At 42.8% G+C, this 72,089-nt stretch overlaps 1 protein-coding gene and 1 long non-coding RNA gene across 2 annotated transcripts; both read right to left on the reverse strand.

The window, feature by feature from the left end:
* Positions 1-13,798: 13,798 nt before the first annotated feature.
* Positions 13,799-24,878, reverse strand: LOC138671151 (uncharacterized). The gene is made up of 2 exons (XR_011319434.1): positions 24,681-24,878; positions 13,799-14,209 (listed from the first exon to the last, which is right to left on the reverse strand). It is a non-coding gene; the product is annotated as an uncharacterized lncRNA (long non-coding RNA).
* Positions 24,879-35,635: 10,757 nt separating this feature from the next.
* On the reverse strand, positions 35,636-46,140 carry GJB2 (gap junction protein beta 2). The gene is made up of 2 exons (XM_069759096.1): positions 46,000-46,140; positions 35,636-37,337 (listed from the first exon to the last, which is right to left on the reverse strand). Exon 2 carries the CDS (start codon positions 37,317-37,319, stop codon positions 36,573-36,575), a length of 747 nt encoding a protein of 248 aa, XP_069615197.1. The 5' UTR covers positions 37,320-37,337; positions 46,000-46,140; the 3' UTR covers positions 35,636-36,572.
* Between the last annotated feature and the right edge of the window lie 25,949 nt (positions 46,141-72,089).

The following is a 72,089-nucleotide window of genomic DNA, read 5'->3' on the forward strand; positions in this document are numbered from 1 at the left end:
GGTAATAAAGGGTGATATAATCACCTGACCTAAGACAACCCAGCACCAGGGGAAAAAGACCAGCAGCCAGAAAACCACAACAAGATGGCGGATGGTCAAAAACAAAACAGATTCGAACAATGGGTAGCAAAGAGGTCGTGCAGTGGCCTAATAAAGGCCATCTAAAGCTGTGCCTCAATGATGCCAGATGACCCCTATCCTATGTATGACCATGGAATGAAAACTAGAGGGATCTAGTTTCAGTACATTATGCCAGCCCCCACACCATAATTTCATTCCAGGTTCACTGACAGTTCAGCATTATATTGATCTAGTAGTTTAACTAGCGGTACGATCATTTCTCTAAAGAGTTCCAGGAGCCATTTTTGTACAGGACTGTGCCTGTTGCTGGTGCTACTGTATGCAGCTTGAGCGGCCTTAGGCTGGTTTCACATTTGCGTTTTTTGCCGCTGCGTTTTAGCGCAAAAAAATGCATGCGGTTTTTTTTCCTATACTTAACATTCAAAACGCATGCGTTTTTTTTGTATGCATTTTGCCGCGTTTGACGACGCATGTGTCGTTTCTATGCTTGCGTTTTGTTGCGGAAATACAACATGTAGTAATTTTTAGAGGCTTTTTTGCTGCAAAACAACGCATGCGTTTTTTTGCGGCAAAAAAACGTATTGCTGTCTATGTAAACGCATGCGTTTTTAAGCACATGCGTTTGTTTGCGTTTTTTTTACCACATGCAAAAACGTCTGCGTCTAAAAAACGCAGCGTTTACATGCATTTTTTTCACCACCTGCGTTTGCGTTTTTAAACGCAAATGTGAAACTAGCCTTAATGTCCTTTCATGGCATGCAGCGTCTCCAAAATGATCTCTCATCGAGCCCATCTGAGATGTCATTGGTATACAATAGCAAAGGGAGCTGCCAGCTGCGGATCTTGATGATTTGCACAAAGTCATTCAGGGAGGCAGAGCATTCCTCAGACAACCAATAATAACCTCACTTCTTGCAGCCAAGGTAAGTGAGTGTATATCTGCACATAGTGCTCATACTCAAGACTGAATAAATTGAGGTGCTTTGACATTTTTTCCATGTTTCATCATTTGCATATCATTAACATGCCTATTGTTTCTGTGATTTTCAGAATTAGATGGCTTTTGATTCTTCGTGTTGCAATTTCAATGTTGAGGTTTGTAGACAGAGAGGCGTGAACCAATCTGCCAATGTACATACAAAAATGAAGGCACCAATCCCAAAATAGAAAATGTGAAAAATTGAATAGCCCATAGTGGTGGTAATTAGTGTTGAGCGAATATACTCGTTACTCGAGATTTCCCGAGCACGCTCGGGTGACCTCCAAGTATTTTTTAGTGCTCGGAGTTTTAGTTTTCCTCACCACAGCTGAATGATTTACATCTCAAAGCCAGCATAAGTACATCCGGAGATTCCCTAGCAACCAGGCAAACCCCCACATGTACTTATGCTGGCTAACAGATGTAAATCATTCAGCTGCGGGATGAAAACTAAATCTCCGAGCACTAAAAAATACTCGGAGGACCCCCGAGCGTGCCCGGGAAATCTCGAGTAACGAGTATATTCGCTCATCACTAGCGGTAATGTTTCCGTCCTATGATAGATAGATAGATAGATAGATAGATAGATAGATAGATAGATAGATAATAGATGATAGATAGATATGAGATAGATAGATAGATAGATAGATAGATACTGTAGATACATTACAGATAGATAGATATATAGATAGATATGAGATAGATAGATAGATAGATAGATAGATAGATAGATAGATAGATAGATAGATAGACAGAGCAGGCCGGAGCGAGCCTTCCCCTCCCCCCAGACGGCGTACGTGCAGGCCGTCATGACAGGGGTTTGGAGAAGAAGGATAGAGGGGGTGGGGTCATGTTTTAGGGGAGGGGGTAGTATGCATTAGGGGGGGTTATAGGGCAATGAGGAGGTGGGGTTGGCCAGTTCCCGCTCTGGAGGCCAATCGTGAGATCCCGCCCGCTCGCCCTGTTTTTTCCGTTTTCTCGTTCGGAGGGTTTTTCTGGGCTAAACTGCTCTGAGTCATGGTGGCTGGTGGCGGTGGGAGGGGTCCTTGGAGTTGGTACTAAATTGGCCTGGGGGATCCGTCAGGATACGGATTCTTCAGTTGGTGTAAAGTTTGGTTTCGTGTCTGGTGGTTTGAGGGAATCTTGGCAATGGTGGGCCGGATTCCCAGGTGTTAAGTGGACAATGGTAACCCTTCGGGGTATTTTGGTGCTCCCGAGCCAGGTGGTAGCGGCTGGGAGTAAATTATGGTCTGGTTTCTATCCACTCTATATTATGGTTTACCACCAGTTTGGAGCTTCAAGGACCTCCCCACGTTACTTTACCGTTATGTTTTGTATGTTTATAATAAAGGCCACTGTGGCCAATTATTATCCAAGTTTTGAATCCTGTCTTTATTGGGGATGGGGTCTATTCAGAAATTTGGGGAGGGGGCCTAAAGATAGGAGAATCCTACTGAGCTATCGAACAATACCAATGTCAAGATAATAGATAGACAAATAGATAATAGACATGTGTCTTGTTGGCACCCCCATTACTCCCATGGGAATCGAGCACAGGGGACGCATGCCTCAGTTGCACCCACCCCTTCTTGTCCTCCAGCTATGCCTCCAATATGATAGATATATAGGCAAGGTAACAGATTTAGGTTTTGTCCACAAAAGAAGCTGGAACGTTAATATTGCACAAATAAAATATCATTTTTATCATTCGATTTTCCCTGTCATGCTCTGACATAGTTATAAAACCCCTCTAAGACAAATGACAATGACAAGATCAAATAAAGAGACACAATGAACTCAAGGACCCTCATACCGAAAAGGTGAGTGAAGCATACATAACATGGGTGGGCAGACGCCCCGTTCCCACCAGTCACCATAGCTGCACCATATAAACACCAGGAAGGCGAGAGACAGACCGTGCCATGTTTTTACAAGGATGTTATTACAAAACAATGGATGGCGGCTGAGCAGACAGGAATTTATTTCACCACTCAGTCACAAAGACGACACCATTTTTTTCTGACTTTTGATGATAAAATGGACCTTGATACACAATAAATCCAACCTCAATTCAGTAAATCTAATAGTAGGGTAACAGGACTAAAGGATATTACAGTGCATGTCAGTGGCGATTTACCATTGATGTCTGCAAATAATGTATCACCAATAATGCATTCACTTGTGTTAGAACCTGATTATTACACAGAGGTGAGTAGCGTTACATAGGCATTGCTTAACTTTTCCTGCTGGAGTCTGTCAAAGATTACTTTTGTACGAAATTGACATGTGTATAGTCACTGTTTATAAAGAGCTTCTTCAGCAGTTGCAGTATGAGTTAGGCTACGTTCACACTAGCGTTCTGCTAGTGTGCGTCGCCTTAGCGTCGGGCGACGCAGCGGCGACGCACGCGTCATGCGCCCCTATGTTTAACATGGGGGACGCATGCGTTTTTGTGTGTTGCGTTTTGCAACACTTGCGTCTTTTTTGCCGCTAGCGTCAGACCAAGAAAACGCAGCAAGTTGTATTTTTCTTGCGTCCGATTTTCGGCAAAAAACGACGCACGCGTCGCAAAACGCAGCGTTTTTGCGTGCGTTTTGCCGCATTTTTGTGTGCGTCGTGCGTTGCGTCGCCGACGCAGCAGCGCGCAACGCTAGTCTGAACGTAGCCTTATACAGTTCAAGGCAGCAAGATAATACATAGTTCAACTGCTGCAAGAGCCTATAATGCACACCTGAGCTGCTGTAGAACAATATAGTACACACCTAAAATGCTACAAAACAATGTAATATGCACCCGAGCTTCTGAAAAACATTATAATACACAACTAATATGCTGCAAAACAATATAATACACAGCTAATATGCTGGAAAACCATATAATACACACCTAATATGCCTCAAAACCATATAATACAAACCTAACGAGCTGCAAAAACATATAATACACACCTATATAATAATAATAATAATAATAATAATACAAACCTAACATGCTGCAAAACCATATAATACACACCTAAAATGCTGCAAATCAATGTAATATGCACCTGAGCAGCTGGAAAACATTATAATACACACATAATATGCTGCAAAACAATATAAAATACAACTAATATGCTGCAAAACCATATAATGCACACCTAATATGATGCAAAACAATATAATACACAGCTAATATGCTGCAAAACAATATAATACATATAATTTGCAACAAAACAATATACTACACATGCAATATGCTGCAAAACAATATACGGTAATACCCACATAATATGCTGCAAAACAATATAATAGACACCTAATATGCTGTAAAACAATGTAATACACACATAATATGCTGCAAAACAATATAATACACACATAATATGCTGCAAAACAATACAATACACACATAATATCCTGCAAAACAATATAATTGACACCTAATATTCTGTAAAACAATGTAATCCACAGCTAACATGCTGCAAAACAATATAATACACATAATTTGCTACAAAAAAAATATTACACATGCAATATGCTGCAAAATAATATAATACCCACATAATATGCTGCAAAACAATATAATAGACACCTAACATGCTGTAAAACAATGTAAGACACACATAATATGCTGCAAAACAATACAATACACACATAATGTGCTGCAAAACAATATAATACACAGCTAAGATGCTGAAAAACAATATAATACACAGCTAATATGCTGCCAAACAATATAATACACAGCTAATATGCTGCAAAACAATATAATACACAGCTAATATGTTGCAAAACAATATAATAGACACCTAATATGCTGTAAAACAATGTAATCCACAGCTAATATGCTGCAAAACAATATAATACACATCATTTGCTACAAAAAAATACTACCCATGCAATATGCTGCAAAACAATATAATACGCAACTAATATGCTGCAAAACCATATAATACACAGCTAATATGCTGCAAAACAATATAATACACAGCTAATATGCTGCAAAACAAAATAATACACAGCTAATATGCTGCAAAACAAAATAATACACATCTAATATGCTGCAAAACCATATAATACACATCTAATATGCTGCAAAACAAAATAATACACACCTAATATGCTGCAAAACAAAATAATACACACCTAATATGCAGCAACACCATATAATACACATCTAATATGCTGCAAAACAAAATAATACACACCTAATATGCTGCAAAACCATATAATACACACATAATATGCTGCAAAACAAAATAATACACAGCTAATATGCTGCAAAACAATATAATACACACCTGAGCAGTTTTAAAACATATTAAACAAATAGACTGCTGCAAACAATATAATGCACATCTAAAATGCTGCAAAAGACTAGAATACACACTTGAGCTTCTGCAAAGCATAACACACACCTGTGCTGCTGCAAAACAATATAATATACACCTAAAATGCTGCAAAACATATAACACACAGCTGTGCTTCTGCAAAACAACATACCGTAATATACACCTAAAATGCTGAAAAGCATATAATACACACATAATATTCTGCAAAACAATATAATACTCATCTAATATGCTGCCAAACAATGTAATACACACCTGTGCTGTTGAAAAACAATATAACATACACATGAAATACTGCAAAGCGTAAAATACACAGCTGTGCTGCTGCAAAACAGTATAACACAAATCAAAAATGCTGCAAAACAATAGAAACTAAACCAGAGCTGTTGCACAGCAATATAACACACCTGAGCTGCGGCAAAATAATATAATATGCACCGAAGCTGACGCAAAACCAATCTGTTACAGCTGAGCTGCAGTAATACATTAGAATACATACCTAACATGCTGCGAAACAATCTAATACACGCCTAAATAATAAAAAGGTTTATCATATCTATCACAGGTGGACAGGAATATCCCAGCTCCTGTGTATACTGTAAGTAATAATTTACCCCATTATGAATGATGACAATATGATGTCTCCTTTACGCTTTGTGACCTGTATTACTGTAATCTTTCTGCAGACTTTTACTTTTATGTGGTCACATCGGGAATTCCTTCCATACTTGTAATTTACAGTAGAAAACATACAATCCCATCTTCTGCCAGCACTGAAGCACAGGGGCGCAGTTCTGTTTTCTGGCTCATGGCTCTGATGATGTATAATATACAGTATAACCTCTATATTGCATTCCTATATATTATTATATGCTTATTATAATCATATAGTAATAGTATGATTACTCCATATTCCACTGATGAGATGAATTGTAGCAGTGTAAATCCCAGTACTACAACACTGGAAATATTAAATTCTCAATTCTCTTCTGTCATCCGATTAATTACAAATTTTTATTAGATACTCAGACTTTGATACACTTTATACAAGCCGCGTAACTATATTATAGAAAAATAATTGCAAAATATAATTTATTGTACAAACTCTTTGGCTTATGATAAAGTTAATTCACTTGATGAACATTTAGCACAAATCTAACAACCTCTCTGGATTGGTTTATTAAAAATAATAATAATAATAATAATAATAATAATATTTAGATCCCGGTATCTCCCTATAAATATTGCACCCTTCGCCCAGTGTTTACAGCATGCAATGTAGTAAGGTTTGTATCTTATTGTATCCAGCAATGCAGAAATAATCAGGCGTGATAAGTCTCCTATTCAACAGGAGTCCATGAAATATATGAATGCAGTTGCATCAACAACAAATGTATGGAGCAAATCCCCCCTGCTTTACATGTCTGTGTGCGCCCTGGGACATGCTTATCTCAGCAAGTCTAGATGTGCTGAACCAGGGGAAATAGTGCCAGGTCAACGGATGCTTACAGTGAGCTGGGGGCGAAAGCAGACATACCAGCACAATTACTCATTTGTACTGTTAATTCTTGCAGCTTTTTAATCATCCCTCCTATATGAAGTGATATATTTCTACTGGATCTATAGGTAACGCGGTGTCCCCAGGGACAGAGGTTGTCAAAGTATCACACTGGTGACCTGACAGTTATACTACAAGAATCAAAATCTACACATAGATAGATAGATAGATAGATAGATAGATAGATAGATAGATAGATAGATATGGGATAGATAGATAGATAGATAGATAATAGATAGATAATAGAAAGATAGATAATAGATAGATAATAGATAGATATGATATAGATAGATAGATAGATAGATAGATAGATAGATAGATAGATATTAGATAGTTAGATAGATGGATAGATAGAGGACAGATAAATAGATAGATAGATAGATAGATAGATAATTGATAGATAATAGATAGATATTAGACAGAGATCTACATATTAAACAGATACATAGATAGATATTAGATAGATAGATAGATTAATAGATAGATAATAGATAGATATTAGACAGAGATCTACATATTAAACAGATAGATAGATAGATATTAGATAGATAGATAGATAGATTAATAGATAGATAATAGATAGATATTAGACAGAGATCTACATATTAAACAGATAGATAGATAGATATTAGATAGATAGATAGATAGATAGATAGATAGATAGATAGATAGATAGATAGATAATTGATAGATAATAGATAGATAGATAGATAGATAGATAGATAGATAGATAGATAGATAAACTGCATACCAAATAACTAAATATTGGTCATGAGATTGATAACTAGACAGAGATAAATAGATGGATAATAGATATTAAATATATACATATATGATAAATATATAAATATGAGAGATAAATTCATATGAAATAAAGAATAGATTTTAAATAAATATTAGATATGAGATACAAAGAAGCTATATTGCATAGATATTGATACTGATTATATATAGATTAAAATGAATCAGTGAAATAAATAGTTGTATCTAACACCCGAGATGAGTGGTAGGCTTATATTTCTTCCATTAAATATGCATGCATGCAAAAAATAAAAACAACAATAACAAAAATTATTCATTTGACAAACATAACCATACAGACACACACATTATCTGTGCACATCCACAGTATCATTTAGGCTATCTTCTGACTTGCAATAAAACTAAAGCTTAAAACTCTCTCCAGCTGCCCCTTATGTAGTCAGTAGTGGTTTTACATAATGGTATCTGAGCCTGGAACTGGCTGGAAATGTAGACTGTGTGATAACCGCTGTACAGTCACATCACATGCCTGCAGACCCCACTGTGCAGTTATACAACCATTATAGGTACAGAGATGGATCGTCCTCACCAGCAGACAGGTCATTGCTAAAGTCAGGACTATAGGATAAAGTTGGGTATTAAGAACATATTCTATAGCCAGGTAAAGCTGATCTCTAGTGTATAGGATGGTCAATGATCTGGTGTGGATGGCACATTGGTGCAAGTTTCAGGACATCTTAAGAACCCAACCCACCCACTTGTCCACCACCCAGCACACCATATCTGCAGCTTACCAAACAGTCCTGACTGCAGCCAGCCAACTCTACTCATAGATCTCTTCTTCTGGGCATTTGGTAGCAACCAAGGTGGAAAAAACAAATTCTAGAAAAGTGTTTGCAGGTAACAGGGGTGTCTTAATGTTCCAAAGAGTCCAGGGTCTCCTCTTCATCCATCTCTGCTGTCACATTCTGTGAACATGCATGGCTGAACCCAACAAGTTAGCAGCAGGCTGGGCTAGACCACGCCCTTCATGCCACTTCTACACCCTGGTCCTTGTCCCCGGTGGGTGAAGCCGCCCTAATAGCCCACATCCCTGCTGTACATTCTGCATGCTGGATATTGTGGAAGGGAGGAGACCCAGATAATACTGAAATGGTCAGGATGTGCCTTGATCACTGACCCTGAGTACACGAATGTAGAAGAAACCTCCATCACTCAATAAGTATTATATTCAGTATGTGCTCCATAGTCTCATACAATGGATGTCAACACATTTTTTCCTCTTTTAAAGTAATTAAACAGATTTTTTGGGGTATTCTAATATACTATATGGTGCTCCAGACACTGATACCATTATACACCGTATTTTAGGCCTCATTCAGACGTCCATAAGCCAAAAAGAGATTTTCAAGGCTAGAACCCCCTAAAGTTTATGGTGCTTTGCACATGTCCGTGTTTTTCTGCAGAACCAGTATCTGTTTTTGATTAAAACTACCCATAGACCTATGGATTTGTGAAAAGCAATTTGCATACTTCCTGTCACACTCCAACTAGACGTGCTCGGCCTCACTCAATAGAAGTGAATTGAGCGAGGCTGAGCACGTCTAGTCAACATGTGGCCATAGTATGGAATTCACATCCTTGAGGTCACATAACTGACCACTCTTGCTTGCAGTAACGGAGAATCCTGACCGTGTACAGTGCACGCTGTAAGGATTCAGAAGTGTCAGTCACATATATTTTTGCAGAAGACCGTACAAACCCTTCACTTTAATTGAAGGCTCCATACATAACCATACATAACCTTCTGATAGAGTTAGAGACAGGTTACTGATATGTTGGTGTTCTGTAGTATACAGTGGATGGCAAAGGTATTCACTCCCACCTCTTGGCATTTTTGTGTTCTGCTACCTCACAACCTGGAATTACATTGTTTTTTTTTTAGAGGGTTTGCATCAGTTCATGTAAAGAACATGCCTACAACTGTGAACATTTGATTTTATTTTTGTTCTGAAGCAAATAACAAATAGGACAAAATAACTGAAAACTTCAGTGTGTGTAACTATTCACACCCCTAAAGTCAGTACTTTGTAGAGCCTCCTTTTGCGGCACATATAGCTGCAAGTCACTTTTGATAAGTCTCCATGAGCTCTTTGCTGCCTCACCGATTAATGCCCTCCTTGCCCGTGCTGAGAGTTTTGGTAGGTGGCCCTCTCTTGGCATTCGATAGCTGCTGCTGCGCAGGCGCTAGCGGCGACATCTTGCTAGAGAAAAAACATGTCCTCCTCCAAGATGGCACCGCCGACGCCTGCCTGCAGAAGCTGATTTTTTTTCCAAGATATATATTTAATATTCATTATGTAAAATAGTGGGCAGGTCAGTGAGGAATCAATGACCTGTCAGAAGTCATACACATGAATACCTTCAGAGAACCACATGAAGCACGAGCATATCATTAACTCAAAACTGAAAATAAAGATTAAACAACATCCACAAGACGGATTTCATCACCAGGTATCATTGTAATCAGTATAATGGCGCCAACCTGACACTGTCTGTAGGTTATTGTGCACAATCCTGCTGGTAGGTTCCCTTTAAATCTTGCCACATTGCTTTTTTTCAGACAAATCAGTCTTTTTCAAATAGAAAAGACTACCAAGTGCAGACAGTTATTTAACCTCTTAAAGGGGTGTTGTCACTACTCAATTGTCGGGTGACCCAGAACCAGGGGCTCCTTCCCTGTCCCTAACGCTAGGGTGTGCCCTAGCTCGCCCTATGTGCCGGGTTGCTTCTGAAAGTGAAGATGACAGGGTAACGTACCTTGCCTTATATCCACCGTTCCTCTGTACCCTTCCCCCACCCAGGGAAGAGGGGAGCAGACGTGCACCACAGTACACCAAGGAGACGAACAAGGCAACATGAACAGAGGCAACTGAAAATACCAGGCATGCAAATATTCACTCACATATAATAGAGGAGTAGGAATGAATCGGGAAATGGAGGATGGGGAAAAACCTAAGTAGGAGAAGGAAAGGGAATTATTACACTTATTAACCCAAGCAACAGTTACTGATAAACCCACCAAATGCCTTCACATATAACCACTAACTCCTATTCTACCAGCCATGCAGCATAAGCTAGCTCTGACGATGTGTGTCAGTCAGGACCCAGAATGTATAGGAGATAGGAGTGGCTAACCATGCTCAGCTGAGAGCCCAGACTCCCAAAGCTCCAAACATGGACGACTAACCCCTGTACTACCAAAAGAAATTTACATAATTTAAAAAGAAGAAAAAGGTGAAGTACTTATTTTCAGCGCAGAAGTTGGAACCATCAGACACTGCGGTCTTCTGGCTCCTCTCTGTTGCGGTAACGTCGTGACAGGTGTTCTCTAGTTCTTAAATAGCTTTAGTTAAACAGCATGAAAAGAAACAAGTTTGCAATTGGCTTGCTTTTTTGTCTGATGTCATTCTCCTGCAATTAAAACTCTTGTCTTTTATAGTGTACAGCTCATTTTCATGGAGCCCGGCCTCTAGTACTTGACCAAGTGTGTTCAGTAGCTGCATTCCAGGAGAGAGATTAATGATAATGTCCCAGCCATCTCTCTCTATACAGCAGTTCATCTATTCACCTCACTCCCAATCCCTCCCCTTATCTTGCAACATCACCAGACAGCAGCTTTCAGAGCAGGTCTAATCAAGACTCACTATGGTCTGCTCTCCATGTCCAGAGCTGTGTGCTTGTTTAAATGCCTTGTTATCTTTATGTGTATATATAATGATAGCAGTGTAGACTAAAGGTACCGTCACACTAAGCGACGCTGCAGCGATACCGACAACGATGTCGATCGCTGCAGCATCGCTGTTTGGTCGCTGGAGAGCTGTCACACAGACAGCTCTCCAGCGACCAACGATCCTGAAGTCCCCGGGTAACCAGGGTAAACATCGGGTTACTAAGCGCAGGGCTGCCCTTAGTAACCCGATGTTTACCCTGGTTACCGTTGTAAATGTAAAAAAACAAACACTACATACTTACATTCCCGGTGTCTGGTCATGTCCCTCGCCTTCAGCTTCCAGCACTGACTGAGCGCCGGCCGTAAAGTACAGCGGTGACGTCACCGTTGTGCTTTGCTTTACGGCTGGCCGGCACTCACCAGTCAGTGCGGGAAGCTGTTTTTTTACATTTACAACGGTAACCATGGTAAACATTGGGTTACTAAGCGCGGCCCTGCGCTTAGTAACCCGATGTTTACCCTGGTTACCAGTGACGACATCGCTGAATCGCGTCACACACGCCGATTCAGCGATGTCAGCGGGAGATCCAGCGACAAAATAAAGTGCTGGACTTTCCCCAGCGACCAACGATCTCCCAGCAGGGGCCTGATCGTTGGTCGCTGTCACACAGAACGATTTAGTTAACGATATCGTTGCTACGTCACAAAAAGCAACGATATCATTAACGATATCGTTCAGTGTGACGGTACCTTTAGAACAAACCAGTGGGTAGCTGAATGTGTAAAGCTGGCTATACACATTAGACTTATAGGAAAGGATAAAGTTGCACCCTGATTTGCTAAGAATGGTAACTTTAGAAAATTGGAACTGCATTAATGCCATAGAAAATAGGAAAATGCTGCATTATGTACATATGAAATATTGGTTTTAAGTTGGGTCTGCTATTTCTCTGTGCTGCATCCTGCAGGCAGTGCCAGTTATATTTCCTGCCTACGGCGTGTGTAACTGGCTCTGGTGAGACCCTAATTTGTCCTGCTGCATTTAGCTGTCTTTGCCTGTGTCTGTTCATTCCTCTCTTTCCGACCCAACTCTGTGTGTCCCTGTGTGTTTGGATTCCCCAGTATTCGACTCAGCTTTGGCTCTAACCTGATTCTGTCTCTTCCTTCTGGTACTTCTGCTATGAACCGGTACTGACTTTTTGGCGCCCCTCTGACTCTGTGTTTGGGATTCCCCTTGGTACTACGCTACTCTCTGGTATTGACTTGGCTTGTTTGACTATTCTGCTGCCACCTAGTGGTAGCCTCGCTGCAGTTCTGCTGGTCTGCTCTGAGCAGGATTTCAGCCCTCTCTCCACTCTGCTGTTATCTATTGGAGTTTGCATTTACCTGCAGTGCTGCAGCGTGACAGCTGTTAGTTTTTCGTTAAGAAACCCTCCTATTCTGCACTCATTACCTGTAGTAATTGCACCTGTATGAACTCGTTCCCTGTATAAAATTATCATACAGGTAATAGAATTGTTACACTAGTCCTACCTGTATGCCTCATATTAATGGTCTTGTTGCTGAGATGTTATATTCTGTCTTTATGCTAATGATTTCTTCCAGGCCTTGGGGTGTGCAGTGCCTGGAAGAAATCCCTGCCTCCTGTCTCCGTTACAATACTACCCCCCTCCCATGCACGTCAGTTATGGCCCCGGAATCCTTCGCCTGCGCCCTGCACTCCCTCAGGTGACACGTTCCCGTTAAATTTGGTAATACACTTTCAGGATGCATCTGCCAAAGTGTAAGGAGATGGACCAGCTGCCATGTTCCCCCTGAACACTGAGGCTCTGGTGTAGAATGGGAAGATATGTTTTGTTCCTGATACTGTATGTTTCCTTGTTATAACAATTGTAATTCCCCTGTGGGTTGCTGTAATAACTAATGGCCACAAGATGTCAATGTGTAGAATGTAGGTGAAGTTTGCCCAGTAACACAACCTTCTGTGTTATGGCCTAGAGCAGTGTTCCCCAACTCCGGTCCTCAAGAGCCACCAACAGGTCATGTATTCAGGATTTCCTTAGTATTGCACAGGTGATGGAATTCTTGCCTTTCCATGCAATGCAATTATCTCCTGGGCAATACTAAGGAAATCCTGAAAACATGACCTGTTGGTGGCTCTTGAGGACCGGAGTTGGGGAACACTGGCCTAGAGCAACCTCGAGATGGACATTTGGGGGGCATGGGGCACACTCAGCCTGTGAAGCTAGAGGGAAAGATGGACTCAAAATACTTGGGGTGGAAGGTACTGCAATCCGAATATACTGCTAGTGATGGAGAAGATTACCTAGAACTAGAGAAGCCAGTGAGAGGGACATTATTATTATTTATTATTATAGCACCATATATTCCATGGCGCTTTCCATGTGAAACGGCATACATAATTTAAAAAAAATACAATAATCTTAAACAATACAAGCTATGACCGGTACAGTAGGAGAGAGGAGCCTGCCCGCGAGGGCTCACAATCTACAAGGGATGGGTGAGGACACAGTAGGTGAGGGTAGAGCTGGTCATGCAGCGGTTTGGTGGATCGGTGGTTACTGTAGGTTGTAGGCTTGTCGGATGAGGAAGCTCTTCAGGTTCCTTTTCAAGGTTTCCATGGTAGGTGAGAGTCTGATATGTTGGGGTAGAGTTCTAGAGTAGGGGAGATGCATGGGAGAAATCAAATGGTTGCAAGTAGCAGAGGTAGGCAAAGTCAGTGTGGAAAGCTGCATCACGCACCTGTAGGAAGAATAGATAAATGGACATGCTGATTAGAGTGCGACGGTGGCAGATGGCAGGGTACAGTCTGTATACATCATAATAAAATTATGGATTAATTCATAGCTGCACACTTCTATGATGTACTTGTATGGTGCACGCTGCAGACTGACATTCTAACTATACCGAGAATCAGGGCTGAAGTTGTATCCTGTACCTATGAGAAAGATGACAACCCGTTGGGCCTTATCCTGTACATCTGCCTGTAAATACTGTAAATACTGCCATTCATGAAGTAAAAGTTTGGTTGTTTTTATGAACCACGTGTCTCCTGGATTGATTGCTGCCCTGGTGCCAGATGAGAGATTCCTGGAGTCATATGAGGCCTGCGACCCTGAAGAAAGTGTGACTCACCTCACACATAGCAGCACCCCAGGACTGGGACACAAGTTGTCTGTAGGATGCAAAAGCGAGTGGGGACAGAAGCTCACCCACGACTACCTCGCTTAGGTGTAAGAGGGTAGTGCTGTTATGGACAGTAACACGCTGCCACTTTAAGAGACAGCACCCCCTTGTCTGGTACGATGGAATGTCCTGCTTCCCCCTGCTAGAGATGGTGAAGATAAACTGCCCTAGGATGAGGGGAGGAGTTGAGCCTGAACTGTGTGTGTGAGCTGAAGCTGCTAGAGAGAGAACTGTGTGCTGTTTGCTACAAGAAAGGTCCCACAGCTTGGGACGAAGTTTACTTGTGAAATTTGCAAGACTTTTCCGGGTACAGAAAAGGTGGCTGTCCTGTGCTAGTTTGTGAAGCCACGAAGATACTGAGAAAGGGACTTACAGTTTCCAGGAGCATACCTAGGATCCAGAAGCAAGGAGAAGACCACGTTTCACAGAGCTGACAGAAAGCCGTGCACACCATCATATTGGACTTCTGGGGGCCCCCTGGGACTGAACCTGTGTCCCCAACATCACCGTGAGTCCGTTCCTGTTTGGTGCACCTGTTAGGGCCTAGTGTAGGCTTCAGTAGCCAGTACATGGGAGCCGTGTGGCCTGCTTAGTAAAGGCCAGGGAGGTTATACATAGAGTAGCATCGTTATTTGTTAATTGTTTAAACTTGCTTGTGAGACATATTCTAAGTCTGTAATAGTTGTAGCACCGTGCTATTTTACAGGAAAGATTACACATGTACATTGTCTTTTGCCATTGTAAACCCCTGTTTGCATCTTCCTCATTCCCTTCATTCCTTGCCTTCTAATAAATCAACCCTTTGTTGTTTGCACCTCATCTTGCATACAGTAGTCTTCCTGCACAGTGGTGGTCCCCCAGCCATCGCTTCATAGGTATCTTACAAAAGTGTTTCTTACCAGCGCTCAACTTAGCACTTAGAAGGGTAAATAATAATAAATGAGTGTCTGTTTGTAGGAAATCTCATTCATGAATATAAGTCCATATAAAAATGCCAGGGATCACTAGACAAATGAGCAAAATGTTAATTTGTTGGGTTACTGGATTTTTTATGTCATTTTTAAAATTATTGTTATAGAATAGTGATGACGATAAAGTAATACTATATGGGGCCACAACAAATAATTTAACCGCTTTCTGCCATCCAACGTACTATTCCGTCCAGGTGACCTGGGCCTTACTTCCCATGGACAGAATAGTATGTCATACACGATCAGCCGCTTTCACGGGGGAGCAAGGCCGATCGCGGCCAGGTGTCAGCTGATTATCACAGCTGACACCCGAGACTAAGTGCCAGGAGTGGTCACGGACTGTTCCCAGCACTTTAACTCCCGACACACTGTGATCAAACAAGATCGCAGCATTCCGTGGCATAGAGAAGCATCGCGCAGGGAGGGTGCTCCCTGCATGCTTTCCTGAGACCCTCAGAACAATTTTCTGAGGTTCTCCCTGCCTGCAGACCCCCGGATCCAAGATGGCCACGGGGTCCTTCTGGGTCCTGCAGGGAGGTGGCTTGTTAGCATCTGCTGAGAGCAGGACCTGAGAAGCCTCCTTCACTGCCTGTCAGTGCAAAGTGTCAAATCATCGATCTGACTTTATGCAGTGATGTCCCACCCTGGGACAATGTAAAAAAGTTAAAAAAAATATTATACTGTGTAAAAATATTTTTTTAATAATGCCTGAATAAAGAAAATATATATATATTGTTCCAATAAATACATTTCTTTACGTAAATTAAAAAAAAACAATAAAAGTACACATATTAAGTATCACCGAATCCGTAATGACCTGACCTATAAAACTATCCCACTAGTTAACCCCTTCAGTTGAAAAATAAATAAAAAATGAGGCAAAAAACAATGCTTTATAATCATACCGCCAAACAAAAGTGGAATAACACGCGATCAAAAAGACAAATATAAATAAACATGGTACCGCTGAAAACATAATTTTGTCCCGCAAAAAACGAGCTGCCATACAGCATTATCAACGAAAAAATAAAAAAGTAATAGCCCTCAGAATAAAGTGATGCAAAATTAATTATTTTTATATAAAATAGTTTTTATTGTATAAAAGCACCAAAACATAAAAAAAGATATAAATGAGGTATCGCTGTAATCGTACTAATCCGAAGAATAAAACTGCTTTATCAATTTTACTACACACGGAATGGTTTAAGCGCCCCACCCAAAAGAAATTCATGAATTGCTGGATTTTGTTCATTATTCCTCAAAAAAATCATAATAAAAAGCGATCAAAAATATCATATGCCCGAAAATGGTACCAATAAAAAGGTCAACGCGTCCCACAAAAAACAAGACCTCACATGATTCTTTGGGCCAAAATATGGAAAAATTATAGCTCTCAAAATGTGGTGATGCAAAAGCTATTTTTTGCAATAAAAAGTGTCTCTTAGTGTGTGGCAGCTGCCAAACATAAAAACCCGCTATAAATAGTAAATCAGACAACCCCCCCTCCCCTTATTTAGGGAAAAATAATAAAATAAAAAAATTTATTTATTTCCATTTTCCCATTAGGGTTAGGGCTAAAGTTAGGGTTTGGGCTAAAGATAGGGTTAGGGTTGGGGCTAGAGTTGGAGTTAGGGTTTGGATTACGTTTACGATTGGGGTTAGGGTTGGGGTTAGGGTTGGGATTACGGTTAGGGGTGTGTCAGGGTTAGGGGTGTGGTTAGGGTTATGGTTAGGGTTGGGATTAGGGTTAGGGGTGTGTTGGAGTTGGTTGTATGGTTAAGTTTGGGATTAGGGTTAGGGGCGTGTTCTATTTAGGGGTGTGGTTAGAGTTGGGATTAGAGTTAGGGGTGTGTTCGGGTTGGAGTTATAATTGGGGGGTTTCCAATGTTTAGGCACATCAAGGGCTCTCCAAACGCGACATCGCATCCGATCTCAATTCCAGCCAATTCTGTGTTGAAAAAGTAAAATGGTGCTCCTTCTCTTCCGAGTTCTGTCATGCGTCCAAACAGTGGTTTACCCCCACATATGGGGTATCGCATACTCAGGACAAATTGTACAACAACTTTTGTGGTCCAATTTCTCCTGTTACCCTTGGTAAAATAAAACAAATTGTATCTGAAGTAATTTTTTTGCGAAAAAAAGTTAATTTTTTTTTAAACATTCCAAAAATTCCTGTGAAGCACCTGAAGGGTTAATAAACTTTTGGAATGTGGTTTTGAGCACCTTGAGGTGTGCAGTTTTTAGAATGGTGTCACTTTTGGGTATTTTCTATCATATAGACCCCTCAAAGTGACTTCAAATGTGATGTGGTCCCTAAAAAAATGGTGCTGTGAAAATGAGAAATTGCTGGTCAACTTTTAACCCTTTTTTTTTAAATCAAATAATTTTTATTAAAGCATATGACACGCAGTAACACAGTCTGACACATTTTCCAGACAGGTACAATGAATACAAAACCTATTAATACATTTTCATTTTAAGAAAACAGGACCCTTACCCCATAACCAACCCTCCCTCCCCCAGTCCCCTACCCATTATCCAATACAACCAACTGACAACATCACCTCTTGAAAATTATTACAATACATGTAAAAGTCCCTCCAGAAGCAACTAAACGACCCCCATTCTACTCTGCAATAACTCAGCAGATGCCATGCCTGGGTAATCCATCCGTCTGCCCCACATATTTTCAAATTTCGTATTCTGACCTCTCTTGATGTAGATATTCCTTTCCATAAGGACAATAAAATTAATTTTATTAATGAATTCCTTTTTCCCTGGCAGTTTTTAACTCAACCAATGCATCGCAATAAGCTTTCTCGCAGCATACAACAATCTTGCAATAATTAACCTTCCACATTCATCTGTAGCAATATCATCCATACAACCCAGAAGGCAAGTCAGCGGGTTACGCACCATACTTACCCCTGTCACATCTTGAATCAAATTAAAGGGAACCTGTCACCCCCCCAGGCGTTTTTAACTAAAAGCCACCTTGTGCAGAACGAATGCTGCATTCTGTCAAGGTGCCCTGCCAACGCTGAACTATTCGTTTTTAGAATTTGCCTTTCCTACCTGTAGTTTGTCAGGGGAGCATGTCTTTTCCCCCTGACACAAACACCTCCCAGCCTCCGTGCGCTGGGCGCCGCCTCCCCTTCCTACATTAACGTCCCTGGCGCCTGCGCTGTAAGTTCCTATCATGTGATGGAAGTTGAAGGGCAGCGCAATCTGCGCATGCCCTAAAAAAAACTTACAGCGCAGGCGTCAGGGACGTTAATGAAGGAAGTGGAGGTGGCGCCTGGAGGTCCTGAGTGATGGCTGGGAGGCGTTTGTGTCAGGGGGAAAAGATATGCCTCCCTGACAAACTACAGGTAGGAAAGGCAAATTCTAAAAACGAATAGTTCAGCGTTGGCAGGGACCCCAATCAAAAGAGCCACCTTGACAGAATGCAGCATTAGTGCTGCACAAGATGGCTCTTTTAGTTAAAAATGCCTGGGGGGTGACAGGTTCCCTTTAAGCATCTTTACCCAAAAGGGTTGGAGGAGAGCACACGACCACATCATATGTATCAAATCTGCATCCTCCTCACCGCACCTTGGGCATTTTGAGTCACCTCTCAGACCTGCCTTCCTCATCCATGCCGGGGTCCTATACTCCCTATAGACCAGGTATAACTGTGACCCACTCTTAGCCTCACACAAGGAAGCCCTGGGGATGTATTGAAGTATAGACTCCCATTGGGACTCTGACAAAGGACCCACATCCGCCACCCATTTTTCCTTTATCCTTAACGGATGTTTCAATAAAAAGGTATCTATCAGACCCCTGTACATCAAGGTAATGAACCCCCTTGTACTCCCCCCAGGCCCGATAAGATTCAACAAGCTATCAGACTGCAGAATCACGTTCCTTTTGACAATTTAGGGCGTGTCTCAACTGCAAATATTGAAAGGACATCTTCTGGGACAAAGGAAACTCAGTCCTAAGTGTCTGGAATGTTTTAATAACATCCCCATCAAGCAACTGAGACATGAACCAAATGCCAATGCGCCTCCACTGACTGAACCCCTGCAATCTCATAAGCTCTGCCAATCTAGGATCAAACCAAATTGGCATATATCTCGTAAATTCTGTTACTCCCCTCCATTGCTTAATTTTCTGCCATAGCTATTGTTGGGAATTTTTGGGGGGTTAATTCTGAATCTGCCTGCTTCCAGACTGGCTAAAAATGGGCATTTCCCTACCGAGTGTTCAATGATTATCCACGCTCAAGAGCTCTGTTCCGGTTCTCCCCAACCTACCATATGTTGGCATTGAGATGCTATATAGTAAATCCATGGATTGGGGACCGCCAGACCACCCTCATCCTGCGCCCTTTGCAGATTTTCCAATTTGATGCGCGCCCGTCCATTCTTCCAAATTAAGTCCCTAAATAGAGTATTGATCCTATAAAATTTACTCTGAGGCAGCCACACTGGAGCGTTATGCAATATGTAGAGGAGCTGAGGCATAAATATCATTTTGATCAAATTTACTCTTCCTGCAACCGACAGAAATAGTTTCTTCCAGGCCCCAATCTTAAGCTGGAACTTCACAAGCATAGGAGTCACGTTGAGACGCACATAGTCCTCTATTTTGTCCGAAACCACGATGCCCAAATATTTAATCCCATGTACCACCCTTAAGGGAATCCTAGGGTCTAGTGTCAGAGGAGCGGCCGCGTCCATGGGCAACAACACAGACTTATCCCAATTAATAGATAATCCGAAAATTTTGTAATGCTGTTCATAATGGCCCCCAGAGACTCCTGCACATCTTCCAAGAACAGTAACACATCGTCCGCGTCCAGGGAAATCTTTTCTTCATAGTTTCCGTATCTAAATCCCTTTATGTCCCTATCCCTCTGCATCGCCACCGCCAAGGGCTCGACAGCAATTGCAAACAAGAGAGGAGACAAGGGGCACCCCTGCTGCGTTCCCCTATATAAAGGGAAATCCCCCGACAAGAGCCCATTTACCTGTATCCTGGCTCTTGGAGACGCATATAACAATTGCACCCAACTTATGAATCTCTCGCCAAAACCCATAGCCTTCATTACCGCCCACAAATACCGCCATTCCACACTATCAAACGCCTTAGCGGTGTCTAAAGACACCACAACCCTCTGACCCATATTGTCCGACTTTACCTGCATATTGAGAAACAGTCGTCTAAGATTACATGCTGTAGAACTATTGGGCATAAAACCGAACTGGTCCCGGTGTATAAGTGTCGTTATCACCGTGTTAAGATAATTAGCCAACATTTTGGCCCAGATTTTGATATCTATCGTTAATAACGAGATTGGGCGATAAGAAGCCGGATCTGTCAGATCCTTACCCTGTTTTGGCAACACTATAATTATTGCCTCACGCATGGACCACGACAACTCCCCCTCCACCAGACCAGCAGCATACACCTCCAACAAAGCGGGAAGCAATACCTCTTTATATGTTTTATACACCTCCCCTGGGATACCATCCACCCCTGGGGATTTATCATTGGGCATAGAGGCCAGTGCGGCGTCAAGCTCCTCAAAATTAAACGGCTCTTCAAGAAGTTCCTGATCAACAGTAGAAAGTCTAGGAAGCTGAACCTCTACCAAAAAAACCATCCACCTCCTCCATCGTTGGTTGTACCCGCGATTTATAAAGATCCATATAATAATCCGTCATCAGCTTCAAAATTTCCCCACAACCAATATGCTCCAACCCATCCTTTCCCTTCAAAGCAACTATATGTGTGGAGTCTCTCTGTGCTGCCACTATTCTAGAAAGGAGATGACCCGCCTTGTCCCCTTCCTCAAAATATTTAGCAGTTTGAAACATTCTCTTACATGCCGCCTTTTTCATTAACGCAGGTAATATCAACCTGTAACGTGAAGTAAAATATGTCATGAGAAAACAATGCCAGAATCACTGGGATCCATGAAAGCATTCCAGAGTTATTACCTCATAAAGAACAGTGGTCAGAATTGTAAAAATTGGCCTGGTTATTAACATGCAAACCACCCTTGGGGGTTAAGGGGTTAAATACCATTCTGTCTCCATCATTGTTCTCCTTTTGGTAGACAAGCCTGTTAACAAGTGCTGATAGACTATGTCATAGAGAAAAATTAAAAATCCAGAAGACATCACCAGCAGGGGGCATATCACCCTCACATGGAACATTATTGAACTAATTAATTGTAGCTGTGAAGAGAGAAAACAAATTATAACTAGGGAAGAGAGAATCAACATAAAACTGGAAGTGATTTAGAAAGAGCTAACACTTCAGCCTCCATTGAAGTAGGGACCTCCTGCACTGTCCAGGTAATTACAGCAGATAAATGCTGCTGAGAAAAAGACAGCAAGACTGGGATTTGTTTATTCAGAGGTGGGGAACTGCCTTTCCCAGGGATAGAGCTTCCTCTGCTCAAAGAATCTTCTTATACATTTTGGAGTCAGTGGAGTCAGTGGTCAGTGTTGAATATTGGGGTTTGCTATTAGAGATATATTTTCAGCGTTGCAGCACAGGGACGTACATAATGTATTCACTCACATCACCGTAAGGCCAGCACAACACCTCCAACTTCATATCGTTCCAGTGGATGGTGCTATCCATGTCATGTCTCATTTCAATAGACAGGTAAAATCATGACGGCAATACAGTATATCTCACCTGGGACCTCCAGGGGTGAAGGTATCCTGAAATTTGGGTATCCCATAAAATTCCAAAAGGCCCAGCACATCCCACAATCATCCCCCCACATAAGCTCATCAAGGGGAGGTATCTGGATGTAGCCTTTAGCTAATAAAAATGAAAGTTTGGATCTCTATCTTTGTTAGTTCTGGAAGGCATAAGTTCGTAGTGAGAGTGTTCCATTTTCCCAATCGTAGTGCTTTCCTCCTCTAAGCTCTAAGCTATTTCCGTGATATCAAATCTAGTTATTTTCCTTCATTATTCCTTTATATCTCATGTAATTGTATATATCACATTGTTTTGTTCCCATTTCATCCTTGTATATTTTAATAGACACTGCCTACCTTTCTGGATTAAATATATAAAATTTAATGGCACTGTTCCTCTTGCTCTGTATACCGCACCCCCTTGAAGCTATATTCTACATGTAATGGGTGTCCAAATGGCCTGTATAAATGATTGGTGGTAGCAGCTAGTAGTGGTACCTTTAGCTATTGTGGTGTTGGCAGTGATCGCATCAGGGTATATATGTATAGTCCATGCGTTGAAATCAGAGGTGTATACACCATACACTTACTGTGAGTACCCCCAATAATTGGTCTAGTAGTGGAAGTAGCCGCAACCGCGTACATCAGTCAATTGCGTAATTGTCTTTACGATTGAAGGCAGCAGAGTTGCATCCCCTGACCAACTGGTGACAGCGGTGGAATCTGTATGATCTCTTCAATATCATCTGTGACAAAGTGGTAACGGCAGTGGGTTCTGCATGACCCCTCTGACTGTTATGCCTGACAAATGGTGGCAGCTGTGGGATCTGTGTGATCTCACCTATGTCATCAGTGAGATCTATGATCTATACCGGGCCATAGATTTTAACAGCTCATTTACATATTAACCCTGATGTTCTGTTCGGGTCATAGTGACCCGATCAGACTTTTTGCGGCCCTGTAGATTTTTTTCTGTAAGTCTATAAAACTTGAGACTCCTTGACTTTTCCTCATTTGGGGGGACCTACCTATGAGTTTTTTTTTTTTTTTTCGTTTACTTTTTGCTACACGCAAAAAGTTACACTTGTTGTGTTCGGGTCATAGTGACCCGACATCGTTTTTTACAGCTGTGAGGCCATATTTTCAGTGAAATAAAGGAGTTATAACCTCAGTTGGGTCTATTTATTGAATCTACTATTGTATATCAATTGATTTATTTCCTAAATTATTTCAATGGGGTCGTACACGCGCTCTACCGGGGGTATGCATTGAGATCTGCGCACCATAAAAATGGCTTTATATTGATTATTTTTGGTGCGCAGTCTATTCTAAAATGTAGTGCATCCGGAGAGATCACTAGGTGTGCACTACACGTGTATATTATGCGCAGAACGGACTGCTCAGAACGCGCTGTCTAAGACGTTTTTTTTTGTAAAGTAAGTCTGTCTTCTTGGCTTATCTGCTTGTTTTCAGAAGGGTTCTTATCTTCTCTGCTCTTATCAGTACACATATGCTAGCCCAGACATGTTACCTTTCAGTTTCTTTGGAGAGCAGCTGTGTACATACCTTTGTTCCAGGATATCTCTGTTCCAGGCAGTATCTTTGTTTTCTACAGGTATGTTGCTTGTTATGCTTTTACTAATCAATTCTATTGATAGATTGTATATTGTAAAGGAATACTTTTATTTTATTTTATTACATGTAATTAGTGTTATTACTGTGTGATACACTGTTCTACACTTAGCATGATAGATTGCTGGATATTGAGCACTGGTATGCTTTGATGTAGTATAGAAGCTCTTATTGTTTTTGAAGCTGTTTTTTTTCTCAGACTTTATTATTATTGTTTACTTACAAAGGTTTTTTTTTATTACAAAATATGTGTAGTTTTCTGTTTTCGTTTTGCTCATTGATCTGTTTTTTCAGAATAAAAACAAAAAAAAAATATTTCTAGTTCATTTTTCTTGTTTTTTTTTACTACCAAACATGTTCACAAACAGTCTAGTATGCAAAAAGTATAAAAAAATGGAGTTAGAGTGTTTAAAATCAAGGTTTAATAAGCCGGGTCATAGTGACCAGGAACACTACAAGTGTATAGTAAATGCGAACAAAACAGCAGGGTTAAGAAAATTGTGGATTTCCTTTGAATAAAACATCCGATCACAGATATCAAGGTATGGAGGACAGAGAATGAACTTCAATCCAATATTGCAGCCAGCATGCAGCCAGCGGGTAAGGAAAGGGTGAATCAAACCACCGAAAACCCTGCCCCTATGGCTGAAGATTGTTCCCTCCAAATTCAGGCGACAGAGTCCCTTTAAACAAAACAGAAATGCAAACAAAACTAACACAGATATTCCTGCAATTGTAATGAGGTGCTCAGCACAATATTGTAATCACAGCACAGTGAATAGCGGGACACGACCGCTAATATGAACCAGTCCAGCAAGGATATGACGAGGGGGCAAACAAGACACTTGACAAGAAAGTCCAGTAGGTTATTAGTGGAAATGCACACAGTACTAAAGGCCCCTTCACATTTAGCGACGCTGCAGCGATACCGACAACGATCCGAATCGCTGCAGCGTCGCTGTTTGGTCGCTGGAGAGCTGTCACACAGACCGCTCTCCAGCGACCAACGATGCCGGTAACCAGGGTAAACATCGGGTAACTAAGCGCAGGGCCGCGCTTAGTAACCCGATGTTTACCCTGGTTACCATGCTAAAAGTAAAAAAAAAACAAACAGTACATACTTACCTACAGCCGTCTGTCCTCCAGCGCTGCGCTCTGCTTCTCTGCTCTCCTCCTGTACTGTCTGGGAGCCGGAAAGCAGAGCGGTGACGTCACCGCTCTGCTTTCCGGCTCATAGCCAGTACAGGAGGAGTGCAGAGCGCAGCGCTGGAGGACAGACAGCTGTAGGTAAGTATGTACTGTTTGTTTTTTTTTACTTTTAGCATGGTAACCAGGGTAAACATCGGGTTACTAAGTGCGGCCCTGCGCTTAGTTACCCGATGTTTACCCTGGTTACCAGTGAAGACATCGCTGGATCGGTGTCACACACGCCGATCCAGCGATGTCTCCAGGGAGTCCAGCGACGAAATAAAGTTCTGGACTTTCTTCAGCGACCAACGATCTCCCAGCAGGGGCCTGATCGTTGGTCGCTGTCACACATAACGATTTCATTAACGATATCGTTGCTACGTCACAAATAGCAACGATATCGTTAACAATATCGTTATGTGTGAAGGTACCTTTAAACTTGGGAATCCAGCAGACGTGAAGTAGAAATGCACACAGTACTTAACGAGGAAGTCCAGCAAAACTTGATCCCACGTGCACACAGCACTTGTTTGTGGAAGTTCAATAATAAGCAGGTGGTGCATTGAGCATGAAGTCCTGGTGAAAGAGGATGAAGGGAAAAAGAGGGAGAGTGCTATCTAAGCATAGTAGATGAGTACAAAACTCTCTTGGTGAGAAAAGCAACACTGGAATCTTGCTCACCTGGTGTGGTTGTGCAAAGAGGCACAACGCTGGAAAAAGCTTAGCAAACAAGGGAAATCCTTCCACAGGTGAGCTGCCAGTCGCAGCAATTCCAGAGGTGAGATGCAGCTCAAAGGGGCGAGGCAGAACGCCGAGTAGTGAGCAGCTGAAGCCGGGAGTTCCCCAGACCACAGGCAGAAGCTCAGAAGCCAGCAGCACAAAATGCTCAAGCACAGAACACCACATGACTCGGACTTAAATAATCAAGACAGACAGGAAGTTCCATGACAGGGTGAGATCCAAGACTCCATCTTGGATCAGGGCGAACAGGAACAAGGGAAGTCCGGAATCCTTACATTACTCCCACCTCAGAAGCGGCCTCAGGATGATCCAGGACCAGGCTTGTCAGGATATTTCTAATGGAACAGAGCAATTTTTGGGGGAGCACAGATATTGTCCACTGGCTCCCAAGAGTTCTCCTCAGATGGATATCCTTGAAATTTACTAAGATACTGCAGTCGATTCCTGCGGATCCTAGAGTCCAGAATCTTCTCCACAATAAACTGTTCTTGTCCGTCCACTAACACAGGCTGAGGAGGAGGTGTAATACGACCCTGAAAAGTATTTGGAGACACTGGTTTTAAGAGGGAGACATGAAACACAGGATGTACCTTCAAGGTCCTTGGCAACTTCAGACGACAGGCGACGGAGCTTATGATCGCAGAGATCTTGAAAGGACCGATGAATTTTTGTCCCAGCTTCTGTGAAGGCACATTCAATTTTAAATTCTTAGTGGATAACCACACAGAGTCTCCTACCTTAAACATAGGTGCAGGTCTCAGGAACCTATCGGCAGATTTCTTGTATCTTTCCTGTGCGGTAGATAGTGATTCTTTCAGAGTTTCCAGATCTTGTCTCATCCTCGCCAACCTCTCATCTACTGCAGGCACTGGAGCCTCAACCGGGGATCTGGGGAGAATACTAGGATGAAATCCCAGATTGGCAAAGAAGGGTGTTACCTTAGTGGATGCATTTTGCGAGTTGTTATAAGAGATTTCTGCTAGAGGAAGCAACTCCAGCCAGTCATCCTGCGAGTGGTTGATATAACACCGAAGATACTGCTCCAGCGTCTGATTAGTCCGCTCCATTTGCCCATTGGTCTGAGGATGATATGCTGAGGACAGACAGACATTGATACCAAGTGCAGCACAAAATCCCTCCCAGAATCTGGAGGTAAACTGCAAGGGATGAAGTGAGCAGCTTTAGTAAGACGATCCACCACCACTAGAATGGTGTTCTTTCCACCAGAGGTGGGTAATTCCACTATAAAATCCATCCCACATACCGTTCCTAAGAACTAGATTCACATCATCAGTAGGGTTGGCAAGGAATGGATCAGCATCATAGGCCCCTTAATAGTCTTCCATAAGTCCTTATCTTGAATGACACTGACAAAATTGGCATCAGACAAAATTGTCTTGGACGGGGTCCCAGGTACGGAATCTGTGGCATGGATTTGGGACAAAGCATCCGCTTTCCCATTACGTGAACTTGGGCGGTATGAAATGACAAAATTAAATTGGTTCAAAAATAAACTCCAACGAGCCTGACGAGGAGAAAGACATCTAGCAGACCTCAAAAATTCTAGGTTACGATGATCCATGAGCACAATAACTTGTTGTGCAGCCCCCTCCAGATGGTGTCTCCATTCTTTAAATGCAGCAATGATGGCTAGGAGCTCCTTATCTCCCACATCATAGTTCTTCTCTGCAGCAGAAAGATTAAGGGAGAAAAAGGCACATGGATGTAACAGACCATTCTCCCCTGTTCTTTGCGAGAGTATGGCCCCCAATGCACAATCTGAAGCGTCCACCTCCACTATGAAAGGATGTGCTGGGTTAGGATGAATCAACAGCGGTGCAGATGTAAAAGGAGACTTAAGACAGTCAAAGGCCTCCTGAGCCAGTGTAGACCACAAGAAAGTCTCTTTTTTCTTGGTTAGTTGTGTAATAGGTCAGACAATCTCAGAGAAACTACGGATAAATTGTCTATAAAAATTAGCAAACCCGATTAAGCGTTGTACCTCCTTGACATTCTTAGGTGCAGGCCAATCAAGAATAGCCTGAACCTTACTTGCCTCCATGTTAAGCCCCTGTGGCGAGATGACGTAGCCTAAAAATTTAATCTCTGTGTGGTGGAACTCACACTTCTCCGGCTTGATGATTCTCTTTCAGGCGTCTTAAAACAGTCTTAACATGTTCTTGATGCTCCTGCAAAGAATCGGACAAAGTCAAAATATCGTCCAGATAGATTACGACAAATTGATCTAGCAAATCTCTAAAGATGTCATTAGCCAAGTGTTGAAAGGTGGCCGGAGCGTTGCAGAGACCAAAAGGCATCACAAGGTACTCAAAGTGCCCATAACGACATCTAAATGCTGTCTTCCATTCATCCCCAGAACGGATCCGAACTAAGTTATACGCCCCCCTGAGGTCCAACTTAGAGAAAATCTTGGCGTGTCGTACTCTTTCCAGCAACTCGAGAATTAATGGTAAAGGGTATCGGTTGCGAATGGTTACCTTGTTGAGCTCTCGATAGTCAAAGCACAATCTCAGGGTTCCATCCTTTTTCTTTACGAAAAAGATGGGTGCTCATGCCGGTGATGAAGAGGGGCGGATGAAACCCTTAGCCAGATTTTCATCAATGTATTCTTTCAAAGCTTGCAGCTCTGGAGCTGCTAGTGGGTAAACATTTTTAAACGGAATAGCTGCCCCTGGAAGAAGCTCAGTAGGACAGTCATAGTATCTATGAGGAGGAAGCTGATCTACCAACCTTTTATCACAGATATCAGAAAATTTGTTGTAAATGGGTGGTAAAATAGGTACTCCAGTGATGCATTCTGCATCCCGAGAATTTACCTGACCTGTTATTGGTGTATCCTTTGGTGGGAAGGTGATCTCCTTGGTTTCCCAGTTGATGATTGGGCTCTGTGCCTGAAGCCAGGGAATTCCTAAAATCAAAGGAAAATGTGGCGAAGAAATTAGCATAAAAGAAAGGACCTCCCGATTATTAGGCTCTATGTAAATCTCCAGAGGTACCGTCTCCTGATCCACCGGTCCAGAGGCTAAGGGGGAACCATCTACTATTTCCATGGTTACTGGAGTGGCTTGCTGTTGACACTGTATGCCATGCTCCTTGGCAAATGTGATGTCCATAAAGTTGGCCCGACAACAGGATCTTAATGGGAAGGGAACAATGTGTATACTTATCCTTATATGTTTTGGGAGCTGCAGTCATTGCTAGGGAAGGAAACACAGCATTCACAGAAAAGCTGGACTCAGAAATGACAGATTCATCATCACAATTCTCATGTTCCCCTACAGCAGCTAGTATCTTGCGAGGTCGCTTAGGGCAGTTTATAAGGAAATGGTCAGACTGACCGCAATAAAAACATAAACTCTCACGAAAGCGATGCTCCCTGCGCTCGTTACTCTCACGGCGCTGTAAAGCATCCATTTGCATAGGGACTGGTTCTGCTTCCCAAGAGGCTTTACCTGCAAGCTCTTTGGAGGGAAGGGGAGAGTTAGAAACACGGTTAAAGGCTGCAACTTTCTCCTGTCTACGTTCAGTGATACGTATGTCAATGCGCACACAATGTTGTATGAACGCCTCTAACTCTTGAGGAGAATCTGCATGGGCTAATTCATCCTTAATCACAGAAATCTAGAAAGTCCTTTCTTAAAAATGGGTAATTGAGCATAACAGTCCCAAACCGTATCCACTGCCAACCGCCTAAATTCAGTGGCGTATTCAACAACGGAACGCTTACCCTGACGTAAAGACAGCAATGCAGTTTCAGCTGTAGTGCGACGATTTGGATCATCAAACATCATAGACATTGCAACAAGAAAATCATCCAGATTATTTAAGCGAGGGTCACGAGTCTCAATTAGTGGATTCGCCCACGCGAGAGCTCGGGAAGTAAGTAACATAATTATACATAAAACCTTGGATCAATCTGTGTGAAAGTGGGCAGCATGTACATCAAAATACAAAATGCATTGATTTATGAACCCACGAAATTTGTAGCGTTCACCATTAAATCTAAACGGCGGTAACTTGGGAGGACTAGTTGGCAGCAACTGCCCCTGAGGCGGAGGCGCCCGTGCTGTTACTTGATTACCCAAATCCTGTAGCGCCTGCCCGAAATGGGCCTCCCAGTTAGCCACCTTGTTTTGCAGAGTTTCTACGTCCCCTTGTAAGGAGTTGATCATAGAAAACAACTGATCCAACTTTGTCTCAGCCGACATTATCCCAGCAGATTCCTAAAGGGCTTGAGTATCCTGTAACAATATATAGGTACTAAGGAATCTGATAGTGTGGGATAAAACCAGTCTGAGAGCAAAGCTGCAGTAAAAGATGTATTTAAACAAAACAGAAATGCAAACAAAACTAACACAGATATTCCTGCAATTGTAGCGAGGTGCTCTGCACAATATGGTAATCACGGCACAGTGAATAGAGGGACGCGACCGCTTATATGAACCAGTCCAGCAAGGATATGACGAGGGGGCAAACAAGACACTTGACAAGGAAGTCCAGTAGGTTATTAGTGGAAATGCACACAGTACTTAAACTTGGGAATCCAGCAGACGTGAAGTAGAAATGCACACAGTACTTAACGAGGAAGTCCAGCAAAACTTGATCCCACGTGCACACAGCACTTGTTTGTGGAAGTTCAATAATAAGCAGGTGGTGCATTGAGCATGAAGTCCTGGTGAAAGAGGATGAAGGGAAAAAGAGGGAGAGCACTATCTAAGCGTAGTAGATGAGTACAAAACTCTCTTGGATAGAAAAGCAACACTGGAATCTTGCTCACCTGGTGTGGTTGTGCAAAGAGGCACAACGCTGGGAAAAGCTTAGCAAACAAGGGAAATCCTTCCACAGGTGAGCTGCCAGTCGCAGCAGTTCCAGAGGTGAGATGCAGCTCAAAGGGGCGAGGCAGAACGCCGAGTAGTGAGCAGCTGAAGCAGGGAGTTCCCCAGACCACAGGCAGAAGCTCAGGAGCCAGCAGCACAAAATACTCAAGCACAGAACACCACATGACTCGGACTTAAATAATCAGGGCAGACAGGAAGTTCCATGACAGGGTGAGGTCCAAGACTCCATCTTGGACCAGGGCGAACAGGAACAAGGGAAGTCCAGAATCCTTACACCTTCTTGGCAAAATAGCCCTTACACAGCCTGGAAGTGTGTTTGTGGTCATTGTCCTGTTGAAAAATAAATGATGGTCCAACTAAACGCAAACCGGATGGAATTGCATGCCGCTACAAGATGCTGTGGTAGCCATGCTGGTTTAGTATGCCTTCAATTTTGAATAAATCCCCAACAGTGTCACCAGCAAAGAACCCCCCATGCCATCACACCTCCTGCTCAATGCTTCACGGTGGGAACCAGGCATGTAGAGTCCATCCGTTCACCTTTTCTGCGTCGCACAAAGACACGGTGGTTGGAACCAAAGATCTCAAATTTGGACTCATCAGACCAAAGCACAGATTTCCACTGGTCTAATGTCCATTCCTTGTGTTCTTTAGCCCAAACAAGTCTTTTCTGCTTGTTGCCTGTCCTTAGCAGTGGTTTCCTAGCAGCTATTTTACCATGAAGGCCTGCTGCACAAAGTCTCCTCTTAACAGTTGTTGTAGAGATGTGTCTGCTGCTAGAACTCTGTGTGGCATTGACCTGGTCTCTAATCTGCTGTTAAACTGCGATTTCTGAGGCTGGTGACTCAGATAAACTTATCCTCAGAAGCAGAGGTGACTCTTGGTCTTCCTTTCCTGGGGCGGTCCTCATGTGAGCCAGTTTCTTTGTAGCGCTTGATGGTTTTTGCCACTGCACTTGGGGACACTTTCAAAGTTTTCCCAATTTTTAGGACAGACTGCCCTTCATTTGTTAAAGTAATGATGGCCACTTGTTTCTTTACTTAGCTGCTTTTTTCTTGCTATAATACGAATTCTAACAGTCTATCAGGACTATCAGCTGTGCATCCACAAGACTTCTGCATAACACAACTGATGGTCCCAACCCCATTTATAAGGCAAGAAATCCCACTTATTAAACCTGACAGGGCGCACCTGTGAAGTGAAAACCATTCCCGGTGACTACCTCTTGAAGCTCATCAAGAGAATGCCAAGAGTGTGCAAAGCAGTCATCAAAGCAAAAGGTGGCTACTTTGAAGAACCTAGAATACAAGTCATAATTTCAGTTGTTTCACACTTTTTTGTTAAGTATATAATTCCACATGTGGTAATTCATAGTTTTGATGCCTTCAGTGTGAATGTACAATTTTCATAGTCATGAAAATACTGAAAAATCTTTAAATGAGAAGGTGTGTCCAAACTTTTGGTCTGTACTGTATACACTGCTTAAAAATATAAAGGGAACACTAAAGTACCACATCCTAGATATCACTGAATGAAATATTTCAGTTGCAAATCTTTATTCATTACATAGTGGAATATGTTGCGAACAATAAAACATAAAAATAATCAATGTAAATCACAACCAATATCCCACAGAGGTCTGGATTTGGAATGATACTCAAAATCAAAGTGGAAAATCAAATTACAGGCTGTCCAACTTCAGTGGAAATGCATTAAAAGACAAGCAAATGATGTTCTGTTGTGTATGTGTGGCCTCCACGTGTCTCCCTACAATGCCTGGGCATGCTCCTGACGAGGTGGCGGATGGTCTCCTGAGGGATCTCCTCCCAGACCTGGACTAAAGCATCCGCCAACTCCTGGACAGTGTGTGGTGCAACGTGACATTGGTGGATGGTGTGACACATGATGTCCCAGATGTGTTCAATCGGATTCAGGTCTGAGAATCGAGCAGGCCAGTCCATGGCTTCAATGCCTTCATCTTGCAGGAACTGCTGACACACTCCAGCCACATGAGGTCTGGCATTGTCCTGCATTAGGAGGAACCCAGGGCCAACCGCACCAGTATATGGTGTCACAAGGGGTCTGAGGATCTCCTCTCGGTACCTAATGGCAGTCAGGCTACCTCTGGAGAGCACATGGAGGGCTGTGCGGCCCTCCAAAGATATGCCACCCCACACCATTACTGACCCACTGCCACCTGGTCATGCTGAAGGATGTTGCAGGCAGCAGATCGCTCTCCACAGCGTCTCCAGACTATGTCACGTCTGTCACATGTGCTCAGTGTGAACCTGCTTTCATCTGTGAAGAGCACAGGGTGCCAGTCACGAATTTGTCAATCCTGGTTTTCTGTGGCAAATGCCAAGCGTCCTGCACGGTGTTGGACTGTTAGCACAACCCCCATCTGTGGACGTCGGGCACTCAGACCATCCTCATGGAGTCAGCTTCTAACCGTTTGTGCAGACACATGCACATTTGTGGCCTTCTGGAGGTCATTTTGCAGGGCTTTGGCAGTGCTCCTCCTGTTCCTCCTTGCACAAAGACTGAGGTAGCAGTCTTGCTACTGGGTTGTTGCCCTCCTACGGCCCCCTCCACATTTCCTGGTGTACTGGTCTGTCTCCTGGTAGCGCCTCCATCCTCTGGACACTATGCTGAGAGACATAGATACCTTCTTGCCACAGCTCGCAATGATGTGCCCTCCAGGATGAGCTGCACTACCTGAGCCACTTGTGTGGGTTGTAGAGTCCGTCTCATGCTACCACGAGCGTGAAAGCACATCCAACATTCAAAAGTGACCAAAAAGCCAGAAAGCATTGGTACTGAGATGTGATCTGTGGTCCCCACTTGCAGAACCACTCCTTTGTCTTGATGATTGCCAATAATTTCCATCTGTTGCCTATTCCATTTGCACAACAGCATGTGAAATTGATTGTCAATCAGTGTTGCTTCTTAAGTGGACAGTTTGATTTCACAGAAGTTTGATTTACTTGGAGCTATATTATGTTTCTTAAGTGTTCCCTTTATTTTTGTGAGAAGTGTATATATATATATAATTGCCTAAGGGTTTTTCCGTCTGTTTGTCTGTCTGTCTGTCTGTCCTGGAAATCCCGGCTCTCTGATTGGTCGAGGCCGCCAGGCCTCGACCAATCAGAGACCGGCACAGCATCGACGTAGAAATCCCGCGTCTCTGATTGGTCGAGGTCGCCAGGCCTCGACCAATCAGCAATGGGCACAGCGATGATGATGTCATAATGGTTGCCATGGCGACGATGATGTCATAAAGGTTGCCTCGACCAATCAGCGACGGTCAAAGTCTGCCGCGAATTCTGGAATTATCATTGTCCATATACTACGGGGACATGCATATTCTGGTATACCCGATGCGTTAGAATCGGGCCACAATCTAGTATATATATATATATATATATATATATATATATATAATCGTCTCAGGTGTACTTCCGTCTGTCTGTCTGTTTGTCTGTCTGTAACGGAAATCCCGCGCCACTGATTGGTCGCGGCCGGTAAGCCGCAACCAATCAGCGACAGGCTTAGTCTTAGTCTTGTCTTAGTCATGCTTAGTCTTGCCGCGAATTGGCCCCTCCCTACTCCCCTCCAGTCAGTGCCAGTGTGTTGCACCATCCCGGACCAAATTTTTACTATTGATGCTGCCTATGCAGCATCAATAGTAAAAAGATATAATGTTAAAAAATAATAAAAAATGGTGCTATTCTCACCTTCCACCGTCCACCGATGACATTACCCAGATGACTTAGCGGTCTCATGTGGGTAATTTCGCAATGCATCACTGGGAACGGAAGCTGGTGGCAGCATCGTGCGCATCGGGACAGCTTCGGTGGACTCCGGAGGGCGAGTATATAACTAATTATTTATTTATTTATTTATTTTTTAACAGGGATATAATCTTTATTTTTATAATCTTTATTTTTATATAGCGCTAACATATTCCGCTGCGCTTTACATTTTGCACACATTATCATCACTGTCCCTGATGGGGCTCACAATCTAAATTCCCTATCAGTATGTCTTTGGATATGGTGCCCACAGTGCTATATACTACGTGGGCAGTGTTATATACTGCGTGGCATGTGTTATATACTACGTTGGCTGTGTTATATACTACATGGGCTGTGCTATATATTACGTGGGCTGTGTTATATACTGCCTGGCTGCTATATACTACGTGGGCAGTGTGATATACTACGTGGCCTGTGTTATATACTACGTGGCCTGTGTTATTTACTGCGTGGACTGTGCTATATATAACGTGGGCTGCGCTATATATTACGTGGGCAGTGTTATATACTGCGTGGCCTGTGTTATATACTACGTGGCCTGTGTTATTTACTGCGTGGACTGTGCTATATATAACGTGGGCTGCGCTATATATTACGTGGGCTGTGTTATATACTATGTGGCTGATATATACTACGTGACTGCTATATACTACGTGGCTGTGCTATATACTACATGGCTGTCTGTGTTACTTGGGGCGTGCTATGTACTATGTGGCTGCTATATACTATGTGGCTGCTATATACTACATGGCTGTGCTATATACTATGTGGCTGTGCGATATACTACGTGCTGTCTGTGTTATATACTACGTGGATGTGATATATACTACGTGGCTGTGTTAGATACTACATGGCTGTGCTATATACTACGTGGCTGTGCTAAGCGCGACGTACATACATACATACATATTCTAGAATACCCGATGCGTTAGGATCGGGCCACCATCTAGTATATATACTGTTTATATAATTTATTTATTTTTTAATTATTCCCTTGCAGCGGATATCCACTATTTACAGTTTTGTCTAATTTTCAATAAACCTTATCTAGAATGAATGAGAAAGAAAAGAGAATAAAAATGATTTATTGAAACTAAAACATACACAATAATACAAAAACAATTTTACATTCTGACAATTATACTTTCGGCGCTCCCTCTAGTGACCTATTGCCGGAAATACAGCTGTGAGAAATTCGAAAGAGTATGTTCATCTCACATTAACAGTTCCTTTTTCTTCTGAAGAAAGAATCAGTTCAGCTGTAAATCCAAAATACAAGCATGTGTAACCCCAAGGCAGAAAACAATATACTGGAAATCCATTTGTATTCAGTGGTCAAATTAGCAGGTATTGTTCCTTATTTCATACTGAAAAGTAAAAAAAAACATAAACACTAAACTTTGGATGCCAAGTTTCAAGTTCCACCATGAGTAAAGAAACGTCTAAACCGCTAACGTCCTCCTCAGAAGCAAATGTATCGTAGACAGCACTGTAAGGCAGTTCTAAGTAGGATAAGGACAATTCATTTCTTATGTTAGTGCACGCTTTACTGCTACTTCAAATACTAACACGTATTTGTACAAAATATTCCAAGGCCAAAAAAAAGTTAATTAGGCAGTATATTCCAGGCTAGCCTCCCGTCGGCCACCATTTCATTGCACAGGCCTCATATTCATCTCTTAATAAGAAAAGTGGCAGTGATTTCTTCAACATACAGTCATAACATTTGCAAAACTAAAGTTATTCATATAAGTAGCAATTGTAACATATAAATAGTAAAAATAATACCCTCCAAAAAATACAGAAAATGCAAAAATACTATTGTATGTCATTTATAATCTACAGTTTCTTATTCTGTATTCACAAGTTTTCCCATTTTGTCACACAACGGTTATTTTTTTCAGAGCTATTCTGCTGGGGTACAATATGAAACATCATTTTGGCAGGCTGGGTTCAACAACTAAAAAAAACCCCAATATATGACAGCTTCTCTTGGGTTTTTTGAATCATTGCTCCTTCTGCTCATTTAATATGTTCTGCTTTTCTTCTTTCCCAGTAATATGGTTGACGTGTTTCTTGGCGTTTCTCCGAGATCTTCTGAAAAAAGCCTGGATGATTAGATAGCACAGCTCTGCCACATTGAGGACCATGCAAATGCCAGACACAATGATCATAAAGAAGGTAAATACGGTCTTTTCAGTAGGCCGAGAAATAAAACAGTCGACAAGATTGGGACACGGCCAGTTTGAACATTTCACTAGACGTTGCATATGGAAACCAGTATAGAGGATGTGGAAGAGGTACATAAAAGCAGCTTCAAATATGACTCTGAACAGGATGCTGGTGGTGTATGTCCACCACAAGGTGCCAACAATTCTAATTTTACGCTGCCTCAGTTCTTCCAAGTTCTTTTCATCGCATTGTCCTTTCCTTTGCAGTTGCTTTTTCTCTTCGTGTTTTAAGTAGGCTACATGCATAGCAACCAGAAGAGCTGGCGTGGCTACAAAAATGAGTTGAAGGCACCAAAGCCTGATGTGAGACACTGGGAAGTGATGATCATAGCAAACGTTCTTACACCCAGGCTGTAAGGTGTTACAGGTGAAATCTGACTGTTCATCACCCCAAACACTCTCTGCAGCCACCACCAGGATCATAATGCGGAATATGAAGAGTACAGAAAGCCAGATTTTGCCAATGCTGGTGGAATGTTTGTTGACTCCTCCAATGACCTCATAAAGTGTTCCCCAATCCATGTTGTTCGTAGACCGTTTCTGGAAAAAAAAGATAGAAAGCATTTATGAGTAAAAAGATATGTATTAAATATAGACAGGAAAAGGGTTATTCACGTTAAAAAAAAAACAGTTTTCAGTGTGATATATATATATTTGAAAAAGATATGTATATATATAACTGTAGATTTCAGCGTGATATATATATATTTGTGTGATATATATATATATTTGAAAAAGATATGTATATATATAACTGCAGATATATATAGATATATATATATCTATATATATATATATAGATATATATATATATCTATATATATATATATATATATATATATATATTTGAAACCAGAAGTTTACATACACTATACAAAAAGACACATTTGCATGTTCTTCTCAATATCTGACATGAAATCAGAATAAACCTCTCCTGTTTTAGGTCAATTAGGATTACCATAATTATTAATTTTTGCCAAATGCCAGAATAATGAGAGAGAGAATGTTTTAAGGCATTTTTATTACTTAATGCAAAGTCAAAAAATTACATACACTAAGATTACAATGCCTTTAAAAAAATCTGGACTGCCCATATGATGATGTCATGTGTTTGGAAGCTTCCGGTTTTTTGACATCTGAGTTAATTAGAGACACAACTCTGGATGTATTTTAATGCACACCTGAAACACACTGCTTCTTTGTGTAGCATCATGTGAAATTCTAAAGGAATCAGCCAAGATATCAGGAAGAGAATTGTGGACTTGCACAAGTCTGGCTCATCCTTGGGTACAATTTCAAGATACCTGAAGGTGCCTCGTTCATCTGTACAAACAATTATACACAAGTACAAACAAGATGGGAATGTCCAGCCATCATAACGCTAAGGAAGGAGACAGGTTCGGTGTCCCAGAGATGAAAGTGCTTTGGTCCGACATGTGCATATCAATCCAAGGACAAAAGCAATAGACCTTATGAAGATGATGGCGGAAGCTGGTAAGATTGTGTCAATATCCACAGTGAAGTGAATACTGTATCAACATGGGCTGAAAGGCCACTCTGCCAGGAAGAAGCCATTACTCCAAAAGAAGCATAAAAAAGCCAGAGACATGTCCTGTGGTCTGATTAAACTAAAAATTGAACTTTTGGGGCATAAAGACCATTGTTATGTTTGAAGGAAAAAGGGAGAAGCTTGGAAACCTAAAAACACCATCCCAACTGTGAAACATAGGGGTGGCAGCATCATGTTGTGGTGTTGTTTTGCTGCAGGGGGGACTGGTGCACTTCAAAATATAGATGGCATCATGATGAGAAAAGAAGATTATGTGGCAATACTGAAGCAACATCTCAAGACATCAGCCAGAAAGTTAAACTGGAAATGGGTCTTCCAAATGGACAATGACCCAAAGCATAGTGCCAAATGGTAACAAAGTGCCTGAAAGATAACAAAGTCAATGTTTTGGAGTGGCCATCACAAAGCCCTGATCTCAATCCTATTGAAAATGTATGGGCAAAGCTGAAAAGGCAGGTGCGAGCAAAGCGACCTACAAACCTGGATCAGTTACACCAGTTGTAAGGAGGAATGGTCCCAAGTTCTGACCAACTATTGTGAGAAGCTTGTAGAAGGATATCCCAAATGTTTCACCCAAGTCACTCAATTTATGGGCAATGGTACCAAACACTAATGAAATGTATGTAAACTTTTGACTTTGCAGTAAGTAATAAAAATGCCTTAAAACATTCTTTCTCTCTCATTATTCTGGCATTTGGCAAATATTAATAATTATGGTAATCCTAATTGACCTAAAACGGTGAAGGTTTATTCTGATTTCATGTGAGATATTGAGAAAAACCTGCAGATGTGTCTTTTTATATAGTGTACGTAAACTTCTGGTTTCAACTGTGTGTGTATATATACAGTGCCTTCCAAAAGTATTCGGCCCCCTGTAACTTTTCATCCTTTTCCCACATATCATGCTTCAACCATAAAGATACCAAATGTACATTTTTGGCGAAGAATCAACAAGTGGAACACAATTGTGTAGTTGAACAAAATTTATTGCTATTTTAAATTTCTCTGGAAATTCAAAAACTGAAAAGTGGGGCGTGCAATATTTTTCGGCCCCTTTACTTTCAGTGCAGCAAACTCCAATGTTGTCCTAAATGCCTAATGATGATAAATATAATCCACCTGTGTGTAATCAAGTCTCCGTATAAATGCACCTGCTCTGTGATAGTCTCAGGGTTCTGTTTGAAGCACAGAGAGCATCATGAAGACCAAGGGACACAACAGGCAGGTTCGTGATACTGTTGTGGAGAAGTTTAAAGCTGGATTTGGATACAAAATGATTTCCAAAACTTTAAACATCCCAAGGAGCACAGTGCAAGCGATCATATTGAAATGGAAGGAGTATCATACCACTGCAAATCTACCAAGACCCGGCTGTGCCTCTAAACTTTCATCTCAAACAAGGAGAAGACTGATCAGAGATGCAGCCAAGAGGCCCATGGTCACTCTGGATGAACTGCAGAGATCTACAGCTGAGGTGGGACAGTCTGTCCATAGGACAACAATCAGTCGTACTCTGCACAAATCTGGCCTTTATGGAAGAGTGGCAAGAAGAAAGCCATTTCTCAAAGATATCCATAAAAAGTGTTGTTTAAAGTTCGCAACAAGCCACCTGGGAGACACCAAACATGTGGAAGAAGGTGCTCTAGTCAGATGAAACCAAAATCGAACTTTTTGGCAATAATGACAAACGATATGTTTGGCGTAAAGGCAACACAGCTCATCACCCTGAACACACCATCCCCACTGTCAAACATGGTGGTGGCAGCATCATGGTTTGGGCCTGCTTTTCTTCAGCAGGGACAGGGAAGATGGTTAAAATTGATGGGAAGATGGATGGAGCCAAATACAGGACCATTCTTGAAGAAAACCTCTCCATTGAAAATGTAATTGAATCAGTTCTTTTAATCAATTGGTTCCAAGATGCCAAATGATATGATAATGTGATATGGCAATCAGAGATTTCATGGGTATTTTGCATTTACATCTTTAATATTAAATTATGCAGAATACCTGTTTAATATTTTATGAGAAGCCTGTGCATGACTCATATTAATAAAGCACCAGACAATCCTTACACTCCTGTCTATATTTGATCCACTATATATAGTGTGATCCATTATATATAATGTGATCAAATATACATATATATTCCTCAACCCTCAATCTACTAAACGCTCAATCATAACCATTTCTTTCAATGTTCTATTGAAAGCGGCATAGGATAATATAGTCAGCATATGATGGCAACCTTACGAGTCGCATACTTGTGGTCATGTGACCGCTCACTCGTGCTAGGAATACAGGGGAATTAGGACAATGTGCACATTGCACACTGTTAGGAATCGGCAATGTGCAGACACATAGAGCGACTGCAGAAGTTTATCTAGAGCCCTTTACATGATTAGTGGGAATTTGTTTTGTGGGTACTGCCGATGGGCTCATATTCATTTTTTTAGGACCCAATCGACTTTATGGGGATAGGTCATCAATATAAAAGTACTGGAAAGCCCCATACAATACTATGAAGTATTGTAAACACACATTTTATTCATTGTTTGCTCTAATCTGGAAAGCGAAAACACACCGGATTAATGTTTCATCTAGATTTTTTTCCATTGTGCTGCCGCTAGAAGTCCAAGGGTCAAGTGAGAATGCCGATCACCACTAGGTGGTGCTACAACATCACAGCCAATAGGAAAATGGTATTTTCCACCAGTTTACCGCTTATCCTATAGATCTATAAATGACAGATAACCTTATTGACTTTAGATTTTGGGGAAGCTTCCTACGCCCAATATTCACATCATGCACTAAAACTTTCATCTGAGTCATGTAACACGTGATGACACAACTGCAGAAAACCATATCAGGCCAAAACACTAACTTTCCCTTCACTGTAGTCAAAACGTGACCTGTGAGAAATCTGCTTCTACCACAAAAAATACTTTTCACGCCATCAGTGATCTCTGCACATTGAGGCTGATGTATTAAAACCGCAAAAATAAAAGTAGTCTTGGTTGCCCATAGCAACCAATCACAGCGCAGCTCTCTTTTTAATTGTGTAGTTTAAGAAATCAAAGCAGAGCTCTGATTGGTTGCTATGGACAACATTAATAAATCTGCCTTGTTGTGTGGTACGCATCTCTGAATAATCTTCCCCCAACAATATAGTGTAGCACAACAAAAATAACATAACAAGGTGTACGCACGTTGTGTAATATATATTACGTACATAATCTGTCTGACTAAACGTGACACAATGTGACTAATAATAGTAATAACTGGATACAACCTGTTCACGTTTAAAGATTCGGCTCTTCCGCTTATTAAATGCATAATTAATGTGTGACAGCCATAATAAGGGCTCTTGTTTGGTCAGCATGGGGAAACTTAGGGTCCCAGACACCATAGCTGATGGCTTGAGAAGAAAGTATCAGGCATGTTGAAAGCCAACATGGCCGATCCTTCTTAACCTCCGATCAGGCCAAAGGGACGTGAGCTGAACATCTAATATACATTAGTCCCACCAAAATTTGCAGGGTCGGAAGACCTTAAAGCCTCCATAATATTATTACCCCACGAATATTATTAACCCACGGATATCTGTTGGCTCAGCTGAAGGTCTAGTGTGTAAAGGGGTCTCCTGACAGGTGATATTGGGGGAGTTAGGCTAGGTTCACATTGCGTTAATGGGTGTCCGCTAGCGGACTCCGTTACATGGCGCAATTGTCGCAATTAACGCTATGTAACGGATCCGTTAGCGCACTCATTGACTGCAATGTGCTAACGGATCTCTAGCGCATCGCTAGCGCATGCCATTTTTGGCATGCGCTAGCAATGTCCCGTTAGTTTCGGACGGACCTCGGACGCTGCAAGCAGCGTCCGAGGTCCGTTCCTCGCTAGCGCAGATCGGGTATCTGCCGCCAGCTGGATCGCCAAACGCGATCCTTTTTGGGAAATTGCATTAGCGCAATCCGCTAGCGTATGCGCTTAACGGATTGCCCTAACGCAATGTGAACCTAGCCTTAAAGATCCAGAGCCAGTCCTTTGGTTCCTGATCGTGGGCATGTAGCCCATGTTTCCTCTTAAGATTCTTTTTTCGCGAGCTAAACATGAGGAGTCCAATAACCAGTTTCTGAAAAAAGTCCCACTGCTCAGTAGCATAGGACTTACTACTCGCTTTATGAGGCTTTGCTGTTTTATTAGAGGTGTTTCAATTCTTTAAAGCCTTTGTTCTTCCCTATAGAAGGAGGATATGGCTGCCTCATAGGGCTAAGGAGACAGAATTCCCTGTTCTAGGCCAGCCTCATATTTTACATCTATACACACTTTTGTACAGCCATGAACAACTCAATAATACCCCCAAAAGACAGATAATTAGCACTTAAAGGGATTGTCCAGTGAAAATAATGTATTTCCTATCCACAGGATTAGATGATAACTTGTTGATCGATGCAGGTCCTACTTTTATCCCCATTAGAATGGCATGGCGGTGCGCATGTGCGAACTATGCTCCATTCATTCTCTATGGAGCCGCGCTCTGCTTTTTCCGGCAGCCCCATAGAGAATGAATGGAGCGGCAATGACCTGTCACGCCATTTCTCCCCCAATCAGTACATATTCTAGTGGTAGGACACTCACCAAGTTATTATTTATCCTGCAGATAGGTGATATCTTGATTTCACTGGACAATCCCTTAAAATATATAATGAGCCGATGGAACCAAAATTTATAGTCTTCTTTACATTATGAAAATGTTGCTGACCAATAGACATTAACGCTATTATGTCGGGTTCTGAAAGTTGGGCCCGGTACGTCCGCAAACTGCAGACATGATCTCATCCGCATAGCTGGTTATTGACATGCCCCATTCTGGTCTATGAAATGGACCAAACTAGTACATGCTGCGATATTTCTCCCATGTGAATGAAATCGCTGGTGTGCACAGGCGCACTTTGTATTACTGGATGACTGTGCCGTCCGTTGGAAGTACAGCCATTTGAACCCTACCTTAGGGTATGATCACACGTAGTTTGTTTTTTGGAGGTAGGCAAAACTGATGAGTTTTTAGCACAATCCAGTTCAGGAAACTCCTTTTTTTATTAGTTTTTTTCCCCCCAGTTGATCTTTAACAGGTTTATTAACCTAAAGGGATATTCCCATCTCCAAGATCCTATCCTGAAATATAGTCGGTATAATAATAAGAATATTAGCATATACCTTCAATTAGAAATGTAGTATAGTTCTTCTGATTCGCTATGTCGCATACCCCATGTGCAGGACATTGCAGTAGCTTAGGTATCCATCAGTTAGCTAGTTAGGGATCATGACCATGGATATCTAAACTACTGCAATGCCCTGCACATGGGAAAAGTGACATAGAGAATCAGAAGAACTACACTACATTTCTAATTGGAGGTATTTGCTAATATTATCAGTATTATTACATCTACTACATATTGGGATAGGATCTTGTAGATAGGAATACCCCTTTAATGTGTCAAGTTTGGAGCAGATTCCAGGAGGATGCCACCTCAAAGTAGAGACATGCAAATCTATTTTTTTCAAACAGGCGTTTTTCAAAACCTTTTAAAGGAATGAAACAATTCTGATATGAGAAGCAAACTGCATTTGAAACAAATAGGAAGAGTCTTTCACGCATTTTGTAGCAAATAAAGAGGCAGATTCACGCCAAAAAAGACACATTAAATACGCTATGTGAACATGCCCTAGAGTTGGGTATGAGCATTTCCGCAACATAAAGCTAGGGAAGTACCTTCAGATTTCTGATGCGGATGTGTGGTTGATCTACCCCCAGCGTTTTCCCCCAGTGTCTTTCAATGGGTTTCTGAGTGACATGCTTTCTTATTTCTGCAGCAGATTTTTCCCACCTTGCAGTCGGAGATGAGCACTGAAACTTTACTATGCATGTGATTGCAAAAATCCTATAGAGCATGCATGGGATGCAGATTTTTTGGGAGATTTAGGAATAAAATCCACTCCAAAAGTGTCATACATTGTGACATGCAGCAAAGTACCAAAATGTTCAGTCTTTAAGCCTATGACAAAGCATCTCCTCAGGAAGAAGTCCTAGTGACTTCGAAACGCGTTGAAACCATCATCTATATCTTCAATACATCCGGACATTCATCTTTACAGCAGCGCGGATACTAACCACGTAACTTCCAGGTTGATTACTATGACAAAGGCTTGTCACGTGCCCATCACAAATACTCTCGAAAGCCTATATCACTAAACTGTACAAAAATCCAATATTACTAAAACCTAAGAATCGCAGAGTCCTACTTTAGTTTCCGCCTACTTCTAGTACCACTAGAAAGATAGAAACTGATGTTACTCAATGTCCGGTGTAAGGCAACCACCCTTCCCTAACTATGATGAAAGCTTCTTGTCCTTCTGTTCACAGATTGAGACATCTATAGATTATGATTAATCTCCTACATAACCCACCACCATCCCAGGATCGATCCTACACACCTGAGATCTTCTTTCCGAAGAAAGTTATGGGCTGGATTTTTGAACTCTAGAATCTCACTGATCTGGGACGGACAATTCCATGTGACCTCAATAGGTTGGTACTTATACATTATAATCCAGGTGTGTCAACATACACCCTTAATGAGTGCGAGTTTTGTAATCAGTAGTTGAGCTCTGTCGAAACATGTATAGCCATATCCAACGCAGGATGTATGGTATAGCTGATGAACACAGGCTGCAACCAGTGTCGGAGCTATTTTAATGGCAATGAACCCTGTCCCTATAACACGTGTATTAAGCGTTTTACAGGTTGTAAATCCACATAAACCAGAAGAATGATATTCTATAAACCATACTATGTGCATAAACTGATAGTCCCGGAGACTCCAACCATGACTGAAAATCTCAAGTTCCTTAAAGCCCCTGCAAAACATTTAGGTCTGTTTTTCCTCTTCTTGAAGTAGTAAAGACAACCTTCTTAGTAGACCAATCTTATGTTAAGTAGACTTCTAAGATGGTTATTATGAGTAATTAAGCTTAATATTTTAATTAACTTGATACAATTAACCCTCCCCTAAGATTTCCATCTATTATGGACCAGTATAGGTGTCTCCCAGAGAACAGCATTTCGTACATTCTCCAACTAGATAGGCAAAGACTTCTGAAGACGCTACCCACCGGCTATGCTAGGTAGACCCACAGAAGAGAAGCCGAGTCCAGAAAAGGTATAATCCCACCACCTTGCCCCAATATCTGGAACTTTCCAGCCAGTTCTATCATCAGTACCTGCTTAGAGTCCATGCTGAGAAGGTTGAAATGGCCAGAGACCCAATGTTAGCAGCTCATCCTAGATGTCCTTCCTCTGAAGCTAGTCTTCTATGTGAATTACATAGAAGATTCAGCCCAAATACTTTTGCTCTGGAAGCTTTGTGTGTTTTGAATGATTATATCATATTTTTAATCTTGCTGCCCGTGCGTGAAGGAATGAATCACAACATATTTATGTACAGCACGCGTATTTACTCCTAGTAGAGCGTGTGTCCTGGAAATGGAATGTCTATGCGACATAAGGTAGACAACACCAGTCCAAAGTCATGACAGATGATAGTGGAATGAGGAGGATGAAGGACTCACCTGTACACAGATATGGTGGCTAACGTATCCAATAAGCTGTGCCCACAGCACAGGGCACAGAACTGTCCCACAGGTGAGATCTAGTAGAAATCCAGAATGCCTGCCTGCTTCAGAAGCTCAGGTAGGAGGTCACACCTCCACTCTCCAATCTGATGCTTCACTGCAAACCTCAGACTATTTATTCGTGCCTCTCTGGTCCCTCCCATCTACACAGCATAACTTACCGATGTCACCAGACCCAGTTGATCATTTATCCCGACTGAGGGAAGACGCAAGTTTGCAGACGTTGACAATCCGTTGGCCCCAGGCTGCCTACCATTGACGGAATTACACGAATAAAATACGTTTGATTAATGAATGAATGTAGATGCGATTTTTGTAAACCACTATTAGAGCTAGTTCACACCTAGCATTTTTGCAGTATTATTTTTCTTTTTCCGTTCTGAAAATGCCGCATTTACACTAGCAGCAAAATAAATTATATTTCTAAAATTTCATTCACACAGTGCGAGTTGTTTCCTTGCTTTTTTTTTTTTTTAGCTGTGGTGCATCTTTTTTTTAATCAATTCTGCAGACTTTTTGCCTTGTGTTTTCAACCACTCCTGCCAACACTTTGCGTTTTTCAGGCAGCCAAAAATCAATGCAATAAAGCACTGTCTGCATATGATCTTGAGGGCCGGCTATACGTCGGACCAGTGCTATCTGATGTTTTATCGGACAGCACTCGGACCAATGTTATACTATGGGGCAGAGCTGATGACCAATTTTTTTCATAGACAGAATCTCAGTGAAAAAAAATTACAGCATGCTGCAATTTTACATTGAAATCGGAGGCCATTCACCCACTCAAGTCTATGGGTGCTTGGAGAACATCAGACTGCACTCGGATGACCTCTGAGTGCAGTCCAGTTTCCTCAGATTCGTAGAATTGATAAGATGGAGAAATTGTGTTCTCCATCTTCTCCTTGCAGTGTGCTCCGATGCTCTCATCCTATAGAATCGGGTCACACTATGCCGACACTCTGAGCAAACTCCGATCAGAGTTTGATCAGTGTTTTTAGCATAATAGGCCCGTTTGTCTCGGATGAGGGAATCTATGGTCACCTGACCGTAGCCTCAGGCTCATTCAGATGTCCATGCACATTGGTCCGAGATCAGACTGTAACTGCACGAACTTGCCATGGGTCTCCTGACTCAAGCGTGACAGCGACATGGAGGAGGATGTCCAGCTCACACTGGCAGAGAGGCAACCAGTCCATGCATCGTGGTCCGATCTCTGACCGCTTTGCACCGATGCCTGAATGAACCTGTAGAGTGAATCGATGTGGGTTTTGTTTTTTAATATTTTTGATGCTATAGACAAATGGTTTGTATAACCTCTTTGTCCGACCACCAATCCAGAACAGCCTCAGACTGGGACTTGTAGTGCCTCAACAACCAAACAAGGACTGAGTGCACACCAATGCTGTCAATACATTATTAATTATGTATTTACCAGTTATTTCAGTAATAGCGATTGTTCTAGGAGTAGTTTTGTAATATACTAGTGATTTTCATTGTTTTTTTTCTTAATTGCCGTATTTTCTTTTCTTGAAATATTAAGACAAAACTTTTAAAAAATACAACTATTTGTGTATTAATATATTTTTATTTTCCTGCATTGAATATATTAGTTTTTGTTTCAGGAGCAGATGACAGCAGGTAGAACAAGGTTTTTTGTTTCCTAGCTCTCACTAAAGGTACCTTCACACTGAACGATATCGCTAGCGATCCGTGACGTTGCAGCGTCCTGGCTAGCGATATCGTTCAGTTTGACAGGCAGCAGCGATCAGGATCCTGCTGTGCCATCGTTGGTCGGAGCAGAAAGTCCAGAACTTTATTTCGTCGCTGGACTCCCGCAGACATCGCTGAATCGGCGTGTGTGACGCCGATTCAGCGATGTCTTCACTGGTAACCAGGGTAAACATCAGGTTACTAAGCGCACTACATACTTACATTCCGGTGTCTGTCCCCCGGCGCTGTGCTTCTCTGCACTGTGTAAGCGCCGGCTGGAAAGCAGAGCACAGCGGTGACGTCACCGCTGTGCTTTCCGCGCTCACAGTCAGTGCAGAGAAGCACAGCACCGGGGGACAGACACCGGAATGTAAGTATGTAGTGTTTGGTTTTTTTACGTTTACGCTGGTAACCAGGGTAAACATCGGGTTACTAAGCGCGGCCCTGCGCTTAGTAACCCGATGTTTACCCTGGTTACCAGACGACTTCGCATAGTTGGTCGCTGGAGAGCTGTCTGTGTGACAGCTCTCCAGCGACCACACAGCGACGCTGCAGCGATCGGGATCGTTGTCTAGATCGCTGCAGCGTCGCTAAATGTGACGGTACCTTTAGGGCAGTACATTTACAATACAAAGCAATTGTCCATTAACCACTATTGTTCTGCACCTTTTGGCACACAGGGGCAGATTTACTAAAACTGTCTAAAAATGTAACAGTGTAGAGTAAAAATTCAGCAAATGTATCACAGTTGCTCATGTTAGACAGTGCATATTTTTTTACACCACCTACTGGTTGGCTTACTATGTGCAAAATTTTATTTCAACCCCTTAACGACCAGGGGTATTTTTGGTTTTGCATTTTCATTTTTTCTCCCCTTCTTCCCAGAGCCATAACATTTTGATTTTTCAGTCAATATGGCCATGTGAGAGCTTGTTTTTTGCAGGATGAGTTTTGCTTTTGAATGACATCATTGGTTTTATCATGTCGTGTAACAGAAAACGGGAAAAAAATTCCAAGTGCGGTGAAATTGCAAAAAAAGTCCAATCCCACAATTTTTTATTTGGCTTTTTTTGCTAGGTTCACTAAGTGCTAAAACTGACCTGCCATTATGATTCTCTAGGTCATTACGAGTTCATAGACACCAAACATGTCTATGTTCTTTTTTATCTAAGTGGTGAAAAAAAATCCAAAGTTTGTAAAATAAAAACAAAAAGTTGCAATTTTCCGAGACCTAGTGTCTCCATTTTTCAGGATCTGGGGCCGGATGACGGCTTATTTTTTGTGCGCCGATCCAACATTTTTATTGATACCATTTTGGTGTGTATATGATCTTTTGATTGCCCGTTATTGCATTTTATTGCAATTTTGCACCAACCAAAAAAACTGTAATTCTGGCGTTTCGATTTTTTTCTCACTACGCTGTTTACCAATTGGATTAATTCTTTTTATATATTGATAGATCGGGCGATTCTGAACGTGGCAATGCCAAATATGTATATATTTGTTTTTTTCATTGTTTTATTTTGAATGGGGCTAAAGGGGGGTGATTTGAACTTTTATATATATTTTTATTTTTTTTTATTTTTTTAAAAACTTTTTTTTGTACTTTTTACTTGCTTCAATAGCCTCCATAGGAGACTAGAAGCTGCCCTTGTCCGATTACCTCTGCTACATAGAGCAGGGTTGCCGCCCTGCTTTATGTAGCAAATATGTAAATACTCTCACTTGCTATGAGTGCCAACCAGGCGGCGCTCATGGCAATCCAGCAATGAGAACCACCGAGGTCTCCTGCTGACCCCAAGTTAACATGTTAACAGCGATTCCACCCACAGCTGTTCTGCGCACATGTCTGCTGATCAGATCAGCTGTCATGTGCTGGAGAAGGTGCAGGCTCATCGCCGGAGTCCGCACCAAACAGGGAGGCATCCAATGATGGACTGTGTCCGTCATTGGACGTTAAGGGGTTTAAGGGGTTGAACAAAAATATTCTGTGAAACGTTTTGGAATTGCAGCCATTTTTTTTCCAAAGCCTCTTCATTTCATGGGCTCAAAAGTAATTGTACAAATTAACTTTACTATAAATAAAATGTTCATTTTTAATGCTTTGTAGAGAATCCTTTACAGGCAATGACTGTCTGATGTCTTGAAGCCATGAACATCACCAAATACCTGGCTTCCTGCTTTGCCAAGCCATTACTGGGTCTTTCTGCCGTAAGATTTGCCTTAAGAATTTGAAATGCATCCTCTATGGGGTTGAGATGTGGTGACTGACTCGGCCATTGCAGAATGTTCCACTTCTTTGCTTTCACAGTATGTTTTTGGTCATTGCCCATCTGTTCTGTGAAGCATTGTCTAATCAACCTTGCTGAATTTGGTTGGATCTGAGCAGAAAAGCTAGCCATGTACATTTCAGAATTCATCCGGATGCTCCTGCCTTCAGCCACATCATCAATAAGCATTAGTGACCCAGCGGCGTTGGAAGCCATGAATGCCCATCTCATCACACGGTCTCCACCATGTTTTACAGAGGATGCACTGTGCTTTGGATCATGATCCGTTCCAAGCCTTCTCCATACTTTCAACATCCAATCATTCTAGTACAGGTTGATCTTAGTTTCATCTGTCCAAAGAATGCTTTTCTAGAACTGGGCTGGATTCTTAGATTTTTTTTTGCAAAGTTCAATTTGTCCAAACTGTTGTTTTGGCCACTCCTAAAATTTATGCTATCTCTCTGATGGATTTCTTCTTTTTTTGAGCCTAAGGATGGTCTGTTTCTCTTACATTTAGAGCTCCTTTGACCACATGTTGTGGGTTCACAGCAACAGCTTCCAAATGCAAATGCCACACATATAATCAGCTTCTTTATATAATCACCTTTTACCTGCTTTATTGATGGATTAATGAGGGAATAGCCCATGCAGCCCATTTACCTTTGTAGAGGCAGCTGCATATTGACGAGCTGTAGTTCCTATACCCTTACTCCAATAAGAATGTGTACACCCTAAAATTAAAGCTGAGAGTCTGCACTTTAAGCCCATGTTGCTTATATAACTGTATCTTGAATATGGTTTGGTAAACAACTAAAATGGCAAAATTTGTGTCACTGTCCAATTTTTTCTAATATGCCTAAATCAATTTGATAACTCTGCTAACTTGTGGTTGATTTGTTGTGGGGGGTGGGAAGGTTCCTTTCCCCAGGGCAATCGTCCCACTAATCATGTTTGTGGGAGTGACATGATTTGCAAAAGCAGTATTTCTGCTGTCGTTTTGCAAATCTCTGCCTCCCTGGCAATGTTCAGTATGCAAGGTGCACGTTCCCCGGCCTCACAGCACACTGGGCATGATTAATGTTGCATCGGTAAATGGGAATAAAACACTTGTGAGTAACTTTAGAGGAAGTATAAGGGAGGGGGTGGTAAGGGGTGCAATAGGTTTTGGCTTTGCCATTACTAATGCTATGAATGATGATACACACTTCCTACAGAAATTACTCATATTGCATAAAATGCTCTAAAATTTAGTATAGATAGGCAGGGATTGTATGTGGCTTTTCATAAAACTTTGCCTGCAACGGTCTATTCAAACAGATAGCCACCCTTCAACTAGGAGGATTGAGTGTTCCCTAATTTGTCTATGACCGCCATGGTTGGCCAAGCATGCAGAGTTTTATTTGGAAGGTGGTGGGGGCTGCAGACCACTGATACTGCTAACCCATACAGGAATAAGTGGCAGATTCTTCTTATTTTGACTAAGTTCTTCTTCATGCAAAGTTGTATTGCCATTTCTTAAAATATATTTAAAAAAGTCTGCGGATTAAAGAGTTGTTAAAGAGAATCTGTCACCTATTTTTTCGTATATAAGCTTAGGCCACGACCATCAAGGGCTTATCTACAGCATTCTGTAATGCTGTAGATAAGCCCCCAATGTAACCTCAAAGATAAGAAAAACAAGTTATATTATACTCACCCAGGGGTGGTCCGGTGCGGTCTGGACAGATGGGCGTTGCGGTCCGGGTCCGGCGCCTCCCATCTTCATACGATGTTGTCATCCTCCTTGCTTCGTGTTGCTGCTCCGACACAGGCGTACATTATCTGCTCTGTTGAGGGCAGAGCAAAGTACTGCAGTGCGCAGGTGCCGGGAAAGGTCTGAGAGGCCCAGCGCCTGCGTACTGCAGTACTTTACTCTGCCCTCAACAGGACAGACAAAGTACGCCTGCGCCGGAGCCGTGACAGGAAGCAAAGAGGATGATGACATTGCATGAAGATGGGAGGCCCCGGACCGCGACGCCCATCGGACCCGCACCGGACCGCCCCAGTATGAGTATAATCTAACTTGTTTTTATTATCTTTCAGGATACATCAGGGGCTTATCTACAGCATTACAGAATGCGGTAGATAAGCCCCTGATGGCGGTGGCTGCAGCTTACATACGAAAAAGTAGGTGACAGATTCCCTTTAATTGCATTTTTCAGATTATGGCATTTTGAGCAAATATTTTCTAATGATTTCTAAATTTCTATTGTGAAGCTTATGGAGAAAAAAATTCCATGCGAAGTTTATTCTGCATTTTGACAAAAAATGCAATTAGCCTAAAAAATGCCACTAAAGAACCACAATGCAAAACACTGTTTATGTGAACATTTTATTATTTTATTATAGACTGTGAAATAATATCTGGGCCCAACTTTGTGGTTAAAAAAAAGGAAAAAATAAGCACTAAAAAAAGCCAATCAGGTCTTGTTTCTGAAAGACCGCTAACAGGATTGAGGCATACAGTATTTAATGCATTCAATACACTGATTCCTATGCATAATTAGATTTAGAATGGTTTTTGAATTTCCTGCTTTCATTGAACAAAGGCAACCAATTCACTAATAAGCAAATAATATCACAATTAGCAGGTGTTGCTCAGTTTCCTGCACCAGTCCAAATCCAATTATTTACTAATTAATCAGTAGACAACACCTATAGCCACAATCCATATGTCAATAGCCCATGAGTAACACTAATATGAACACATATAATGTGCAGGTCAAAGTAGAACATTAAGTGAATCAATCACTTTATTGCATCATATAAATATGGAAGAATATTATAACATAAAAATAACAAGACACGTACAAAATGAGGAATCAAGGAAAAATTTGGGGTCAGAGGGGAAACAGCATTTGGACATCCCTAGTAACTTTGCCAAATGCTCAGCACAAGTATGTGTAGATACATACATAGAGGTAAGCATTAGAGATGAGCAGAACGATCCGCGAAGGATTGAGTTTGAGTCAAATTTCCTGAAATTTACGGTTTCACATGAATTCAAACACTTTGAGATTTGATTCATGGTTCACAAAAAAACTTGCCCGGCCTTATTTCCCTCACTGCTGATGCATCAGAGAGCAGGCAAATGTCATTTTGCGTTGCCGCACAGGCTTCCCCATAATGTCTGCAGCTATGACATCTAGCGGATTATCATACCTTGTACATTGGTGGTCAGTACCTGGGTCATTACCTGGGCCATCACAGATCAGCGGTTCCCAATGAAGCATAGTTTGTACCACAGAGTTAATTTCCTACTCCTGAGTCATTGTGTAAGTTACTGTCTCCTGTAGAGTGTAAGCCCTTATGGTCAGCAGGGTCCTCTCTCTTCTGGAGAGTGTAAGCCCTTATGGTCAGTGGGGTCCTCTCTCCTGTAGAGTGTAAGCTCTTATGGTCAGTAGGGTTCTCTCTCTCCTGTAGAGTGTAAGCCCTTATGGTCAGCAGGATCCTCTCTCTACTGGAGAGTGTAAGCCCTTATGGTCAGTGGGGTCCTCTCTCCTGTAGAGTGTAAGCCCTTATGGTCAGTGGGGTTCTCTCTCTCCTGTAGAGTGTAAGCCCTTATGGTCAGCAGGTTCCTCTCTCTCTCTTATAGTGTGTAAGCTCTTAAGGTCAGCAGGGTCCTCTCTCTCTCTTATAGTGTGTAAGCTCTTATGGTCAGCAGGTTCCTCTCTCTCTCTCTTATAGTGTGTAAGCTCTTATGGTCAGCAGGTTCCTCTCTCTCTCTTATAGTGTGTAAGCTCTTAAGGTCAGCAGGGTCCTCTCTCTCTCTTATAGTGTGTAAGCTCTTATGGTCAGCAGGTTCCTCTCTCTCTCTCTTATAGTGTGTAAGCTCTTATGGTCAGCAGGTTCCTCTCTCTCTCTTATAGTGTGTAAGCTCTTATGGTCAGCAGGGTCCTCTCTCTCTCTTATAGTGTGTAAGCTCTTATGGTCAGCGGGATCCTCTCTCTCTCTTATAGTGTGTAAGCTCTTATGGTCAGCAGGATCCTCTCTCTCCCTAGTGTAGAGTGTAAGTTCTTATGGTCAGCAGGATCCTCTCTCTCTCTAGTGTAGAGTGTAAGTTCTTATGGTCAGCAGGATCCTCTCTCTCTCTCTAGTGTAGAGTGTAGGTTCTTATGGTCAGCAGGATCCTCTCTCTCTCTAGTGTAGAGTGTAGGTTCTTATGGTCAGCAGGATCCTCTCTCTCTCTAGTGTAGAGTGTAAGTTCTTATGGTCAGCAGGATCCTCTCTCTCTCTAGTGTAGAGTGTAAGCTCTTATGGTCAGTGGGGTCCTTTCTCCACTGTAGAGTGTAAGCTCTTATGGTCAGTGGGGTCCTTTCTCCACTGTAGAGTGTAAGCTCTTATGGTCAGCAGGGTCCTCTCTCTCTTATAGTGTGTAAGCTCTTATGATCAGCGGGGTCCTCTCCTGTAAAGTGTAAGTTCTTATGGTCAGTGGGGTACTCTCTTTCTCTAGTGTAGAGTGTAAGCTCTTATGGTCAGTGTGGAACTTTCTCTACTGTACAGTGTAAGCTCTTATGGTCAGAAGGGTCCTCTCTCTCTCTTATAGTGTATAAGCTCTTATGCAGGGCCGGCGTCAGCACTCGGTGCACCCGGGCAAGTTCCGGGGCCCTGAGCAGACAGGGAGGCCCACTCGCCGTCGGGGACAATGGCACGCTATAGACCCCCCGCCTGCTCCGGGCCCCCGCATTTGAGATACTTACCTCTCCTGGTTCCAGCACTGCAGCATCTTCCATCCTCTGACTGTGATGTTCAGGTCAGAGGGCGCGATGACGTCACCAGTGCGCGCCCTCTGCCTGAGCAGTCACAGCACAGAGAGCAGGAAGACGCCGACGGTGAGGAGTGCAGAGCAGTGACATGCAACGAGAGGTGAGTATTTCATTTTTTTTTTTAGATTTGGAGCAATATATGGGGACCATCAGAAGGGGCCCATATATGGAGCATTATATGGGGCTAATTCTATATGGATGATTCACAGAAAAAACCCAATTATAAAATAAATTAAAACTTGACTTTTAATAAATTTCTTTTTAAAAGAGTAACCAGCGGAGGTTGGCACCCTATTTCCTATCTTTTCATTATTTTTTATTATTATATGTCAGAAATTATTTTTTGGGATATCCTAATACTATATATAATAGTATTAGGATATCCCAAAAAATAATTTCTGACATATAATAATAAAAAATAATGAAAAGATAGCACGTCGAGTGTGTATGAGTATATGTTCATCCCACCCCATAAGGGTACAATAGGGGTAGTAGGGTGAGCCGACGTGGAGCGGGGGCGCCATTTGCGCAGGAAATAGGGTGCCAACCTCCGCTGATAGGCAGGGCGCATCTAGCATTAGTGCAGGGTTAGGCACCACCTGGGCCTTTCCTATTGATTGTTGTTGTGTTGGTGTTGGTTTTTTGTAGTGCACTAATTGTGGTTACTCTTTTAAAAAGAAATTTATTAAAAGTCAAGTTTTAATTTATTTTATAATTGGGTTTTTTCTGTGAATCATTAGTTTAATATACTCCCAAGCTTATACCTTCTGTTTCTGTGAATGTTAATTCTATATGGAGTATCTTATGGGGCCAATAATATAGAGAGCATCTTATGAAGCCAATTCTATAGGGAGCATTATATGGGGCCAATTTAATATGGAGCATCTTATGGGGCCAATTCAATATGGAGCAGTATATGGGGCCAATTACACATGGAGCAGTATATGGGGCCAATAATATATGAAGCATCTTATGGGACTAATTATATATAGAACATTTTATATGGCCAATTATATATGGAGAATCATATGGGGCCAATTATTTTTGGAGCATCTTATGGGACCCATTCTGAAAGGAGCATTATATGGGCCCATTCTGTATGGAGCAATATATGGGACTCAGTATACTGTTTGGGGCCGACCATATACTGTATGGAGCATTATATAAGGCCCATTATATATGGAGCAATAGATGGGGCCCATCATATACTGTATGGAGAATTATATGTGGCTCACTATACTGTATGGCGCATTATATGGGGTCAATTCCGTATGGAGCAATATATGCGGTTCATTCTGTATGGAGCACTCTGTGGTGCCCATTATACTGTATGGAGCATTATATGGGGCTCAATTCCGTATGGAGCAATATATGCGGTTCATTCTTTATGGAGCACTCTGTGGTGCCCATTATACTGTATGGAGCATTATATGGGGCTCATTATTCTGTATAGAGGACTATGTGGTGCAAATTATACTGTATGAAGCACTATATGGGGCCATTATACTTTATGGGGCAATATATGGGGCTCATTATTCTGTATAGAGGACTATACTGTCCGGTTTCTGAGCTAATGTAGAATGTACAATAGATATCACTCATGTAATGTAAGAAGTAAGTGAAATCTTTGGCATTGTACTATAGCTTTATTTCTCTGCCGTATCGGTGCATTATGAATTGTGGTATGTGTTAAAGGGGCCCACTGGGACTCTTTCGCCCAGGGCCCATGAAAACCTGGAGCGGACCCTGCTCATATGGTCTGGGTCCTCTCTCTCCTGTAGAGTGTAAGCTCTTATGGTCAGCGGGGTCCTCTCTCTCCTGTAGAGTATAAGTTCTTATGGTCAGCAGGATCCTCTCTCTTCTGTAGAGTGTAAGCTCTTATAGTCAGCAGGATCCTCTCTCTTCTGTAGAGTGTAAGCTCTTATGGTCAGCAGGGTCCTCTCTCTTCTGTAGAGTGTAAGCTCTTATGGTCAGTGGGGTCCTCTCTCTTCTGTAGAGTGTAAGCTCTTATGGTCAGCAGGGTCCTCTCTCTTCTGTAGAGTGTAAGCTCTTATGGTCATCAGGATCCTCTCTCTCTCTAGTGTAGAGTGTAAGCTCTTATGGTCAGTGGGGTCCTTTCTCCACTGTAGAGTATAAGTTATTATGGTCAGCAGGGTCCTCTCTCTCCTGTAGAATGTAACCTCTTATGGTCAGCAGGGTCCTCTCTCTCCTGTAGAGTGTAAGCTCTTATGGTCAGCAGGATCCTCTCTCTCTTATAGTGTGTAAGCTCTTATGGTCAGCAGGGTCCTCTCTCTCCTGTAAAGTGTAAGTTCTTATGGTCAGTGGGATCCTCTCTCTCTTATAGTGTGTAAGCTCTTATGGTCAGCAGGGTCCTCTCTCTCCTGTAAAGTGTAAGTTCTTATGGTCAGTGGGATCCTCTCTCTCTTATAGTGTGTAAGCTCTTATGGTCAGCAGGGTCCTCTCTCTCCTGTAGAGTGTAAGCCCTTATGGTCAGTGGGGATCTTTCTCTACTGTAGAGTGTAAGCTCTTATGGTCAGCAGGGTCTTCTCTCTCTAGTGTAGAGTGTAAGCTCTTATGGTCAGTGGGGTCCTCTCTCTAGTGTAGAGTGTTAGCTCTTATGGTCAGTAGGGAACTTTCTCTAGTGTAGAGTGTAAGCTCTTATGTTCAGAGGGGTTCTCTCTATCTCCTGTAGAGTGTAAGCTCTTATGGTCAGCGGTGTCCTCTCTCTCCTATAGTGTGTAAGTTTTATGGTCAGCGGGTTCCTTTCTCTTCTGTAGAGTGTAAGCTCTTAAATTCAACAAGCCCTCTCTTTCTCGCTTGTAAAGTGTGAGCTTTATGGTCAGTGGGGTCCTCTCTCTGTCTCTCTTCTCCCCATGTGTATTTTATGAGCAGTTACAGGCTTTCCAGAATTGAAATTCACACAAATTTATTCACTGCAAATCGAATTTTGGGGGAAAATGCAATGAAGTTGAGGAATTCAAGTTTCAAAATATTCGCTCATCCCTTTTAACCATTTGTCAAAGATGAGCCAGGAAATAAATACTTTCAGTGTTAATAAGGTGGGAGGTCTGGCATGGAGACATGGATAACTGACCTATACAACAAATATGCCACTCACACCAACAATACTAAAAACTAGATCATAAAAGCAGCAGTAGATCTGCTATGTGTATACCAGTTACGGAAAAATCAGTGATGAAGAAATATGGAACCAGGGATCAACTGTACAAACACGCGTTTTGCTAGAAATGCTTCGTCAAGGGGTTTAATTGACCAAAGGCAACCAGTGTATCACAATTAGCAAGTGTTACTCGTTTTCCTGCACCAGTCCAAATACAATTATTTGCCAATTACCGTAATTAAAAGATCTAACAGAGCAAAACTATGACTGGAGAAGGGTAAGACATTCATCCAAATTCTATCCTCATAGTGTTCTAAAAATTAGTGGCTTCTTGACTAATGGGTTTAGCGATACATGAAAATCAAAATACCCACAGAAATGAGTTTTCTACTGACTTTTGCCACCAGATGGGCAAAATGTACACATTAGATAGACCAGCCTAAATCAGCAAGTCGGATTATTGTAACAGATTGTCCATCTTTGGGAATTATTTTTTCTTATTTAAATACCTCTAATTGGGACTAACTATAATTTTTGCATTTGTCTTTCATTTAAAATTTTGCACTGTTTTCCTTCTATAGGCGCTGTGCTGCACTGTCTATTTCTGATTGCAAGATGAGTTAACTGAGAATTCATCAGTCAGCCTGCTATGATGATCCAAAGTCAGCATATGGCGGTCATGTAGGAGCGCTGAGGAGTAGCCCAAAGGATGAAAAAAGTGTCGAGTACCACGGCAGCTCCAGCCGAACACCTCCAAGGGAGGAAGGAAGCAGGATCTGGTGATGGGAATCGGTCACAGGAGCGCTGAAAGGAAACTCTGACACAGGATAGAGTTTAGCCACAACGCGTTTTGACGGACGTACCGTCTTCATCAGGTGGGAGTTTTCATCACCTGGTGAAGGCGGCACGTCCGTCGAAACGCGTTGTGGCTAAACTCTATCCTGTGTCAGAGTTTCCTTTCAGCGCTCCTGTGACCGATTCCCATTACCAGATCCTGCTATGATGATCCGACAGAGAGGTGGAAACTCTTTTCTCTATCGTTCCTGAGCTCTTCTCAGCTGATTTACGACCATAGTTGAATGCGCAGGGATGCGAATAGCCTGTAAAAGTCAAGGGGTGTAATTTTTTTTATGAAACCCAATTGCACAAAATATTTTTAGCCCCCAGTACATGCACTTAAGTTGAAAAAAAAATTCACAAAGGTGGACAGTCCCAGATGAAGCCTCCGAAAATGCACTGGATTTCACTGAACACTAAACAAACAGCGTAACCTATTGAATAAGTCAGCTTGGTGGTCCTGTTGTGATATTGTGACCAGTTACAACAATGATATTTACAGAGTAGACGTATTACAAAGAGTATCTTCTTTGGACAACACCTAACACAGATAATTAGGATTACTGAAATGACTGAATGTTTTATTGTCCTAAACTGAGACACAACAAGCAAATTTATCCCCAGAAATGATGCATCTCTCAGGTCCCATCACGCCCCTTTCTATGCCATTATTTTACATCTTCTCGACGATATTGCAGTCATTAAACTAATAACACTCTCACATACAAACACGTAGTCTTCATTTCTTAGCCGTAGGCCCAAAGAAGAGAAGCGTACGGAGACAGTGGGGATTAAATGTTCTCATTAGTAGATATATGGTGGATAGAGGAGACTACGAGTTTGCAAGAACCTCACTTACTGTTCAACATGTCATAAAGTCCACATAATCAGGGAAAATGATAGAGATTTTATGTAGAGTACAATTATAATATAATAATATTCTGTACACTACGTGCTAAAGTTCATGTGAAGATGCAAAGCAGCAGCACGTTCTACACGTTGATGACTGGAAGCAGAATAATAATAGTATTGCATCAGAATGAAAAAGATATAATATCTAATAGAATATATACATGCATATATATTTATTTTTAAAGTGCTGAATATATACAGTGGGTGAAATAAGTATTGAATATGTCACCAACCTAAGTAAAAAATATTTCAAATCTATTATTACACATACTGTAACTTAGTTCATGCACATCTATGAGGTGATTTCTTTGCCTGTGTTGGATGGGTTATTACCGTCATCTGGTGAGAATGGTGGAATAACCATGATTTTTAATCACAGCTTTCATGCGTCTTTGCATGCTTTCCACCAGTCTTTCACACTGCTTCTGGTGCAAAAATGTAATCAGTTCTTCTTTGTTTGATGGCTTGTGACTATCCATCATCCTCATGATTACATTCCAGAGGTTTTCAATGGGGTTCAGGTCTGGAGATTGGGCTGCCCATGGCAGGGTTTGATGTGGTGGTCTCTTAATTTTTGCCAGAGCTGTATATATTGTATACTGTATTGCATCTGTTTTTTATGGATACTCTGCAATTATTAGCATAGGAATTTGTCCTTGTTTTGTACATTTTTAGCTGTTGATATAAAATCACAAATGCTATATATTTAATACAGCCAAAAAAAGATGGTGCATCAACTTTTTCCAATTGCATAGTATATGTATCATGTTGGGTGAGCTATCTTGGTACACAATAGAAAATATTTTATCATGCATTCGTATGTCTCAGAATATTTCAATTCCTGTTCATAGACAGTTTAAGCTCTACCCCTGACTCACCACAAAACAGCTGCAAAACATCTCAGAAAAGCCTACATTTGTGCATATGTGTGCAAGCCCATCAGCTTCGAAACCTGTTTCACAGGCCAATTATATGAAAAAAAAAAACATTGGTAGTGTATGAATTCACTTGAGAACACAGATCATCAAGATCCGCTGCTGACAGCTACCTTTGTAATTGCCAAACAAAGACATCCCAGCTGTTGTCAACGGGAGACAAATCCAGGAAAACTGCAGGCAATGGTAGCAAGTTTAGGCTACTTTGGCTGTTCACAATAGCAGCAGTAATGGCGTTGTCAAAAAATGGCACCAAGGACAATTTGGAACAATGGATAATACCACTAATTCCACTATCAAATCAAAGTAATGCATATTTATTAGTATACCTGGAAAGGAGATTACAGAAGCCTGGATACTGTACATTGTGTCACCCCACACCCTAATCCCAGGAGTAGAACATGTGTAGTAGGAGCTGCCAGCAGCGGATCTTGATGATTTGCCCAAGTACATTCAGCATGGCAGAACCTTGCTCAGACAACCAATAATAACCTCATAGACAGCAGCCAAGCTCATACTCAATACTGAATAAATTGAATTGTTTAAAGTTCGTGTTTACAATTTTTCATCCTTTGCATATTAGTAACAATTCTATCTGCCTTGTGATTTCCATAGTTCTATAACTTTTCCTTCTTGGTTTTGCTAATCCAATGTTAAGGAGTGTATATATATATATATATATATTTAACACTAAAGATAGTTTTTCCTGACATTACATAGTTACATAGTTATTAAGGTTGAAGGAAGACTATATGTCCATCTAGTTCAACCCATAGCCTAACCTAACATGCCCTAACATGTTGATCCAGAGGAAGGCAAAAAAAACCCATGTGGCAAAGAGTAAGCTCCACATTAGGGAAAAAAAATCCTTCCCGACTCCACATACGGCAATCAGACTAGTTCCCTGGATCAACGCCCTATCAAGGAATCTAGTGTATATACCCTGTAACATTATACTTTTCCAGAAAAGTATCCAGTCCCCTCTTAAATTTAAGTAATGAATCACTCATTACAACATCATACGGCAGAGAGTTCCATAGTCTCACTGCTCTTACAGTAAAGAATCCGCGTCTGTTATTATGCTTAAACCTTTTTTCCTCCAAACGCAGAGGATGCCCCCTTGTCCCTGTTTCAGGTCTATGATTAAAAAGATCATCAGAAAGGTCTTTGTACTGTCCCCTCATATATTTATACATTAAAATAAGATCACCCCTTAGTCTTCGTTTTTCCAAACTAAATAGCCCCAAGTGTAATAACCTATCTTGGTATTGCAGACCCCCCAGTCCTCTAATAACCTTGGTTGCTCTTCTCTGCACCAGCTCCAGTTCAGCTATGTCTTTCTTATACACCGGAGACCAGAACTGTGCACAGTATTCTAAGTGTGGTCGAACTAGTGACTTGTATAGAGGTAAAATTATATTCTCCTCATGAGCATCTATGCCTCTTTTAATGCATCCCATTATTTTATTTGCCTTTGTAGCAGCTGCCTGACACTGGCCCCTGAATATGAGTTTGTCATCCACCCATACACCCAGGTCTTTTTCATTGACGGTTTTGCCATACGTTTGTCCTACTGCAGAATAGAAAAATAGAAAAAATTGGAGTCCGGCACAACAGGACTGGATTTTCCTTTTCTTTTTCAAAAGAAAATATAGTGCATACAAAAGAGAAATGGTCAACATGACCCAGTCAACGTGACTGCACTAAGCAGTCTTACTCATCACTCAACTGCAGAATACATTTGGAGCCAGTCGCTCCCTTGATGGTATTACATTATGGATAAGTATCTGCCTGTATTTCTCAGCAATGTGGTCATCAATAATCATGACCAAATACCCAACTCCATTTACTGAAATGCAGCCTTGGACTTGCAAAAAACAACCACCCCACCTTGCTTCTTTTGTTTTATGTAGCTTCAACATTGGAACTATGGACTGCGGAGACCAACTGCCCAACTCCTAACTTCAACAACATTGACTCCTCCAATGGTGCGACGCACGCATGAATACACCACACGTTATTCTTTCTTTGGATGGGGTCGGCCATAGCTTTAATTTTCCTCTTTGTACAACCCATCTCTTTAACCATTGAACTGATGAACAGCCAGAATCCGAAACTATATGCACCATTGGACTCCTGGTGAGCAAGTTCATCTTCAGCTCCATACTCTCCAAACCGATAGATTTGTCTCAAGCTGTGACTTGAATCCATCTCACTAAAACATAGAAAGCCATGTCAGTACATGAGTAACAGCATACAAAATGGTTATAACCAGGAAGGGAGGTATGGATGCTCATTCAGCAGGTACCGGAGGAGGGGCTTTAAAAACCCGGGAAGGGGCATCTGTTATGATGTATACCACTTTGAAAAAAACCAGCAGATGGGGGCATAGCCTAGGACAGCAAACAAGTCTATAAACCAGAGGGAAGGAAAGGCATGCAATGTTAGCAAAAACACCCCTCTGAGACCAAAATGTACATTTCTAACAAATACCCCCACGACACTAGCCTTAAAGGAAAAGGAGGAAGAGCAGATGTAAATGAGGGAGAGGGAGAAAACGGCACTTCGCCCGACATTACCCCAGTGCCTCAGCAGTCAAGGACCCCTTCTCAGTGCGACTTGTGGTCCACAGGTCCTCTAAGCTACAACAAATCCAGACCCAAAAATCCTTTCTTTCTCAGGGCACGAGAAGTTTATCTGAAATGAGAAAAAATGGCTTTTTTCAAGAAAAGAAAGAGTGTCACTTTTGTCTAGAGGTGTACTTGAGGCTTCTGGATCCTGATACAAAATCTGTAACCTGGCGCTCCTCCATACATTGATCTTTTTTAAATACTGATGTATTATTATGTGCCAAAGAGCATATTAAGCCCCCTTGACCATAGGGCATGAGAGATATTGCTACCTCTACAACCTCTGTAACTATGCCCCGGGCTACGTTGGTATTGCATCTCAGTCTCATCTTTGGGATTATTGCAAAGATAATCTGAGAATGGAATAATTTATTATGTAAAAATGTTCATGTTTTTCAAATTAGGACTAAACCTGCGTCTTTGCACTTTAGATAACTTTTGGTACATCACAGAAAAACACAAACCAAACCTTCTCTGTACTATATAGTTGAAGCTAGTGACTGCCTTCTTTTTTGGTTGAGCTCCTCCTATCAATTTTAGGCTTTTTAAATTATCATTGGATCCTACCTGCTCTTTCAGTTTGTTGACATTTGACCAGGAGAAGCATGCCTGATAAAAATGGTTAGTGTCTCATGTAAGAAAAGTTGGCTTGTCGTAGTTGGTGCCCAATTTCTCCTCTATGTACCTTCACTTTATAATTATATCCTATATAGAAGCAGGGCTGCCACTAGAAATTTCGGGGCCCCATACTGGCAAAAATTTCAGGGCCCCCTTGAGACTCCGCCCAGGCTCCACCCCAGCCCCGCCTCCACACTCCACCCCTCGAACTGTCCACAGACCCACCGCTCTCTCTTGGGAAAACTCCACTTCTCACCTATCACACATCAACAGTTCCCATCACCAGATCATAAATATAGCCAGCAGCTTTTGTTTTGGCCAAAAGATTTTTTAAGCCGCCACCATAACATGGTAGACACTTTTGGCCGGGCCCTACTCTACTGTAACCTATTAAATATTTGTTAAAATATGCAATACAATTTAGGTATATTTTTATTTATTTTTCAATTTTTAAAATGACCAATAATATCACATACAAGGAACAAATACCGCTACACCATGACCAGATGACATATTACCACCACAGTGATCGGATAATATCACATACAAGGAACAAATACCGCAACACCATGACCAGATGACATATTACCACCACAGTGATCGAATAATATCATATACAAGGAACAAATACCGCTACACCATGACCAGATGACATATTACCACCACAGTGATCGAATAATATCACATACAAGGAACAAATACCGCAACACCATGTCCAGACCACATATTACCACTACATAGTGACTGAATACTACAATTCTGATCAGTAATTAAAAAAAAGCACCATATTATCACCATAAGTGCCATTATACACAGGAGATCTGTACTTAGTATGCAGTGTCTGTGTACAGATAATACAGTGATCACTAGTGAAATTATACACAGGAGCTCTGTATACAGTATACAGTGTATAGTGTCAGTGTATAGGTAACACACTGACTCACCAGTGACGTCTCTAGGTGAAGTCCTTCATCTTTCATCCAGCACAGACCGCCATCATTTAATCCAGCCAGGACTTCTCTCTGCAGGAAATAACACAGTTATCTCGAGCTCCGCTTGTAGAATACATTACTTAATTTTTCCCACCTTCTACATTACACCACATGAAGAAAAAGAGGCGACATAGTGTCACTCTACACAGTAACAGGACCGCCCCCCCCATTTAAAACCGTGTCCTCAAAAAATAAAATAAATACATCACTGCAGTAATAATATCCCTAAATTAGCCCCTATGGTAATAATATCCCCCAGCCTGGCCACCGTGTGTCTCATTCCTGGCATCAGCCACATGTTCTCCCATCCTGCCCCATATGATCGCCCCATGTGATCTCTCCATCCTGCCCCATCTTTCTGCATCATATCCATCCTGCCCCATGATCCTGCACGATCTGTCTCCAATCATGCCCCATGTCTCCATTCTGCCCCCTATGTCTCCAACCATGCCCCCATGTCTGAAATCCAGCCACTTGTCTCCAATCATGCCCCCTGTGTCTCCATTCTGCCCCATCTGTCTCCAATCCTCCCCCATCTGTCTCCAGTCATGCCCCCATGTCTTTCATCCTGCCCCGTGTCTCCAATCATGCCCTGTATCTCCATTCTGCCCCGTGTCTCGCATTCTGCCCCAATTTCCAGCATTCTGCCCCAATATATACCATCAAAAAGAAATGGAGTTCCATAGACAAAAATAGAAAAATATAAATAAAGTTTATTGTAAACATACAACTATAATACTAAATAAATAAATAAATAAAGAAACAAGAAAGAGAGAAAGAGAAGGGGTGGATCCGGTCCCTGAGCACCACATCACACTCACCATGGGTAAGCTCCCGTTCTAGTAGAAGTGCTTTATATGTACTTTACTTCCCTCAGTATCGGCACTTGTCCATATAATGATCTGAAGGGGATGTTTTTTGGCACTGGTGACATTTAGTTTCAGGAGCTAACTAGGTAAACATATGAACCATGTTATGATATATGCAGGACGTATTGGTCATTCATATGATTATTAATGATTACTTATACCATGGTGTTGTTTGGTGATGTCTGTGCCCAGGCTTTTCACTTGATTTTTACTAGGGCCTCTTTCTTGTTTCTTTATTTATTTATTTAGTATTATAGTTGTATGTTTACAATAAACTTTATTTATATTTTTCTATTTTTGTGTATGGAACTCCATTTCTTTTTGATGGTATATATGTGTATTGGGAGTATACACTCACGTTGTCAGTATTGTATGGGTAGAGACTATTAACCACAAAAATATTACGCAGTATATAAACCCCATGCTTTATCTGTGAGTTTGAGTTTATTCTGCCCCAATGTCCAGCATTCTGCCCCCGGGTCTCACAGTCTGCCCCTGTGTCCAGCATTCTGCCCCTGTAACTGTGTCCAGCATTCTGCCCCTGTCACTGTGTCCAGCATTCTGCCCCTGTCACTGTGTCCAGCATTTCTGCCCCACTGTGTCCAGCATTTCTGCCCCACTGTGTCCAGCATTTCTGCCCCACTGTGTCCAGCATTTCTGCCCCACTGTGTCCAGCATTTCTGCCCCACTGTGTCCAGCATTTCTGCCCCACTGTGTCCAGCATTTCTGCCCCACTGTGTCCAGCATTTCTGCCCCACTGTGTCCAGCATTTCCGCCCCACTGAGTCCAGCATTTCTGCCCCACTGAGTCCAGCATTTCTGCCCCACTGTGTCCAGCATTTCTGCCCCACTGAGTCCAGCATTTCTGCCCCACTGTGTCCAGCATTTCTGCCCCACTGAGTCCAGCATTTCTGCCCCACTGTGTCCAGCATTTCTGCCCCACTGTCCACTGAGTCCAGCATTTCTGCCCCACTGAGTCCAGCATTTCTGCCCCACTGTGTCCAGCATTTCTGCCCCACTGAGTCCAGCATTTCTGCCCCACTGTGTCCAGCATTTCTGCCCCACTGTGTCCAGCATTTCTGCCCCACTGTGTCCAGCATTTCTGCCCCACTGTGTCCAGCATTTCTGCCCCACTGTGTCCAGCATTTCTGCCCCACTGTGTCCAGCATTTCTGCCCCACTGTGTCCAGCATTTCTGCACCACTGAGTCCAGCATTTCTGCCCCACTGTGTCCAGCATTTCTGCCCCACTGTCCACTGAGTCCAGCATTTCTGCCCCACCGAGTCCAGCATTTCTGCCCCCCTGTGTCCAGCATTTCTGCCCCACTGTGTCCAGCATTTCTGCCCCACTGAGTCCAGCATTTCTGCCCCACTGTGTCCAGCATTTCTGCCCCACTGAGTCCAGCATTTCTGCCCCACTGAGTCCAGCATTTCTGCCCCACTGTGTCCAGCATTTCTGCCCCACTGAGTCCAGCATTTCTGCCCCACTGTGTCCAGCATTTCTGCCCCACTGTCCACTGAGTCCAGCATTTCTGCCCCACTGAGTCCAGCATTTCTGCCCCACTGAGTCCAGCATTTCTGCCCCACTGAGTCCAGCATTTCTGCCCCACTGAGTCCAGCATTTCTGCCCCACTGTGTCCAGCATTTCTGCCCCACTGTGTCCAGCATTTCTGCCCCACTGTGTCCAGCATTTCTGCCCCACTGTCCACTGAGTCCAGCATTTCTACCCCACTGAGTCCAGCATTTCTGCCCCACTGTGTCCAGCATTTCTGCCCCACTGTCCACTGAGTCCAGCATTTCTGCCCCACTGAGTCCAGCATTTCTGCCCCACTGAGTCCAGCATTTCTGCCCCACTGAGTCCAGCATTTCTGCCCCACTGAGTTCAGCATTTCTGCCCCACTGAGTCCAGCATTTCTGCCCCACTGTGTCCAGCATTTCTGCCCCACTGTGTCCAGCATTTCTGCCCCACTGTGTCCAGCATTTCTGCCCCACTGAGTCCAGCATTTCTGCCCCACTGTGTCCAGCATTTCTGCCCCACTGAGTCCAGCATTTCTGCCCCACTGAGTCCAGCATTTCTGCCCCACTGAGTCCAGCATTTCTGCCCCACTGTGTCCAGCATTTCTGCCCCACTGTGTCCAGCATTTCTGCCCCACTGTGTCCAGCATTTCTGCCCCACTGAGTCCAGCATTTCTGCCCCACTGAGTCCAGCATTTCTGCCCCACTGAGTCCAGCATTTCTGCCCCACTGTGCCCAGCATTTCTGCCCCACTGTCCACTGCGTCCAGCATTTCTGCCCCACTGTGTCCAGCATTTCTGCCCCACTGAGTCCAGCATTTCTGCCCCACTGTCCACTGAGTCCAGCATTTCTGCCCCACTGTGTCCAGCATTTCTGCCCCACTGAGTCCAGCATTTCTGCCCCACTTTGTCCAGCATTTCTGCCCCACTGTGTCCAGCATTTCTGCCCCACTGTGTCCAGCATTTCTGCCCCACTGTGTCCAGCATTTCTGCCCCACTGTGTCCAGCATTTCTGCCCAACTGTGTCCAGCATTTCTGCCCCACTGTGTCCAGCATTTCTGCCTCACCGTGTCCAGCATTTCTGCCCCACCGTGTCCAGCATTTCTGCCCCACTGTGTCCAGCATTTCTGCCCCACTGAGTCCAGCATTTCTGCCCCACTGTGTCCAGCATTTCTGCCCCACTGAGTCCAGCATTTCTGCCCCACTGTGTCCAGCATTTCTGCCCCACTGTGTCCAGCATTTCTGCCCCACTGAGTCCAGCATTTCTGCCCCACTGAGTCCAGCATTTCTGCCCCACTGTGTCCAGCATTTCTGCCCCACTGAGTCCAGCATTTCTGCCCCACTGTGTCCAGCATTTCTGCCCCACTGAGTCCAGCATTTCTGCCCCACTGTGTCCAGCATTTCTGCCCCACTGTGTCCAGCATTTCTGCCCCACTGTTTCCAGCATTTCTGCCCCACTGTGTCCAGCATTTCTGCCCCACTGTGTCCAGCATTTCTGCCCCACTGTGTCCAGCATTTCTGCCCCACTGAGTCCAGCATTTCTGCCCCACTGTGTCCAGCATTTCTGCCCCACTGTGTCCAGCATTTCTGCCCCACTGTGTCCAGCATTTCTGCCCCACTGAGTCCAGCATTTCTGCCCCACTGAGTCCAGCATTTCTGCCCCACTGAGTCCAGCATTTCTGCCCCACTGTGCCCAGCATTTCTGCCCCACTGTCCACTGCGTCCAGCATTTCTGCCCCACTGTGTCCAGCATTTCTGCCCCACTGAGTCCAGCATTTCTGCCCCACTGTCCACTGAGTCCAGCATTTCTGCCCCACTGTGTCCAGCATTTCTGCCCCACTGAGTCCAGCATTTCTGCCCCACTTTGTCCAGCATTTCTGCCCCACTGTGTCCAGCATTTCTGCCCCACTGTGTCCAGCATTTCTGCCCCACTGTGTCCAGCATTTCTGCCCCACTGTGTCCAGCATTTCTGCCCAACTGTGTCCAGCATTTCTGCCCCACTGTGTCCAGCATTTCTGCCTCACCGTGTCCAGCATTTCTGCCCCACCGTGTCCAGCATTTCTGCCCCACTGTGTCCAGCATTTCTGCCCCACTGAGTCCAGCATTTCTGCCCCACTGTGTCCAGCATTTCTGCCCCACTGAGTCCAGCATTTCTGCCCCACTGTGTCCAGCATTTCTGCCCCACTGTGTCCAGCATTTCTGCCCCACTGAGTCCAGCATTTCTGCCCCACTGAGTCCAGCATTTCTGCCCCACTGTGTCCAGCATTTCTGCCCCACTGAGTCCAGCATTTCTGCCCCACTGTGTCCAGCATTTCTGCCCCACTGAGTCCAGCATTTCTGCCCCACTGTGTCCAGCATTTCTGCCCCACTGTGTCCAGCATTTCTGCCCCACTGTTTCCAGCATTTCTGCCCCACTGTGTCCAGCATTTCTGCCCCACTGTGTCCAGCATTTCTGCCCCACTGTGTCCAGCATTTCTGCCCCACTGAGTCCAGCATTTCTGCCCCACTGTGTCCAGCATTTCTGCCCCACTGACAGGTCCCCCGGGCCCCGCTGCCGCCGGCGCTTGCCTCTTCTCCTCTGCTCTGCCGGTCCCCCGGGCCCCGCTGCCACCGGCGCTTGCCTCTGTCCTCTTCTCCTCTGCCGGTGACCGGTCCCCCGCTGCCGCCTGCCTCTTCTCCTCCGCCGGGTCCCTCGTCGTCCGGTGGTCCCCCGCTGCCTCTTCTCTGCTCCCTCGGCCTCCGCCGTCCACGTGGTGTGCCGCCGCACGCTGCTCTGCTCTGGTCCCGGAATGAGGAAGTGGAGCAGGGCAGCGTGTGACGTCACTAACTTGCGGCGGGCGGGCCCATGAATCACCGCGGGCCCGGCCGCCTTAAAGGTACAAGGCTCATTTAGAGACAGCAGGCACAGCACAGTGGCACTGCAGCCGCAGCCTGAATAAAAATGTCAGGGGGGGCCCGAGCAGAGCGCGGACCGGACCGGCTGCCAGCGTGCTCGCTCGGGCCCCCCTTTTTGCTCCTCATCACCGGGCCCCATACGGCAGTGATGCCTGTAATGCCCTGATAGCGGCCCTGTATAGAAGTATGCAGTTTAAATTTCACATATTCATTGTTTCCATACATTTTAGCCCCCATTTTAACCACTGTTTGGTTTGTATATAAATGCATGTAGAAAAGCCGCGGAGACACCATCACGTGTTTCTCAACGCAAGCAATAAATAGCCAGGTCTTTCACCGGGAAGGAACAACCACAGGAAGGGCAGCATCCAAAAAGGAAAACCACCTATGCCAAAACATGGTATCCATCCACAGACAGCTGTTTCGGGGTATTTGCCCCTCATCAGTGTGGAGTAGGGAACTGACTATTAGGCCGGGGTCACACTAGACCGTAATACGGACGAGTGCAATGCGATAAAAAATCGCATAGCACTCGCCCCAATGTTAATCTATGGGGCAGCTCCCATCATCCGATATTTTCTCGGCCGTATTCAGGATCCGAGTGAAATCGCAGCATGCTGCGATTGTCAGCGTTTCTCGGCCGAGAATCGCTAATGAAAGTCTATGGGGGTGAGAAAAAATAGCACAGCACACGGACCATCAGTGTGACTTGCGAGAAATTCTCAGGCATTGGGCAGGTGACAGGAAAGGCTCAGCCATTATTTGCTCATTTTGCAAGTGTGTGAGAAAATTTCACCATACGGATGCCATACGGATGTCACACGGATGTCACACGGATCATTTGATGCGAGAAAATCGCATCCTCGCACTGCACACGGATCACTGTTTTGGTAACATTTGTGCGATTCTCGTACGTCATAAACGGACCGTTTTTTTATACGTTGTGTGTGTCCCCGGCCTTAGGAGCAGTGCCTAGTGAAAGGACTATAAACATAAGGATGAATGACCTCAGGGAGATCAAATCATCCAACACCGCGGAGACACCGTCACGTGTTTCTCAATGCAGTGATCCAGAAAACTGCTCCCATCCTTTATGGGAAATATGCAAATGCATATAGAAAAGCCGCGGAGACACCATCACATGTTTCTCAACGCAAGCAATAAATAGCCAGGTCTTTCACCGGGAAGGAACAACCACGGGAAGGGCAGCATCCAAAAAGGAAAACCACCTATGCCAAAACATGGTATCCATCCACAGACAGCTGTTTCGGGGTATTTGCCCATCATCAGTGTGGAGTAGGAAACTGGCTATTAGAAGCAGTGCCGAGTAAAAGGACTATAAACATAAGGAGAAACACGTGATGGTGTATCCCTGGCTTTTCTACATGCATTTGCATATTTCCCATAAGGGATGGGGGCAGTGTTCTGGATCACTGCGTTGAGAAACACGTGATGGTGTCTCCACGGTGTTGGATGTTTTGATCTCCCCGAGGTCACTCATCCTTATGTTTATGGTTTGTATATAATATAGTTACAATAACTTGAGCATGTTCACACTTCACAGTTTGACAGCTGGACATTTTTTTTTTATTTCTTTCTTGTATCATAGAACGATATCAGCAGAAGAGGACACAGATAAAAGAGGCTCCTGTGCAAGAATAATATACCGGCCATTTGCAGTCCAATTGTCCATAATGCACAATTCCACCTGCTTTGGAGGTAGAAATGGCCCCAGTAACTCATGGGCCCTTGTGTGGCTACACAGGTTGCACCAATGGTATGTCCACCCCTGCATGTTAGAAGTTTGGATTGGTGGGAGCAGGAGTGCTAATATTCCCACCGACTCCTAAAAGAAGGAGCAAATGAGATGAGCCAAACTCTGCTATAAGGGTATGTGCACACGTCAGGATTTCTTGCAGAAA

This window comes from Ranitomeya imitator, chromosome 3 (genome assembly GCF_032444005.1).
Source record: "Ranitomeya imitator isolate aRanImi1 chromosome 3, aRanImi1.pri, whole genome shotgun sequence".
In the NCBI taxonomy this organism is placed as follows: domain Eukaryota; kingdom Metazoa; phylum Chordata; class Amphibia; order Anura; family Dendrobatidae; genus Ranitomeya; species Ranitomeya imitator.

Coding starts and splice junctions, on each gene's coding strand:
- GJB2 (XM_069759096.1), bottom strand. CDS start 37,319: ATGGATTGGGGAACACTTTATGAGGTCATTGGAGGAGTCAACAAACAT.